This window comes from Lepeophtheirus salmonis, chromosome 8, assembly GCF_016086655.4.
Source record: "Lepeophtheirus salmonis chromosome 8, UVic_Lsal_1.4, whole genome shotgun sequence".
Taxonomy (NCBI): Eukaryota; Metazoa; Arthropoda; class Copepoda; order Siphonostomatoida; family Caligidae; genus Lepeophtheirus; species Lepeophtheirus salmonis.
In genome coordinates, this window is record NC_052138.2 from 38,509,368 (window position 1) to 38,581,456 (window position 72,089).

At 33.0% G+C, this 72,089-nt stretch overlaps 1 protein-coding gene and 1 long non-coding RNA gene across 2 annotated transcripts; one reads left to right on the plus strand and one right to left on the minus strand.

Moving 5' to 3' along the window:
- Window positions 1-25,411: 25,411 nt before the first annotated feature.
- On the minus strand, window positions 25,412-28,026 carry LOC121122978 (2-oxo-4-hydroxy-4-carboxy-5-ureidoimidazoline decarboxylase). The gene is made up of 3 exons (XM_071890456.1): window positions 27,942-28,026; window positions 26,426-26,713; window positions 25,412-25,796 (listed from the first exon to the last, which is right to left on the minus strand). Exons 2-3 carry the CDS (start codon window positions 26,693-26,695, stop codon window positions 25,515-25,517), a joined length of 552 nt encoding a protein of 183 aa, XP_071746557.1. The 5' UTR covers window positions 26,696-26,713; window positions 27,942-28,026; the 3' UTR covers window positions 25,412-25,514.
- A 17,794-nt stretch (window positions 28,027-45,820) lies between these two features.
- Window positions 45,821-46,861, plus strand: LOC139906090 (uncharacterized). The gene is made up of 3 exons (XR_011781344.1): window positions 45,821-45,928; window positions 45,998-46,054; window positions 46,122-46,861. It is a non-coding gene; the product is annotated as an uncharacterized lncRNA (long non-coding RNA).
- The last annotated feature ends 25,228 nt before the right edge of the window (window positions 46,862-72,089 follow it).

Genomic DNA, 72,089 nt, shown 5'->3' on the forward strand with positions numbered 1-72,089 from the left:
AATAAATCCCATATTTTTAATACTTTTTCTAAAATTTATTTTCCATTACTGTTTCTCAACATTGACAATCAAAACTGCACATTTTGTCTAAAGTTGGACTTAATGATTAAGCTGCTGCTTAGACTCAGAAGTTTAAGTTAGGTGTATCAGAAATATCAGCCTTGATATTTATGAGATAAATTAAAAAAATCCAGGAAATGTCTTCCAATGTCGTATTTTTATGTTTTTATAAAACTGGTTCGAACTTTAAGTTTAGTTTTACTATTGAAACAATACTTTTTTTCTTTCGATGGAGGTTTTCTAACATTTTTAAAGCACCAAATAAGATCATAAAATATGAATATGGTGCCACGAGTAATTAGTCATATCGGAATTATCTTCATAATTCAATATCTGTGACTCTTCACTCCTTCAAACTATTCCAATATTATTATTCTTCAGATCTATGCCGGAGATACAACAGATAAGGCTAAAGGATCAGTTCGAAATCATGATGTAAGAACATAAAGAGGTACTGAATATGTCACGTGGGAAAATCTCCAATAGATAAAAATTTTATCTGGCAAATTATCGGTCATGTAAATAAAAGAAACCTTTAAACCTACCAAACTCATTTTTTGGATTGCTCAGAGTAGAAAGTGTTTTTGTGCCCGGGACAAAATAATCAATTTAAAAACGGAGCAGTCTAATATGTATATATTTAGACTCATATATATTCATGTAGTCATCATATAAACGGAGTATTATACAAGTATTCAGTTCATTTCGCCCTTTAGATTGCCATGAATAAAAAATTATAAGAAAACACGCCTCTTTATTAAACTAAATATTGGATGAAAAGAAAGAGCTAATGAGAAAACAACAAGGAGTGAATCATATTATAGTTAAAAAGTTACTTCACACCGTAGAAGATCGTTACAATTAATTATAACTCTCACACTTAAGTAGTACATTTATTTATATACTAGGGTGTTTCAAATAGATAGACCACAATAAATGTTAGTTCCTCATACATTCTCGATTAAATTTTTTAAGTCCCAAGAAATATATCGGAAATTAAATCACCTTTATTGGATCAAACAACTTTTCATTCGAAATAAAAAAGCTCAAAAAACTTTAGCCAATAACTATGGAACTAAGATTTTTGATCCCTAAAAAAGATTCTAATTCAACCAATCAACATTAAGAACATGGATTAGAAGAATAGAAACACAAATGACTCTTTTTTTATGTTTCAGTGAGGTAGGATTTATTTTCCTTTATTGATCCGGGAAAAAGTTATAAGGCGTAGACAAACAGACAAAGTGAACTTTAATAATATAGATTTGCTGTATTAATATAAATGATAACTACTCCCCTAAAAGTATTCAGTGTTATCTCCGTTCTTCAGAAGTACACTCACAAGTAGTTACTCAATACCATGAATGTTCTCTCCTTAGAAATGAAAGGGTTATGATATTAGCATGGGAAAATGAAAGACCTTGTTCATGTTGCCAACTGAATAAAAACTTGTACGCTAAAAATACTTTGGATTTACAACTCTGAATATGTGTACAACCCTTTTCTTCTCTTTTGTAATCTGACTTGCGGAGCTAAAGCTAAACACACTCCAAACAGACAAGCCTTGCTTTATTAGTATAAATATCAATCTTGATCCTTCAAAATTGACTTATAGCGAGGAAAATAGTTTTTTCATAGGTTCCTCATTTGCGACAAAAATCATCATGTGGTCGGCATTTTGTTTTTAAGAAAAACGATATTAATTTACGAATGAAAAGCCTTTTTTCCTAAATGAACGACTCAAGGGAGAAAGTGTGAACGAGTCCTAGTCTATGAAGAGCTATTAGGAAGGCTTTAGCTCCAGTAATTTCATAATTATGATGTATGTATACTAACTATAGATGTTATATAATTTCCTGGGGCACCTAAACATGTTCAATTCAAGCTGAAATTTATTCAAACTTGTTTTTTGAGCAGCTAATGAAACAGATTAATCAATGTGAATGTCAATTTGTTACTCTTTGAAACATTCGATCTTTTTCTTAAAGGAAGAAGCTTTCAAAATGGATGATGATGCCTTGATCATCAAAAGCTGTGAAAATGAATGCTTCAAATGGAAAAGTACAGCTTTTAATGAAGAGTCCAGCAATTATGGATATTATTATTTTTATTTTTTTTTAAAGATCAGAAAATATTGTGTATAGCAAAAAAAAATGAAGCAAAAAGCGATTACAAACCTTGGGCTACCATTATTATTGTGTTAGGATATTCATAGTAATCAGCGAAGCTTGGTTTTTTACTCACAAATTATACCTTTCTAGAAATTAAAGTAGTGATGTATCTATTGTCGTTACTAAGAGCCAGTATTAGACTAGGCGCTACCGGGCCTGGAAAAAAAAAACTGCTGGGATGGGGCTCCTTCGTTCGTTGTTTTTGTAAAATTGGATTATTTTTTTAGAAGATAAAATACTAGGCATTTTTTTCAAATAAACTTTCCCAAAAAAGTGAATATCAAGACAGGATCTAGGGCAAGTGTTCCCTATTACCCTTCTAGAACGGACCCTTGTGTAACTATAGTGAGGCCATTGGAGAGCCGTATCTGACCAAAACTATGCATGTAATCCCCAAAATGAAAGATAAATATAATTTAAAATGTATTCTACCATAAATGTATAATGTTAACAACATTTCTAAATTGTTGTGCTTAACAATCGGTTATTTTAAATGTGCCTCAGATCTGAAAATACTGAGAGGACTAATAATGACATAAATGTTTTATAAATTATTTTTTTGAACTAAAAAAATGTTTTTTTTTAATTTTTGGCTTTTATTAAATAAAAGTCAATAATATATTTACAAAAATGTCAACTCAGGCATGTCAAGCCACAGAGAAAACCATGTCAGAAACCTGGCGCCTCTTAGAATTTGGAGTGCCTGTCCTTGGATATAGACCTGGCTAATAGACTAGATTTATCGAATATCTAAATATGGGGTTGTACTCAGAGGCGTCCGCAGGAATATATATATATATATTTTTTTTTAAAGATTAAGAGCTTTTACTCCGGCCAAGGATTCTTAAAAAAAATTGATAGCCTGTTTTCCCATCTAAATATTTTTTCCAAACCAATAATTTTTTTTTAATGTCTTTCATGGATGGGGAAGGGGCTACAGGCCCTTCAGGTCCCTCCTGTGTAGTTCTCTAGTACTGATGCATATATTTTTCTAATTTGAAATATCCGCGAAAGGAAGAATTTTATACATCGCTATCCTACTCCTAAAGAAATAAATAGATAGAGGCACCCATTTATTTTTGATGTCTTTTTGAATATGCAGCTAGGGTAGAATAATTCTGCTAATATAAAAATAAGATTGGAAAGGATTTTCTTGGTTTAAAGAATAATTTTGGACTATTCAATGTTAAACTGCCCATTGTTTTTACATCGCCAAAACAATATCCCCAAAAGGAAGAAAAAATTAACTTCCTATTGAGATGACGAGCCCCATTGATACTGTGACTGCCTTCTATTTTCAATTTCTTTTCTTTCTCCCTATCTTCTCTACCACTTCCCCTTTATTAACATCTTAAATTTAGATTAGCTAATTTCCTACTTCTCGCCTTGAATATCTCGAATATAATTTACAAAAGACGTCAATCATCGGGAAATTACTCAAACTCACTTAAAGTAATTTTTGAAAAACTCCATTTATTTGAACCCAAACAAATACTAAAACCCGAATCCTTATATCAATAATCACTATTCAAATTTAAATATCACTAAAAAGGAAAGTTAAAAACTACACATATTCATATCTTATTAAAAGAAAAGTTGCTATTATATTAAAAAGGAAAAACCATATTATATATTATGTAAAATTTCTCAAAATTAGAATTCCAAAATTGGCATACTGTTCCTACCACGAACTCAAATTTTTTGAATCGAGTCTTACTCCAGCAATGATTAAATTTACAAATAGAAAAGTTCGATTAATGCAATGGAGTCGGACCAAAATAATGTAATAATATGGACCATGTTTTACTCCTTTAATGTCATATTTTTACAATTAGAGTAATCATGTTATAAATACAATTTCCTTCGAATATAATTATTGAGGATCATATTATCCAGGTACTAAAAAATGCTAGCTTTAAAAGACACCTCTGTTAACACAGATTCATGCTTAAATACATATAAAAACTCTTTACCAAAAAAAAAATCACTGTATAGTGTTACATAACTTTCTGCTTAAAAAAAGATTTTCTATAACTAGTTTGAAATTTGGTTCTAGAGGGTGGATCAAATTGTATTTATTCACATACTAACTACAATCAAATCCAGTTAAAGGAAACTATAAACATATAAAATGGAAAAATCCTAATCGAAATTCTTCGTTTTCATGATTTTCTATGAGGTTGATACCCAAAAAGGGGGGAAAAAAATTGATTTCATGCGGTTTTTTACTTCTTGTTTTTATTTAATAAAATATTGGCATTCCAGAGAACGTTGACTAAAAGCGTATTTTTATTAAATCCCAATTTGACTCTAAATAAGATACATGTTCAGTTCCTATAATTTATTTTGAGTCAGATGGGCCTGGCCACCACCCCTCTCGGAAACTCTGCCTATGGTAGCCGTTGCCAGAGAGAATTGAGGTTTATATAGAAAATTAGACTCCTCCTGCCCTTTACTACATTTATTCGACCTTTTGGCAGTGCCGGTTTTTATATGGAGCACTTTATTTAGGTGTAGGACCCTATTTGTTAATAGTAAGGGCATGGTAGATTGGACAAAATACCTGCGGTTATCGTCACACCTTTTAAAAAAATTATGTTAAAAGGGAAGCTTGTATAATGTTTACCATGATTAAATCTCAAAAAGTAACATCAAATTTTCACACATTTGTTTTTTTAACAAGTAAACAAATAATTTCTGTCAAAAAGTCACATTTTTTATTAAAACAAGAAAAACTAATTGAAAATGTATGCTATAAATAAACGTGATTTCAATACATACAAATTCTAGTCAGTGCCCTGAAAGGGCTCTGCATTTTGTCTATAACTCAGGCGCCACTTAAGGTAAAACCGTCTCTCCCCCATAATCATGGACTTTGGGCATCACAATAATCAACATGCATAGTAAATAGAAGCAAAACTAAAGAGTTTTATACCAGTCTAACATTATTTTAACCTTATTGTGCATTAATTAGAGGATTGATTTTGACACTTTAATTGTTGTTAGGTCTTGGTTTGGCGATCCAACTTTTAACTACAATGTTTGTTTAAGTTTTTAGTAATACAATTCTTCCTAACTTTTTGTTGTTACATATATCAAAAATATGAATAAAGATCTAAATGAGTTGGACTTTTTGAATGACAAAGGCAAAAAAAAAAACACCAACTAACTAATACAGACATTATCTCTGTATATAAAAGACAATCGCCGAAAGATTACTTTTTTTTTTTGCACGTGAGGTATTTAATTGATTAGAGTGTTATCTATAGCCTCATTCATCAATTAAAGAGCCCCTCCAATTAAATATCCTGCTAAAAGTGTTTTTTTCCCCTCAAGGATATTACATTGTATTTGCACTCATGGGTACCTGAAAAATTAATCATAATATGGTGGTAACTAGGATCAAAGAGTATTAGGTGAGCGCACATAAATAGCAAGTATAGAAACTCAGGCATATATGTTAAAAACAGAGTGGGGGAATAAATAAAGAAGCGTAGTAGTAATTTACTAAAGATAAATCATAAAGATCTATCCTTTTTTATAATGACTTTTAAATTCAAACGGTTTCATGTACTAAAATAGGCCGGCTAAAGCCACGTTTTTTCAAATGTAACTATAAAATAAATATAAAGGACAATTTTAATTGAATAAATATTTTTGTTACAACTTGAACCTCACAAAAGTATTCAAACCCTGTATGTACTGAACTGATATAACAACATCTTAATATCAAAGTATTAAATCACGAGTCATTAATAATAATAAGGTCAATCAAACATGAATGAACAAAGAAACAAAAGCAGCTATAGACAATAATGTACACGGAGTTCCCGCTTATCGTGGTTTTTGGGAACAAGAAAAATCCGCGTCATATGAAATCCACGTTGTACGGGGACTTTTCTTAGTAATAAAAAAAATCTTTTTAACCTCAATCTATAGTTTTCCTTATAATTTAATATCATAATATAAAAAACCGCGATAGTAGGGGAATATACCGTACTATACGTGGAGTCAGAATAATTCCAAACACCGCGTTATTCGATATCTGCAGTGTTTGAAACAGTGTTATGTGGAGACCCCCTCTACTTTAGGCCTGAATTTGTAGAAATGAAAAGACAAAAGGAAGAACTAGGACTAATCAAGTGATTAAAACGGGTCTATGTATGAGAAAATTATTTGAAAGATGTGTTCTGATCTAAAGCCATTTATAAGAATAACAAGAACTAACGAATAAAAGGACTTGGTGATTAATTAAAGCCTATGATGTACTTAAATGTTCGTTTACGCCTTTTAGGAAAGATCTCTTTATGATTTTCATACTTTTTCCCACAGGTTTTCTACGAGTATTATTATGGTAGGTAACTGCCCATTATATTCTCCCTACTAGTTGAAACTCCTTTCACTTTCAGTCAAACTGCACCATCATTAAAGTAATAGTAAAACTGTTCAAGAAGTCGAACATAAATTGTATACAAATATCATTATTAGTGGTTACATAGAATATATTTGGAAGAATATTTCATGGGTTTAACGGGGGGGAAAACAACTCTTCATAGAGAGGCAAAGATAAAAATCTTCACAATTACTCAAACTGGGCGATGATCAAGTCTCTTGTCTTTTTATTAAAAAAAAGACATAAATTTTATTATGGGAACTCTCTCAAGATTCATTTCAACCTTTGATTCCCAAGTTATATATCATTACAATACGTACTTTTGAATCAAAAATACTATTTGAAATATAAAAATGAATCCATTTCAACACTCACTTTTTAAACTCTTTTCCATATATGGTCCATCAATACAAAAGCAAGCTAGAATGATTGTTCTCAAAGTTGAGCTTGGATCATCTACATTTGTATTCTTGGATAAATAATCATCACCAATTTATATATTCGAGTTATTGTAATTAATCCTTTGCTCCACTTAACGGGGAAAAATCATCGTCACAATGAAAATAAAAAATGATGGATTATATTTAGTAGACCATGTCTGGGCCAAACTAAGCCTCAAAAATCAAATGAAGGCTTCAAACTATATTATACATTCATGAGTATCTTAACTAATTCCATAAATTTGAATACAAAGCCTATAATTGATTGAAATAACGACAATGAAATATTGGGTTTTATATACATGGTGTTAAGATCAAATCGGCCCATTTTTCGAAAAAATTAAATTGTCACTGAAGCCACATTTTTAGGCTAATTTATTTATAAATTGCCTTGAATTGTTAATATGAATGTTGAAAAATAGTTCATTTGATGTTTCGGCCTCAGCATCAATCACGGGCCTGGAAGGAGAGTCAGGCGTTGAGGAGGTATTTCCTTGGCATGTTGGTAATTGTCTCCTTGATGGAGGAAATAAAAGTGTCCTTCATGTTATGATATATTCAATTTAATTAAAATTCAGGGTAGCTCCACGAAAAATAATCCATCAGATTAGAATCCCGACTAGAGGGGACCATATTTCCTTCCCAATAAAGTCATAACAGTGCGCACTTAACTATTTTGTGATTTGTTATATCATCAGTCTCCAATAGAGCCATAAAAATAATTTGCACGGTTCTGATTGGGATGCCAGTCACATTTGATACCCTTTTGACTTGACAAATCCATGTTGTTGAAAAGAAAAATTATCATCATCGCGCAATGTCGTTCCTCCTCTGTAAATTGAATCTTCTTTATATCTGGAGCAGCTGTCGCCATGATGCCCAAAAGCTCACTAAAGTTTTATTATACAACAACGTTTCTGTCGCTAAAAAAAAAAAAGTTGTCAGACATAACTGAATCGCTGGCACACACAAATCCTGATTTGATCTGATCGCATTTTATATATTTTTGTTAAAGATTGGTTTTATGTTAACTTCCCACGTATATAGTGTGTCCAAACAAAATTTTTTTGAATAAATATAAAGAAAAAGAAAACAAAGCCAAGCTTCAGTCAACAGAAGGTTAAGAATTAAAACTTCTTGTACAAGTTAAGATACCCAAGAACATACCATCATTTGATATATGATGGTTAATTTGCCATTGATGATCTTTCAAATGAATTTATGATTTTATATTTGTGACGATGGATTCGTGCTTCTTTAAGCACAATCTGCGGCGCTGCAGGAGGATTAATCAGAATAATTTGTTGGTAGAAATAGACTTCATTAATAAGTGGAAGAATACAATTGATATCATACAGACTCAACATTGAAAAAAACATTCTAGTTTGCTCATGTATTGACAGTGTACAAAATGTACAAAGGTAATAATGTCGGATTTTGGGTTGAACATCCTAGATGGTCCAATTCCTTCCTTTAAATAAATTTGGTATGGACTAGTCTCGAAGAAAAATCTGGCCTGGATCGGTGTTAAAGAAAAGTTTGGTATATATTTACATCAGTAAATTGTTGATAACGTCATGTGTGTTATTAAAATTGTGAACATGGGCGTGTTATAAACGTCATATGAGTTACACATATACATTTTGTGCAAATCATAAATGAGGGATGGGGATGAATTCGGTCCATGGATTGAGACCGAAAAAAGATCAGTCCAAGATAAACCAAAATACAAGGTTATAACATAACATTTTTCCACCACGCTTTTTAATAGTGACTTCAATGAGAAAAACTGTTACCAAAGGTAGTGATATATCACCTTCAAAGTCTGTCTGTCTTGCCCTAGAGTCAGTACGGCACATCAAATTGAAAATTATGGCAAGTCCGATATCATTATGACATAACTTTGGATCGTTCTATTTATTGAGACCAAAAACAAGCAGTCTGCGATTTAAAAAAAAAAAAAGGTCTACAGTCGGAGATTGGGGTTTAGAATGAAATATCAGTTCAACTCGGTATAGAAAAAGTTACTTATTAAGACCCAACTGAAAAAGTAATTTGGTTTGGAACCCAGTCCCAACACTTATGAGTACTAATTGAAATACTAAAAAAATAATCAATTTCAGCACTCACTTATTTAAACTCCCTTCCCAAATTTAAAATACTAATACTATATACATACATGAATTTTTAAATCGTTTAATAAGACCCTGTGAAGTGGCAAAAGGTGACCGACCCCTAATTTTCATGAATTGACCCCATTAAGTAGTAGTGTATGAGTATTACCAAGTAGTAATAGTTAGGGAGGAAGAAGAAAATAAAGAAACAGAGTGAGTGAAGAGGAAAAGTTAAGAAATACCCTTTTGTATCGTGTGTCAAAATGCGTGAGAAAAAATTTACCAGCCACTCAATTTTTTTTTTTTTTTTTTTACCCGCACGATAAATTTAAAGAAGAGAAAAAGAAAATGAACATTTTTAACGACCTTTTTTTTTAGAGAGAGAAAAGATGAAGAAGGAATAGTGTTACGTTGTGTTCAAGCTCGTTCCGAGACCGTAAAATTTTTTTTTCGATACGGCCTTCATTGTGATTTTCTATCGACTGATATAGATCTTTGTTGATGTGAACCGTCAACTAAAGATTATTTTTTCTAAAAAATGTGGTTGATAACAAAAAAAATATATTTTATTGTCTATAAAACAAGCACAAAGTCATTTTTTTCATGTACGACCGATCAAGACGGATTTTTTGTAGAAATTTACCACAAGACCAGTCCAGACTACAAATTTGGAGCGAATTAGTTATGATCTTACAAAAGGAATTAAGTCTAAGACCGGTCCAAGCTTTTCAAACGGAACTAAACACTATATAGTGTTACCTATTTATTTAAAAAAATTATATTACAGTCTTATAATTTTGGGGGTGGATCAAAACTAGCAACGCCCCTGGTTGAGACTGATATAGATTCAAATTATGATGAATATTTATTACTCCGAAGCTTTCAAACATATACAGTCAAACCAGATCTAACGGCCACCTGTTATAAGTGTGTAATTGCACTAAGCGGAAATTTCCAGTTCTCAAATTTAGAATGGTTACAAAATTATTGGGCACTTGGTTTAAGTTAACGCTTTTTTAGATTATATATATATCGCAACCTTTACGTAAAAAAGAAGCAGGAAAAGGCCTTAAAATCATTTGATAGCAGTTAGCCAATTTTTCCTTACAATGGAATTTTTATATTATAATTGTTGGAAATTGTTCATAGCAAAACAAGAGTGGACTAGAATGGGCATTTGCTTAAGTTCAAAACCTCTCCCTAAAATGAAATTTAGATATGTATCTAAATTTGTTCCAAAGTTATGGTCAATTATGCATTTATTACGTTTTGTGTTACCCCGACCTTTTGCCTCTAAAAATTAAATGTCCTTTGACTGTGACAATATACAATCTCAAGTTTGATCAAAATCGATCTGTAACTTTTGCCGTAATCCTGGTGACGAGTGTTGTGTCGGTCCTTATTAATTCAGTCCATTCCAGTCTAAGGACCGATACTTTCAGCCCTTGGGACCGGTTTTTCAGACTGTTGTAAACGAATTGATTTAAAAAGAAGAACTAAAATTTAGTAATGTCATCAAGGGACCCACTTTATCAATCTTTAGGAGTAATACGCCGGACTGAAATGGATGGGATCTAGTGTGAACTGGACGGGACTGCAGTCTCCAATCCTGAATAAGGACTGACAAACCACCAACTTTGTTGCAGATGTAATTATAGTTTTTAACCAATCAACTATCAGAACAGTGATTAGGAGAAAACAAATAGACAAATCAACGGCAGACCATAAAATACACTGTACATTTTTGTGTTATTGATGTAACAACACCTTGTAAATATGTGTAAATGTGTTATTTCTTTGACTGGAAAAAATAATATATAAAATCATTTCCTTTGAGAAGTTTAAATACTCATTTCTGAGCTTTGGTCACGGAGCCCATCCCTATTTCTTATTTTATTCTTCTCTTTATTTATACGTATATTTAGGTAGATAGATTAGAGATTAACAATAATAATAAAAATAAAAATATTATACCCAAAGTAGTGGTTTTTAATAAGTCAAATCAATGAGATTTTCCCACCATCAGAATCTTTCTTCTTCAGTAGAAGAAGAAGTAGATGAGGGAGCAGGTGTGAGGTTAAGAATAAAGGCAGAAGAGAATCAAGAACAAAAAAAGGATTTTTTCATTCTTTCTATAAATACGTAGGGCTGTAATTCCTCCCTTACTTTTAATTTTATTTTTTTTAAACCAGGGGATGATTTGCATAATTTCATCTTTTTTTTTCTCTCTCTCTCTAGCTCTTCGTGTTCTTAGGGTCTCAAAGGTCGTTTCTTTTCATGAAAAACGTAGTTTCATTACGTATACATACACATTGTTTTGGTCAATTCTTTCAACTCTAAATATACCTCATCATTCTCATCCCCGGAGAAGATGGCGCAGGAGCCTTGTATGTACATAGATGTTTATAATAATTAAACTTTATATACACACATACATTAGACTGCCCTTTTTTCGGGTTCATGTTTGAGATCTCTCACAAATGCTGGGCATCTTGTTTTTAATCATTTAAGAGCTTCAAGATACGGGAAAATATATCAAGTACAACTTTTGACTCATTCATATTAATGAAGCAAAGTTTGTCTGTCTGAATGTATGACAACTAGTCACGGGGCGCACTGTATGTATAAAGTACTCCATGATGCAAATCATAAACATATTTTGATCTAATAAAATTTAATGTTGGCGTATTAATGAACTATAGCATCGAACGTATATAAAGGGTTTACTGTATATAATGCTCCCTCGTGTAAATCATATAAATATATTTGATATAAAAATGATAATGGTGTGGTATTCATGAAATATTACAGGGTTGTGCATGTATAACAAGAGAATTGTTTCTGTTTGTGCATTGGTCTCTTATGTATGTAAATCATAATTTATGTGCATTTTGAATACATGTTAAGATTTGAATACAATATGAACGCCGGTATTTTAATAGGAAGTTTGTTTGTTTTATTAATGAGCGCTCTTAAGACTAAAGTAATTATAAGTGATCCCCACATATATATCACTATTTTCCCCTCAAATTGTTATCATAATTATTTTATACTTGAGGAGAGGACACGTTATACGTATTGATATAAGTATTATTGTATTGAGTAGTTGCGTGTGAGTATGCTCATGAAAAATGTAAAGTAACACTCATGATTAATGGAGGAGTTATTTTCTATATTATGAAAGAAAAAAATTGTGTTTTAGTCAATTCCTAATTACTACGGGTAATGCCTGGTACTTTGAGTAGTGATACTATATTTGGGATGCTACGAAAAGCCTAAAACGATCTATTTTGACCCCGTTTTGTAAAATTAAAATGATCTGAGGATCCAGTTTTTATAAAGTGAATTTACTGTCGTCATAAATTGCATCATAATGGACGGAGACATCATTTTGGGGGGTTCAAAGTTGTTATTTTTACTACATCAAATAAACACATTTCCATTAAACATTGTTAAACCTCCATCAAATGGGCTTATGAATAAACAAAGGCTTCACACTTGCATTGAATACAGTTTGATGCCAATTATAAGCACTAATATTTGAATTAAATCACTGTAGTTTGTACAGAAAATTCCTAAAAATAACTAAATTTGTACAATTGTTTTTTGATCGATTAGTCACGAGAAAAGTTGGAGAGTTAGAAAAAAATATCAATTTCCATTCCATCTACAACATGGAAGCAAGACTATGTAATAACATGTTTTTTATAAAATAAAACTAGGCAATATGGAGATTCAATTTTTATAAATAGTAAGGTTTAAGTCCTTCTATTTCTTGGTCCTATTTTGACTTCCAATATTTAAATATTTTCCTTCATATCAATAAAAAAAATGTTTCCATTTTTATAAAACTTGGTTGTTTAGGCCCCCATAATGGACGATATCAAAATTGTGACCTCATATGAAAACGTTTTATTGCCCCCAAGATTCACCAAAAAACGGGACCCTCTAATATATATGTACATACCATGATACACTGTTATTATGCTTTTACACAAACCTCCAGAAGTAGAAAACGAATCGAGGAAGAGAATAATGACCTTTAACCCTATTCTCAGCTGATATACATATACACATTATTTTATAAGAGAACTCAAGTCAAGTGTCACACAATTCACAGGCTCTAGCAATATACATAATTGGATTGTAGAAGGAGAAGGGATTATATTGAGAGTTTACGTAATCCACTTGTTGTACAGACGATGTAAGTTATAATGGGTATATTGTATCTCTTAACCTTTTCTTCCTCCTTACAAAAAGTGATATTAAAAAAATGCCAAAACGAGTTAGGAATAATAACTAATAATCATGGGACCATACATGGCTTTTAAACTGGGTGGGGACCGTTCTGGGAATAAATAAGGGGTAGTTCTTTGATACGTTCGCGATTTTCTCTTCTCTAATACCATCCCACCTACAAACCAGTTTTAATACAAAACATATTACTGGCGAATACGTATAGTAGGAATGCCCCTCTGCCACGTCAGTTGCTCATGATGCTTCCGTAAGCGCAGTATATCCCTGTTTTCTTTTAATGAGGAACAAAAACGTTGTCCACTTTTGTGTATTTTGTGCATTTTAAATGGTAAAATAGGCAAGGCATTTTTGGCTAAAGCAGACGGGTGCACTACTCGGTTACTCCAAAAATTATGTAAATGTGTGTAAAAGGATGATGAAGACACATCGATGGTGATTTACCCGAGCCTTGTTACACGAAAGCGGTCAAAATCGTCCAAAGTCCTGCTTTGTTGAAGAAAACAAACAAACAAAAAAAAAGGAGAGAAGAATCCTGCTAAGTCTGGCTCGGACCAAATGGTGTAACAGATTGACAATTTGGCCCATGGCTGTAAGCCAGTGTTGTTGTTACTTTTCCTTATGTGGCTTTACTCCACGTACACATAAATTTACATCATATTTTATTATTAACTGCCGATGTTTCTACTCATATGAACCTTATCAGTGTTTTAAACTTTGATTGGTTGAAATCGAATTAGCTCTTGTTAATCTATGAGCAATTCCTAACAATGATTAAATTATAATTCCATTGTTGGGAAGGATTGTCAAACTACCCCCCGATTTTGGGTTTTTCCCCCTGTTTTTTTTTGGACGAATAATTTCGAGATGAAATTAAGGTAACTTCCCCTTACAAACTATTAGAAATTTTACAAAGAAATTGTAGTTTAACAAGATTGAGCCGGAGTTCAACAAATCAACATTCAGAACTTTAATAAAATACAAGAAGAAAAAAATCGACAGCTGACCATAAACACCATATTTTACAATTAATTTACACGATCAAAATAGGTGGACTTAAGGACAATTTGCACCCCAAATCATAACTTTTTATAATTATGTATAATTTTTCAGGAAGGCAATGCTTTTTATGACTTTGATAGACATTGAATTGCACTTGATGCTGTCTCTGAGTGATAGCAGAAGGATGACTTGAATTGAGTAAAAGATTATAATTCGTTAAATAACAATTCATGGTTTTCATCGAGGTCATGTGTATATTTAAATATTTGATTATAATCCAATACATATTTCATCGAGGTGTGTTTGTACTTTAACTTCGAGCAAACATCAGACCTATATTGACATTAATAAATTTAATAATTATAATTAAATTGAATAGTAACCAATGTAATCTAATAAGCCTTAGCTTCATAAAAAAAAGTTTTGGAATAGAATTAGCATATAATTAGTTGAATACCTAAACCATAAAATTATTCTTTGACTGAAATAATAATTATATCATAAAATCATTGTTTAATTGGTTCAATTCAATTCCATTATTATAGAAACTCAAGTTCCCAAAGACATATTAACTACTGCATCATCAACTTTTGTTAAATGACTTGTATTGGTTACAAAATCCATTTGCTCAATCCTCTCATAAAAACAATAAATTTACCATCATTACATTAATAAAATAGAATTGAAATAATTATTATAAAAATAAATCTACGTAACTTTGTATTTCCAATTATATAAATCGTATAATTTATAATTATACTCTCTTTCATCACTTTTCTTACAACTTGAATTCTATAGCATGAAGAAAACGGGAATTCCTTAACTCCGCCTACAATATCTAATAATGTTATTATTCAAAACGAAAGAAGATAGAATTCATTTTTGAGACGTCAGGAGGTAAAACTTGAGAGGTTTTGAGATTTACTATTCAAAAACTACCGCCCAAAAATAAGTAACAAGCAATTATAAACATAGCGATAAAAAATTATAAATTATCACTTCATACTTTTTTTGTTATCCCAAGAGTTCCGGTCAATTTAAGTGTTATTTCAAGGTCCAGAGAGAAACCCTGAAAATCAATAATATCCTAACAAAATAAAATAAAAATATTAATAACATGTGAAATAGGTATTTATTCTAAGATTGGAAATAAATATAAAAATCTTTATATTTTTGAATAAAATGTAATTTTAACAAGATATAAATTATTTTATAAAGTGTTCCAAAATATTTTATATATCAAAGACTACTTACGAACTTAAAAAATCAAGAGGTTTATCGCTTGAACGATTTTTCTTTTTTAACACACATAAGGCAACCCCCAAAAAACTCTTTTAGATTTTCAGATGGGGTGGAATAAATTCCAATCATCTTTTGATACTACAATCATTTCCTCCTTAGATTTTGTTTTCCAAAAAATTTAATTTTTGAATTTTTTGTGAATAGCCATGAATTTTTGAAATGTTAAAAATTAGTTTTTTTTATTTTTTTTAAAATAAATTAATTTGTATCTGAATTTATCAGGGAAAAATAATTTTCTCGATTATTTTCCTGAAATTAAAAGATAAAGGTATCCTGGAAGACAACCACTTGTTTAAAGCCATATTTAAATTACAAGAGGTTGTTAGTTTTATATTATTTTGTTAGCATCTGTTGCGTAAACTTTCATTTTATTAATTTATTATAATTAATTTTTGACCATCGCTTCTTTTTATTTAAAAGTGTTTAAAAATATTTATTATTTTCCAACAGAATTAATATATTATTCCACACTTTGTTGTGTACGTTTGTGTATATTAGAGTGGATCAAAAATCAAAATTTTAGAAATCAATTGTGAGAGATATAAGGAAATTTGTAAAACTTTATTAAACTATCCCACGCCGAAATTTCAGAACAATTGAACGTATTTTGGAGGTTCTTCAATTCAGTTGAAGCTTTATTTATATACAGGGTTGGGAAGCAAAACGTGGACTGTTATTAAATGCTAATTATGTAATTAAAATAGCCTTCTGGCATCCTTCTGGATGCCAAAATTGAGGTGGCAGAGATTATGGACATTGTGATGTGCTCCAAGAGCCTCATTTTCAAGGTGGCCAAGATTAAAAAGGATGGAAAATACCTCTCAAGGAAAGAAGGAAGTGAGGGACACAACTTGAAAAGGGATTCTAAGTTTCTGGGGGACCTGAACAAGAAGATCAAGGAGGTCCCCACAAAATTCATGAATCGCCTCTCTAAGGAGTTTGACGTGGACGAGGGGACAATCAGGAGGGTTGTGAAGGAGTACTTGGGGTGTCCTCTTACACAAGGACCCCGCACCACCTGTTGACAGAAGCTCAAAGGAAAGGAGACTGTTGAGGCGTAAGAAAGTTCGTGCGTGGATCAATTTTTAATGGATCCATAGTAAAAATTTTCTCTGCGGAGAATATTTTCACCATGGACAAGGTCTACAAGTGTCGTAACGACTGTTGGCTTTGGGGATCGCCAGAGGAGGTCAAGGGGGTGTTCCGTACAAAACATCCGGCCCAATCAATGGTCCTGGGCTTCATGGCGTCCGACAGCAAGGAGATACCTCTCTTCTTTTTTTAAGGCTGGGGAGAACATCGGCCAGGAGGCCTACTATAAGGTGCTGAGGTTCACTATACTGCCATGGCTCCATGCCACCTATCCAGAGGACAATATATGTGGATCCAATATGGTGCATCCTCACACACATCGACCAAATGCCAGAAGTTCTGCGCCAACAACATGGCTGATTTTTGACAAAAGGACATGTGGTCATCATCTTCGCCTTATTTGTACCTGTAGGACTTGATTGTGTAGGGCACTTTAGAGAGGGAGACTAACCAGACATCTCACACGAACGTGGACTCACTGAATTTACACAATTATTTTATGCTTCTATGTTTTGCCATCCATAAACCGGTAATAACTTCGTCAGCTATGAAAAATTGTAAAACTTGTTCAGATTACCAACTAGATAAAGCAAAATACGCCATATTTAAAAATCTGTTTTTTTGTTGCTACAAAATTTAGAATTTTTCTGTAATCCAACAGTTGTCTTCTTTAAAAATGTTCAAATTAGTCTTATATAAAATTCTGAATGTAAGATTTCTTAAAAAAATTCCTTATCCAAAAGAAAAGTTATTCCACCAAACTTGTTCCAAAAATTTTTTTACACCAATATTTCTCAAAAAAATGTATTTTTACAAATTTCGTATTTATAAATAAAATATATTCGGTCAAACATTTGTCAGCAAGACACACTGCGAAATAAAAATTCCTAGTTATGGTCTTGCTTGCCTTTGCGATAGAGTTAATGGGATTAGTCAACTTCACAAACAAAATCAGTTACATGACACATTTTTAAAATGTATATGCCTTGGAAAACCTCTAAAAAACAATTTCCCCAAGCTTATATTTTGTTCAAATTATATTAACACCAATAAACCCTTTTTCCCGATATCCTGCTTTTCAAAATTTAAAAAATGTAATCAAGCACCCCTAAAACGACTCACCCTAATGTATAAATGCAATTATAATAATTAATTGTTGTCTTTTTTCACAATCTTTGTTCAACATTAACCTTTAAATTGTTGCATTATGTATATACCTTATAATTTTATATTGTGTAACTTCCAATAATACAATACACCTTCTTAATGTTTTTATAGTTGACCAGTTGGAGTTGCACCGGTTAAGTATAGGTAAACCTTATACATTGTTCGTTATGTCAAATATCCTGCCCCAATTTATGATTTGTACGTTATTTTTGAATTGAAGTCACATGTTTTTTTGTGTATAATTGTGTTTCTTTTTACACTTCACACATATCAAAAATCTATTTTATTATAATTCTTTCATTTTACATAGGAATTGTCTTTAAAGTCCATATCATCGTTACCTTTATTGTATCATGTAACATTTTCTCCAAAAAGAAATATAAAAAGGCCCAAAATCAGTTGGTAAATTGCCAAATGATTCAATCCTACCAACTGTTATTTATCTCTTAAGTACAAACAGACTATAATATTATTTCTCCACAATTTTTCAAATGAATTATATATTAAAACAACATTATAACCTTACATAGTGTTTTATTCGATACTGTAGGTATTATAATATTACCTAGTAATTTTAATTAAAATTAAAACATTTTAATAAAAGGGTAGCTATACATTGGAATTTTATTTATTTTCCAAAAATGTTTTATAGGGATAATAAGATGGCCAAATATATATATACAATGTGTCCACGATAAATTGGAACTACTTTAAACTTCAGCCAGATCCATAATGTGGATATTCGGGTTAAATCATACTAATATAAAAGATTGCGTGAACAATACACTATAACTTCCACCACAATTGTTTTGACAACAAACAATAGTTTATCATGGAACAAGCAAGGAGAGACACCATCCTCGAATTGGCTCGCGCGGGACACAAGCCCTCTGCTATCTACAAGCTTCTTAACTACCCCAAGACCACGGTGTACCGGGTCTTCAATGCCTGGGAGGTTGAGGGGAAGGTCTGCCGCAAGGCCCACAACATGAGAAGTGACCGAATCCGCACTCCCCGTTTCCTTGAAGGTCTCCGGAAGTCCATCAAGGCTTCGCCGGGGACTTCCTTGTCCAGGTTGGCCAAGAACCGTGGAGTGAGCAAGCAGCTAGTTTCCAAGGCTGTGAATGAAGACCTCGGGTACAGGTCATACCGAATGGCCAAACAACACATCCTCACGGCATCCATGAAGGCCGCCAGGCTCACCAACGGTAAGCGTCTCCTCAATGACCTGAAGAGCTATGGAGGAAGAATCATCTTCTTCTCCGACGAGAAGAACTGAACGGTCGACAGAAGCTCCAACGTCCAGAATGACAGGTGGCTTGCCAAGGAGAGAGAAGAGGTCCCTGCGGTCTTCACCACAAAGTTCCCGGCCTCCGGGATGACCCTGGATGTTATCTGCAGTACCGGTGAGGTGATGCCTCCTTTCTTCTTCAATCCCAAGGAAAGGGCTAACTCGATAAGGTACTGCGAAGTCATGGAGGAGTTCGTTATCCCCTGGATGAAGGATACGTCCGCTGGGAGGGAGTTCATATTCCAACAAGACTCAGTGCCTGCACACATCGCCATGAGGACCACTAACCTCTACTACTGATTACTACTGGTAGGGGAAGTTGGAGAGGGAGGTGTGCAAGGTCAGCCACAAGAGCATCGCAGCCCTAAAGGGCTCCATTACGAGGGAGTGGAATGCTGTCGATTCCGGGGAAGTCATCAGGGCATGCAAATCCTTTAGGGGTAGGATGGAGAAGATGGTGGCTGCTGAGGGAGGACATGTTGAATAAATTTATTGTTTAATATCATGCCTAACTTTTTCATATTAACAAATACACTCCAAATTCCATTTTTATCAAGAAGGTTGAATTTTAAGATAGTTTCAATTTATCGTGGACACCCTGTATACAACAAAGGATCAACAAGAAATTGTACTCCTGTCCTTTCGAAAACAGACCATATATATATTATAACTTATTACTTTGTTTATTTATTAAAAAAAATTATGAAAAAGCCATGAAGTACATATTAATTACGACGAGGGAATCGAAAGCTGACAACAAAATACTATGGATATTTATTTATTAACGAGATAATGTCGTGATATATACACAACGTGAGTTAATAGCTGTAAAAAATATGATCTGCGGTTATGTTTATAAAAGAGAAACTTAAAATCAACGTGGAAATCCTGACAACCTGACGTTTTCACACATTATTTCTAAGAGCTCTTTTTGAACATTCTGAAATAACTGCTGATGCTACAACGTCATCTACTATACCTACAAGGTTAGTTATTTGTATATAATTTGAAATTAAAATTAGTACATTCGACATAGGACAAAATTCTAGTCTGGAAATCAGCCTTTTATAATCCCTTATCCTCATTGAATATGAGTGGCCAACTCCAAAAACATTATTGGCTCTCCTGTAAAATTTGATTAAAGTCAGATGCATTGTATTCTCAGGAAAGGGTAGTATAAGCTTACTACCCTTAAACAGTTCATGTCCCTCTATTTCTTAAAAAAAAATAAGATTAAATGTTTTACCAATATTTTTTCTCCATTTTAACTTGCTCTTTATTGACTTGAGCTTTAAACACAATTTGTTTGATTTTCATTATACCAGTGAATGCAGCTTTTGTCATTGCTCTTTCATTTATATAATTTATCATGCAAGGTTTTGCCCGGTTCAGGTTCAGTGCTTCTATTGGTCATGGTCTCGGTTCTTTCATTTCAACAGTCTAGGTTCAACTTAATCGGCCTCAGTTCCGGTATTCAGTCTAGGTTATTTTTTATACAGCGTCAATTTGTTAACAGGCACTTAAAACAAGGTAGGTCTCTAGAAAATTTGGGACCAGAAAATTATATTAAATACAAACGAGGGTGCAGCTACCTTATATGGCGAATGTATAGTACCCCAAGTTCCAGCAGGGGACCCAAAAACTACGGTTGCTCAAGATAAGGGTTTTCAAGGTGTGCCCCGTGAGAGGTGCAGGAAGATGAATAATTGATAATTGATTTCAGTCCACACAAACCTAGTACAAATGTTTCCTATAAAAGGGGGCCTCAGCTAAAAATATATATGTGTAGGTGGCCTTGGCATAGTAAAGTTCGGGAAACACTGGCCTAAGAAATATTATAGTGATCCCTGACAAGCTTAGAAGTTGACCTGGATCCATAGTCTACCCCAAACCTTCCCTTTTTTCTGTTACGTTTTGGAGGAATGGTTGCATGATACAATAAATGTAACGACGTGTTTTCAATTGCATAATATTATGTAGATGGAATATCAAAAGATTATAAATATACAGAAAAGTACTACAAACGAAAAGAAGCACACAAACCGGTTTTGCGGTCTCGCTTCGACTTTGACGGTTCCAGTTCTAGCAGTTCAAGAACCAAAACCGCTTGAACCGATAGACTGATAAGGACACTTGGTCCCATGTCCTATGACGCTGCTCAAATATATCATAAAGGTGTTTTAACTTCTGTTATGTTTTGATAATTATCATAAAATCATATGGAAACCCTATTTCTTGATTTGCTGCTGCTTTTATATACCACTGTGCACGGAATAACATTCAATTTGAATAATACTACTTGCAAAAAAATTATGAATAACAGTTTTTATGCACTTTGAAGTTTTGAGAAACAATAATGTTACAATAATGAGGGTCTTATTCTGTTTTTGCCTACCACATTTATTACTAAACAAAATAACGTTATAATATTTTCTTTGTAGCATTTAGTATGTTTAGATACAAATTACTGCAGTGAATATTTCGTTGATACTTCTACAAACTTCGGCTTGAGTACAATAAAAGCTATTACCTTTATTTGCTTGAAGTTAATAAAACGTAAAATTTTAGGTATTGAACTTATGCTTACATTGTGTTTTGCCATTCAATATTTGAGGTGCCGTTATCACTTGCTTCAAGTCAAATGTTAGAGCTAATGTACCAATATTGCAAATATTGTCCTCTTTTTTATTATCATATGCTCGTTCTTTACGCCGTAAATGTTCAATATTTTGTTTGATTTGTTCTTCAGTTGGAGTAGCCAAAAATTTTTGAAAAGAGTTGCAACAATTAGACGATAAATCTTTAGTCGAATTATCTCGATATTCTTTCGGTTTCGTGCAGTTCTGGGAAGACCTAATCTCGGCCTCTTATTGATACTTCCAGTTTCGTGGAGCTTCTTAACATTATATTTAATCAAACTTAAGCTTATTTTCCGGATAGAAGTCGATAAATTTGAATTGGCGTTTTTACGGGGTTAAAAAAAGCTTCAACTTCATTCCGTAAGTAGTGCATTACTACTGAGGGAGTGAAAATTTGTTTGACCCTATTGATACGTTTTGATGAGGATTGCATCTCTTTTCAATATCAGCCAATCAGATTCAAAATTGACTGATTTGGCGCCAAAATGATTACTATGTAAAATGAGAAATTTAAAACTTATGAACAACCGTGTATAACTATATTTTCCTCCATGTCTCTCTGTTATTGTCTGTGTCGTTCTGGATCTCTTTTAATGGGTTGTATTTACTTCAACTTGCCTGACACAAAAATGACGACAACGATGGGATCAGCACAAATTACCTCTTGAAAATGAAGAGAGCAAACTTGTGAATTTTAGATGCTTAGACGGAGCCGGCATACCTAGAACTAGCTCTAAGCCAGGTCAATCTTAAGTATTCATCATGAAGGAACGCACGTAGAGACAATGTACGGTCCTTTGGACCATTTTCATATCCACAGCAACAATTTGGTACACTACAACAGGCTGGCCTTATGAAAAAAGATGGGGAACATGATTTCAAATTCATTAGATACATACAAAATATAACCACATCAAAATAATTGTCTCTTCAATTTATGATTATAATTAATAAAATAATCGTTCAAAAAAAGTAATTATAGATTCAGTTTAATCACATTACATCGATTTTCTTACACAGCTCCTTTAATCCCAGTCTCGACATTATTGCCTTTACGATTATTAGAATGTTCCGAGATATTATGTGAATAATCAAGGATTGAATCCAAATTTTACAAATGAGGAACAGTAAAAAATTATGTTGCTACTTATAAAATAATATAATAAAAGATGTTTTTTTGTAAGAGCGCAAGGAGAAGGCTGGAGCGACACATATAGAATTAAGAGAATGAAGATCTTTGTTACTATCAACTGCCTTTTTTCTGAATTTGGAGGGAGAAAATAAATTACTGCTATAAAGAAGAAAACCTTCTACATTTAAAATAGTTTTAGTGTAGGGAAAATGTTATTATTATATTGAAATTCATATATGTTTATTTTATTATACAACCGTTTTGTTCCTTATCTAATCGCTTTCCTTTGTTGTTTTTTTCTTTACACCGATTCTCTCTGTAAATATAATATACTAAATAATAGCGCAAAGGACCGAACCAGCAACTCAAAAAGGTTGCAATAAAAATTGTGAGTCTTCCGTATGTTTAGAACTCCCTGCTTTTCGCCATTTGTAGCGGTCGTACACACAGTAAAAATAGTTTTTATAATTTTACGGTCTTATTTTATGTTTTTTATTAAGTAGTCGTTTGTATGTTAAAAAAATGTTTTTAGAAAAAATGCTATTTTAAGTCTGGCATGACCTTAAAGCCAAAAAAAATGTTCATATAACCGTTTTTGGAGCCTGAAAAACTACGTACCATTTTTTGGCAAAATTCACAGCTTTTATAGGACTGTGAACCCTGTCACACATACATACGGATAGTCGGATTTAATATTTAGATAAAAGGAAGATATGTATTATATTTTTACTTAGTTATATAGAAGATAATTCCAAAATAAATTCACAAGTGTTACCCTTGTGTACCCAAAGTGTTTTTCAAGAGCACTCTCCCACATAAGTACGCAATACAATAATACTTAATTCCATTCATATGATGTGTTCCATCATGAAGATTGAAAAAATGGTAATATGAGTTAGGGAAAACAAATTAATATTTTGAAACGACTGCTGAATAGTGGTTTGTCAGTCCTTTTTTATTCAATGAAGTCTAGTCCTGTTTAAGGATCGGTCCTTAAGACTGTCAGTACTAGAACTGATTAAAAATTGGAGAAATAAAGCTATGTAACGTCATAAAGGACTGAATTTGACCGAACCGAGACTGAAATGAATGGGCTGCGATCTTTAGTCCTAAATGAGGAATGACACAACACTACTTGAGGAGTACTTTTGTTTGAAAGAGTCTTTTCTAATGAAAACAAATACAATTCCTTTTAACATACCAACATTTATATTTTATTTAAATATTTTCATAGGAGGATGGTCTCAAATGTTTCCGGCCTAACAAACATACAAGACATTTTTTCTGTTTTTTTAAATCTCTATAACTCTAGATACTTTTCTCACTGATGTTCCCATCTCTGTAACCCGTACAAATTATTTTTTTTTCTCTAAAATAATTATTCACGAGACAATTTTTGTTTTTGGCTGAATTAAAATGAATCCGAGTTGGATTGACATAGATGCGTCAAATTTTAATGCAACAAGCTTTTTTATATCCGCTATTCTTTAATTTACTTTAAGTTACACTTTAAAAAAATAATAATGACAGCTGGATACTCCATTTTGTTGGAGTAATTGTTGCTAATGTTCCTGTTTTTATCCCATTCCTTCTCCTCCCTTGTCATAGCTGATTGTAACTTATCTCTACCAAAACATTCTTCAAATTGTCAGGGTTAACTTTTTGATTTCCACTTTTTTTTAAATGCCCATTATATACACAATTTTCTTGCTTCCATTAAAATGAAACACGTAAGTATTGGAGGCGTGTACATATAGCTTATATACACACGCCTGCAATATTTCATTAATACAACTACATTATTTATTTTTTTATCAAATATGTTTATGATATACATCATGGATCACCGTTGACTCGTTTTCCTATATAAGTACAATCCGATATACAAAAACAAACACTTAGTTTTCTCAATATAGATTATCTTATATAATAGAATCATTCAAAAATGGAAAAAACCTCTAAAATACGTCATGAGGGATCTATTTTATCTTTTTTAAAGACCAACAGATAGGATTTGGACTGGGCTGCGGTATTGGAACCCAATTCAGTAGAGTTGCAATACTATACAACGTCTTACCCCGCTAATACAAAAATATAAAGTGTATTTTGTTTTCCACTGTCAATTTTCTGCTTCTTTTCTCCTAATTGGTGTTTTGAGCTTTGATTGGTGCATTTTAAATTGCTCTTGTTAATCTTTCAAAAATTCAAACAATTATTTTAGGATCATTTCATAGCCTGAAAGAATTATCTAACTACCAACTGATTTTGTGTGTATTGTTTTTGTTTCCGTTTGTGTGAAATGTTACGATAAGGTAAAGTTAACAAAATGTTTAAAAATAGAAAATAAATTTGAATAATTTTTCATGATTCAAAAAAATATTTATTTATTATATTAATAATAGTTAATCAATAATAGGTTAGCCTCAATTAACTTGAAATATCTTTCAAGCCGACAGATCAATAAAATCTTACAAATTGAATCAGTTTAGAACTTTCATATGTTTTAAAAATATCTTGTATGCGAATTTTGCAAATTTTTTTAACTTCCTCAATTCCAAAATGTACTCCTTCTTCATATGAATGATTATATCCATCTTTTATTTCTTCCAATGCGGAATCAAAGGTGTTTTCTCTAACACAAATAACATACGGAAACCCAAATTTATTCATGAACTTTCTATTCAAGGATCGTAGTTTATCAAGGGATTGCTTGTCCACTCTTTCGACACCCAAATATCTCTGAAAGGACTTAAGCTTTAAACATTTAAGCAAGGCAAGCATTGTTATTCTATTCTAAATATCATCTTAAGAATAGTAGGACTATATGAAGAACTTGATTTTTCCTATTATAAGTTCATCATAAAAATAAAATGAAACATTTATTTCTATTTAATAAAGAAACATCTTCCTTTAACAAATATTAAGAATTGGTTTTACTAATAAAGCCCGTTGAAAAATGATTTATATTTTTAGAAAGTTATTTAAAAAATTTAGTTTAATAGAAATGTGAATATTTTTTTTCAAAAATTGACACTTTGCGTAATTGGCATATTATAAATTCAATCCTAAACAACAACATACCATGTCAAAATTAAAAGGTTTTGTGAGGAAGCACGAAAATTAAAAAATGTGTCATTTTTTCTCCCCCAAACAAGGAACATTTGAAACCACATAATCTTTTTATTCGACATGGATAAATTTTAGGTTTGAGGAGTATGATTAGCAAAGGTTTTAAAAATAAATTACATCTACACGATGTAGATGTGGTAACCCGCCACCACCGGTGATTTTTTTTTTAAAACAAAATCCCGAGCAATACTTAGGGTAGCCCTGTATTTAAGAAATATTTTCAATTGAAGATTAACTACCTGATCATTTTTGCTTTCTTGTGTGTGGAATCTTAATTCTAAGCCCAGTACAGGATAAAGATATAACATAGCGATTTTATGCTCAAATGAAAGATTGTCAATCACGTCATAGAAGTATTGAAGTAAAGTTTCCTTCAAAACTGGAGTTCCATTCAGTTTTTGGTAAACACAAGATGCAATCATATTATTTCTTTCTACAACATTTCCAAATATTGATTGAAATATTTCAAAATTATCCATATTTGACTCCATATTTTGACAAGTTATCATTTTGAAAATTACCAATGGCTAAAAAATAATATAATTAGGTTCATTGTTACTTAAATTATGCTACCAGGAAAATTGCCCAAATCAAAATTCACCGTAGTGGAATACATAAAATTTTAAACTAAGAATGGTTTGGAAAAAAATAACAATTGAACAACAATTCTTTTTTTTCATTCTTCGAATTTTGGATATACTTTATAAGTTTGTCCGTACGTCATTCTTTCTATCTCAAAATTGGATACAGCGACAGAGGATAGTTGAAATTTATTTATTGCAACCTTTTAATAAGTAACTTTGGTACGTCAAGTGCAAAGTATTCCAGAAAGTAGTTCTACTGTCATGATTCATGGTAGATATAAGAACAAGTCGTAATGTTTTAGATAATTAGATATGATCTCCTCTGGCCTCGTCCCTCAGTCAACGGATGGACTCCGAGAGAACTCACCTCCTACCCTCCTTCAAATACTCCATTAGGGCCAATTTCATACAAGTTACAATTTAAATATGAAATGAAGAACTTGCAAGTGACGTCCTTAGGGGCATTTGCACATTTTGTTTCTATGAAGGTGGGGGGAGGTACTAGAGATGTATCGATCCTCATTGAGTACGATGCCCACACTCCATTCCAGTTTCATTTGATCATCCATCCTTTGTGACGTCATTGAGTGGGTTTTTCCTTTGTGATATTACGTTATATAATTGAACAAATTAAATTACTTCGTAAAAATATAATAAATTTGTTTTATATTGCATTACTATTAAAACATGGATTGGAACGAATAAATGAGGACTGACACAACACTAGCCAATATTGCCATTCTTCTTTGGCAGGGAGCTTTTTTGACCGAAAGTTTTTTTATAAATTTTAAATTTGACAAATAACTTGTTTTTAGAATAGACAAAAAACTATAATTTAAAATTTGTAGACTTGAACTTTTTAAAGTAGAAGGATGACTTTATATTGCTATAAAAGTTTTTAAGTTTTTGTAAAAGTGGGGTTGGACAATGTGTCCTACAGTTCCTATGTTCCTGACCTGGAGAAAGACAAGAAGATGAAGAGTAAGACTCCTTAAAAACTGTTGCTGTGTTGTGATGAAACTATATTCACTTCTGATGTAGTCTTCAACACACACAACGACCGCTATATCAACACCAAGAGGATGTCTTTCCTAACATCAAAGACAAATTTAGGACCAAGAATTAGGACTATGCTTACCCTTGAGGGATACAAATATTATTGAATACTTACCTACTAAAATATATAATAAATTTTTGGTAGTATATACACGAAAATACAATGAAAGTTACAACTAATTTGAAGAAATTCGATTAAATGACAATTCTAAGTTATTGGGTGAATATATACCAAAAAAATTGATGATGTGTACACTTTAAAAAAGATGCATTTTCTCGGCGTGTAATCAGTTATTAATTATCAAAACTGGTGTTTATATAGGATTTGCATTGTTTATATTTTTTAATTGGGTCAAATCATGTCTAAAATAATTAAACTTTAATGTATAATGTTTATCTAGTTTTACATTTGGAGAATATGAGTATTATTGCCCGTGGGTAAACCTGCTATATGTAATTTAAGACTTCTTGGAATGCTTGATGTATGGGGAGTGAACTATTATGTGTATCTTTAGACAGTATCGAAGGCTTGATCTCATGGTCAACACTAATTATGTCTTCATTTCCCTTATTTTTATTTAAGGGTACATTTTTTGATACTATTTTTCATTAAATATCACAAAATCAAGTATTTTATTTGGGATGTCATAGGTTACACAGATTTCAAATATATTGATAATGTCATATTTCTTATGAAACGGTGCAAAAAATAATTAATAATTTATTACCTAAATTATATCTTTATTTCAAAGGGTAAAATCATCGAGAAAGAAATATATTGAAGCGACAAATCGGGAGATATCTTGAAATAAATCTCAGCAGGGATCAAGAAGGAGGTCAGCTGTTGATTCTTATACTATATAAGTATTAGTCTTTACTATTAAGTATTTATAAATTATTTTTATTTAATATTAGCACGGACACGCTTTCTTAAAAATAGTCAATGAAACAGGTTGGAGAGTTGATGAGCGAGAGCTCATCCCTTCCTTTTAGAAATTCCGGTTGATCATAGATAGGATATGTAAACATAAGTATAAAAACTACTATTTAAAAACCATTAATTACTGTAAAATAGAAAAACATTTATAAACAAAGCACTAATATAATATATATTTTTTCCGACCATCCATCCATCTTTTCCTATACACATTTGTCGGTCTATTCTTCCTATCTGTGAAGTATTTGAGGAAACGGATTGATTGTTCCATATCTTTCTCAAAATCGCCTGTGATCTCCTTCCCTCTGCACCGGATCGCGTAGAGTATCGAGAGGATTCTTACTACAAAACTCTCAATTTTCTGCAGTTCGCATGCCCACTCGACGTCGTTATGAGCCAGTCTAGGACGTCTAGTTTCATACCGTACTCTGCAAGAATGTTTCTCTCTACGGGCTCCCAAATACCTTGAATCCTTGAGCACTTGTAGAACATGTTTATGCTTGTCTCCGTTTCTAATCCACGGATGGAGAAACTCTTCTACGTTGCATCTGAGTGTGACTTATCTAGAAATAATGAGGAGGTGGAGATTCGATAACGGAACCATTTTTGACAGAGTTCATGAATGTATTCATCTACAAGTCTTACAGGAATAATTATATAATGGGTAAATTTATATTGTAAAGCCTCCTTCTTTTTTTTTTCTGTCAATTTGATGTAAATATAATCAAACCTGCCCCCCTTTTGACACTCTTGAAATTGCTAGATATAATTTACCACGTGAAAATACTGATTTCGGTACATATAAAGTACTTCAATTCAAATATTTGACCTTGAGATTTCTTTATTGTCATAGCAATTGCTAACTTGCCATTATTCCTTCTTCAACCATATTGAGGATACATACTTAGATTAACTCAATAATCCTTTTCCTAATTCCCTTTTTTAGTTCGTATATAATATACGTTCTCCCTTTTTTCCTTTGTACAATAATTCCGTGTTTGTTTGTTTTTTTGTTCTACATTTTCGAATTGATAACCTGTACCTTAAAAAAAATGCGAAACACAGGGAATTAATCTTGTTTTATGAAAAGCCCAAATAAATTACAAAAACCAAACATGCCTTCCGAAGCCCAAGAATCTGGTCTGATTAGAATTAGACTTAGCTTTAGATACTTAACTCAAAATTCTGAATAATTTTTATGTCAAAAGTCTGTATCTATCTCCGTTTTTGAAACAAATGTGCTTTTATCATTGTTTTTTCAAGTGGGACGTACATCACACACAGGAATTATTTTAATACTATGTAGGATTTTAGTTTTTACTTTTTACTTGTAAAAATCCCTTGATCCTTGTATTTTTCTCATTGTCTTATTACTGATTTAATGGATCCATAATCTGTAGTGAACCTAGTCATTCTCATTATATTTGTCTCTTTATAAATAGAGAAATGAAGAATCAGTCATTTTTTTTAATGATGGAGGACCATGACGTAGTCCTTCCGTTGATAATATAAGTTGTAATCACCTCCATCACTCCAAGTGTTCCTCATTTTTTTTTAATTGCCTCTGAGCATGAGGCCTTTGAGTATATCAGATTTTGATTCCTCAGAGGCATCATGACTTGTACACATAAAAAGTATGTGCTATGGTCATATAAACATCTCTATATGACTACGATGACATAAATTGTGTGGTATATTTTGTGTGCAACGTGATAGATAGCATAATTTGCTATTAATTTGGATGGTACGAGAGTTGTGGTACTCGAGTCTTTGTATCATAGACTTGGACTCTGTGCATGATGAATCACTCAACTCGGTGAAGATAGCATGAGGACATGGAGGCATGGGGGACAATGAGTAGTCTGGGAGTCTTAAATATAATTTGAACTCTGAAAAAGTGGACTCAACAACAGTACTGGATGTTATATTCAAATGAATTATTTTTCTGTTAGAAGTATTTAGTTCATCTAAGGATTTGTGTGTATTGAGTGAAGAAGAACATTATTATCAAATATTATTTTAGGAAGAAATGAGTTAATTAATTTTAGATATACATCTAGGCATTGATAATACTAAATTTATGTAAAATAGATAATACAAATGGCTTGAATTTCTATAAATAATGTTTTTATTTAGAAAAATATAAGCACGAAAATTAGAATATGATTATCAATTATTTAAGACTTACTAATATATGTTCAATAGAATTCAGATTAAAGTCATTTAGTTTATAAAAAAATGTAATTAGACCATGATCAGCTCTTCATATAGACGTCTAGTACGAGTTGACTATAATGCCGATGGAAATTATAATATGTAATATATATATAGTTTGAATGATAGGATCGTATTGCCTTTAGAAATGAAGACTCAACATTTAAAAAAAAATACGAGTCTGGGAGACGTAGTTGATGATGGTAGCAAAAATCCCTCCAAAGGACTCTTCCAAGAAATAATAAAATATATTTTTTGGAACTCGCAATCACATTTCTTGGTAGTACTGTAAACCGTGAAATTAAATTTACGTAACCCGGTCCAATGCACCACACTCGTTGGTTATCTAGAGTGTTGTATAATTTAAAAATTTGGTTATTGAAGTAGTAGTATAAATTAACTTCTAAAGAGGAACGAAGATTACAGAAAATGTATATCTTTATCGTCCAAATAATTTGAAAGCATGGATCTCCATTCCTACAGCCTCAGATGCTTATATTAATTATTTGAATTTGATGAAATCACTACATAATTATTCCAAAATTACAGTCCATTTTCATAAACGGCATCACCGAAACTATCTATTCATTCCACTACTATGTTAATTTTTTTGTTCATTTTGGGATATTGTTTTGGCTCATCATATTATCAATTTAATTAACTCAGCTTATCTAAAAATAATGAAGAGTAGGGTTAAGATTGAATTACAATATTGTTCTTCAATCAAATAACATCCCTACCCATTCCATTTTTATAGCAGCTGAACACTCTTCTAACAAAGGTTAGAAGTAGTCTGGTTAACATTAGTACACAACTTTTTAGATGACGTCACAACGGAGCCAAGTTCGGTGTTAGTGACTTTTGTTAACTCATATTATTCCAAGAATTATGTCTTCTTCTAGAGGTACTAGACATATTTGTGCTCTGCCAACCTGCAAAAATCCATCAAATGTTCACTAATTTGGATTCCCAACACAAGATTTGAAGCTCCGGGGACATCGGGTTTCTAATTGTAAGACGTTGGACAAAGTCAATATAAAAAATGGACGGGTTTGTGAAATCCCTCTATTTTCTTCTTTCTGTGTACAATTAAATACCCTAATGAATAATAGGAGAGAATTTTAGATGGAATTGAATGTTTAGAAGTTTCAAAACATTTTGAAGATTTAGACACTTTTCAGATTCACACAGACGTCAATACGCTCCAGCTAGAAATTTTCTAAGCTTTCAGAATTCAAAGTGATTGCTCACACCAGGGTTTTTCCTATATTGCCGGATATTTTTAGCAAAAGTTTACATCTTTATAACCACATATTGGACAGAAAAAAAGTGCAACAGAACCTTATGTGCAAACCTTTACCTCTTGGACTATGCTTGTTTCTCGGGGAGGTGTTACCATTCCTTCGGATGAATTAATGAAATGTTGGCAAGAATTAGAATACAAATTCCAAGAATTTGACAGTATTCATAAGGACAACTAATAGACAAATGAGCAAACGTTTTAAAAAGGCTGGTGTGACGCCATCTATTAAACATTGAGAGGTTGCAGGGTACTGTGATTTGTTTTATGTTTATGTAGGAGGAAAAAAATGTCCAATTTGCAGTTATTAAGAGGCAGTTGAATAGTAAAGATGTGTAATTATTGATATACTCTACAATCAGTGCCGTATGTCAGGAAGATTTTTCGGTCCACTTTACAAGGGTGAACGGTTGATTTTCAGTGGTGAACGTGGGATATTTAAACAGGGCAAATGCTACAGGATAGATTAAATCTTGCAAGAATATCGTCCAATGGACTGTCTGACCATTATTTTCTTCAGGCAAACATTGGGAAAAATAAAATGAAAAGGAAAAACTCTAGACGGAAAGTCAATGCCGACCTATTCATAAAGGAATGAGTATAATGGAGTATAAAATGCATGGTGCGAGAATGAGAGAAAATTTTTGAACTATACAATTAAGTCAAACAATTTAAACCTCCTTAAATATTTTTAAAATAATAACGGATGAAGATAATGAACGAGATTATAATATACCATGAAACGGTTACATCGACAGAAAATAAATTATGTTCACAAGTCTTGATGTTCTTAACTCGCATGTATACGTGGTGATGTGTTTGAAAAAAATGCATGTGTTCTTTATCATGATTAGAAGAAGAAGTTTTCTCTTTCCTTGACGCAAAGGTGTCAATCAAACTGTCCATGTCTTCATGGAGCACCTTGTCCACCATCACCCTGTCCATGTTCAAGAGGGTGAGGGAGGAGAGCCTCTCCTGGTCCATGGTGGTCCTCATATGGTTCTTGAGCCTTCTGAGACAGGAGAATGACCGCTCCGCCTCACAGCTGCTGATGGGCATTGAGGCCAGGATAACAATCACCTTGTATAGCTCCGGCATCAGGCGGAACACTCCCGAGCTTATTAACTCCGCAGCAATTTGTGACGAAACCATGTCTTCTGTGTCAATATCTGCCTAGACAAACATAAATTTTAAACATATAATGCAAAATGAAACATTATAATATTAACCTTGAATTGCTGGAAGATTGCATGGTCTGACTGGATCTGCTTGAGTTCAAGTCTGTAGTGCTTGGCGACACGCTCAATGACACAGGTCTACACGTTACTGTCATTGACGATTGCAATGAGATCCATTGTGATGTTTGTATCGTCGGTGGCAAATCTGCTCTCAAGCTCTAATACAATCTTATTGATTGCAACATCGAAATGTGTTTCACGGAAGTAGGATTCAGTTGTTCCTTTCCACTTTATTCTCCTTGGAATCTTCGCCTCCTTGAATTCCAAATCAATTGAGTCCTCCTGGTCAAATACTGATTTCATCTCAGACGACTTCAACTCAGCAAGTTTCCAGATTGATTCAAAGATTTTCTCATTCTTAAGATCTTCAAGAGTCCTAATCACTAGGTTGACGTGTTTCCGGGCCTTTGATAGGTCAACCTTTCTGCCTTGAAGTTCATCTGACAAGCTAGATGTATGTCTGAGGAGTGTCTTCAACAGTTCAATGCCGAAAACAAATTCTTGACTAAAGATGCTGTTGAGCAGAGAAGTTGCTGTTGAACTCGACAATGTATCTTTATCTTTTCTCATTATTATGAGGGTCTTCATGATTCTGACTATCCCTAGAGATACAGCGTGTACAGCATCGTAGCGGAGACTCCAGCGGGTAGCAGACTGGTTCTTCAGGGGCATCACCTTGGCATGCTCCTCATCTTTACTTGTTATCTTCACCGACTTGTAGATTGCTGACCTCTTTGGTGACCCTTGAATGAAGTTGTATAAAATTTGTACTCAGGGCCGTACGTCAGTATACACACAGTGGGGCTGCTTCCTTCCACCTGGCGGCAAGACCCTTCTTGATGCAGGGATATGTTGGAGGCACCGTCCGCAGTCAGGGAGACAGTGCGGGCGGGGTTAAGGCCGAGATCCTTGACAGCCTCGTGAAGCTTCTCAAACAAATATTTGCCGTCAGTCTGGGTAACTTTTACAAACTTGAGGAAGCTCTCTTTCTTGATGCCTTCACTCGTCAGATATCCCAGTGACAGACTGAACTGCTCCGTGTTTGACATATCTGATGTCTAATCAACAATCACAGACAAACCAGTAGTCATCATCGCCGGCACAAGTCTTGACATCTTCAATTTATTTTCCGTCACTTTGGATGCTCTATCAGATCATTTTGGATGTCAGGTGAAGTCCATTTGGCAAAACCTGCCCCAGCTGAACCAAATTTTTTGACTTCGACCTCCGGCTTACCTTTGAGAATATGATTGTCGTGTGAACGCAGGAACAAAAGCTCCAAGAAGTTTCCTCGATTGTTTTCATTAGATTCTGTCAACTTTTCTCTTGTTTCGGAATCGCCCCTAAAAGCCAATCCTTGAATTGCAAGGAACCCAACAGTTTGGAAAAGATACCTCAATTAAGCTCGCCACTTCACGACTTCCTCAGCATGTTGAGACTGAACATGGCCGAGAACCGAGGTATTCTTTCTCTTTGATGTGAGGAAATTGATCCACTTTTCCATGGACAGTTTGTGTTTTTTGTTGTTAGAATGAACTTTCAACGAGGAACTGTTTTTCCATGTTTTGAACTCAAATTTCCCAAGGTTGGAAATGGAAAATTTGGAACAGGCGGAACACTTGGCTGACTTTTCAACCTCGTCATATTCTAGCCACGGGAACTTACGGAACCAATCATATTGAAAGTCTCTGGAGTATTTGTCATCTATCTGAGGACTGTATGTTTGTAACTTGGGCTGTAGAGGATGATCTCTCTCGACTTTAGGCACAGTTTCCCGCTCAGTCTCCACTCTGGTTCTGGTTTGGATGTCCTTCCGCTTTGGCTCCCGCCCGGTAAGTATCAGGTCACCCAGATGGCTCGTGAAGACGACAGGGTACTCTGGGCCTCCGTCCACAAACTCCATCTCCTCAGTCTTGCTCTTCTCACCTCCCTGGACATTGTAGCTAGTCTCAGAGTCCTCTGCAGAGGGAATATTGTTGTTGTTGACTACAGAGAGCTGCTTGGGAGAGAAGATTGGTCCGATATCGAGATTAGGAAGTCTTATTCCATGAGAAATCCGTCCGCTGGGGTAATTTGATGAGTCGCCATTATTTTCTGTGTCTGCAGTAACTTTCTCTTCAGCAGAAACGGACTTTTAAGATCTTGGTTCAGGTAGTAAGGCCTCAACTGGAGCAGAGTCATCGGAACAGGAGGAGGCAGTGACTGAGGATGAGGATGTTGCAGAGGAAGTTTTCTTAACAGCAAAGTTCAATGTTTTCTGCTTCTTATGATCAATTTTCACTTGATACTTGCAGCTGGGGTCATTCTTATGGAGTTTAACTTTGTGAGCATTAAAGTTGTCCTTCTGTATTTCCTTCTGACAGATAGAACAAATCACCAACTCTCTGTTAAAATGCGTTTTCCGCTTCCCATGATAGATTTCTGATAATTAATAAATTACTGCAACAATCCACTCTAAAAAGTACATAACTATTATTTATGTGCCTTTTAAGCAGTAATAATTTAATTTATCTTGTATTCAATGAAACAAATTCTCACGCTCTTAAATATTTCAAGAGTACTCCATACGAAAAATGTTGTGTGCGTCTTTTTTTTTTTTTTTTTTTTGGCTGTAAAGTACTTCACATTTGCAACCAGTAACGTTAAATGTAATATCTAACTCAAATATCCACTCAATGTGAAGTACTTTAAATCCATACGAAAAATGTTGTGATATTACGGTAAATTACAGGATTTAAATTCAAATTTCTGCGATGAATTGAGATACCCGAGAGTGTTAACTGTAGTTTAAACCCTCCGTTTTATCTATCTGACTTAATTTGGCCCCAATATTGTCTTAGAGATATAATTTATTAATTCTATAAATATGCCGGTGAATTTTGGCTACTTTAAGTACAATTTGTGGTGCCTCCTAAGGATTAATCAGAATCATTTTTTCATTTAAATGAACTATAATTTGTTTGAAAATGTATTCCATATTCAATTTTGAGAAAAATTATCTAGCTTCCTTTTGGGTGGACGTGCTACAAATATGTAATTTTATTATAATGACTCAGTATTATTATGAGTTGGTCATAAGTTACATATATATAATAGATTTTAATAATTAATTATGACTTAATTCATCTATATTTACATACCTATATGATTGGTGGACGGTTGAGTAAGGTTTTTTTTTTTTTGGTCCGCTGAAGCGGACAAAGCGCAATACTGACGTACGGCCCTGTCTACAATTGGTGGAATTGGCTGTATATGGCTGATATAGGAAGAAAGAATGGAAGTGCATTTGAGTATAAGTGTAAAAGATAACGAGTGTGCAGTCGTGGATATTAAGGCCCCCGAATTCATTGCCTCAAAATTAGTTGAAAACTCATTAAAAAAGTAAAAAAAACACTAAGGCTAATACTACGTTTTGTCACGCTTTAGCAGCTTTGCCTTCGTCAGTGGTGTTGAGGCTCATTGAATAAGATTTACTCAACGATTCCTATGAGCGTCTTAAAAAGCTGTGTTCCAGGTATTTCGAAAATCAAAGACTGAGTTTTTCAAAGAGCTGTCTTAGCCAAAGTCGATGAAAGGGAAGCCCTCAGAATACCTAGAGGGGGTAAGACTTAAAGGAAAAAAATTACGTGTGTCTGAAGACATAATAAAACACAAGTTCTTAAAAGCATTGCCGGAGGTTATTAAAATGGCCACTGCGTCACAAGTAAGTCTACCCATTGAAGCTATGATATCTCATGCAGATTATCTGACGACTCTTATATCTTCGGGAACTGTGTCTGCCATTGGAGGAGCCATTCCTAAGAAGGATACGTGTAATTTGTTGGGACTAGCGCATTTTAGCCCCAGTCAACGTCTAGTTGTCTGTCGGGCATTCCTATTTTTTCGAGAGCAACCCACAACATGTAGGGCATGGTGTCCATGGCCTACAAAAACTAGAGTTCGCGTGTTCCCTCCTTCTAGGCCATCTAGCTGATCATCCGCTCCGAATAGATATCAGGGAAACTGAGTGGGCAAGTCGCTACAGTGACAAGTGGTTTGCCTTTAATCAAGGTTGTTACCCAATTCAATCTTCGACAGATGAAACACTTTTCTCTGATTGATCGGGGAGCAACTGTTTCTGTGATTTTGTGCAAAAGTGCTTCAATTGTTACTTCACCACTTCAATTATCAGCAGCTAATAGAGCCTCAATTAAAGTTCTTGGGAAAATAAAATTAAAAGTGTAAATTGGTAAATTAAAACGGACATACTCCTAGACTTTCATCATGGCAGACATGGCCAGACCCATCATCGGGTTAGACTTTCTCAGAAACTATCAATTTACGATAGACTGTGGAAAAGGGCTTATTAAAGACTCTCAGACTTGACTTAGTGCCTTCAGAAGTCTAACTGAAAGACAAGAGAGTCACTTATTCCACATAAAGGTGGAAGTTTCTAACCCTTTTGTGCATTAACTCTTAAAAGAATTCTCAGGTCTTGTGTACCCGAAGAAAATTTGTCGACCTATTGAAATTTCTATTGAAACTCACCATTCAATCGATACTGGAGATAGCTCACCTACTGGTGATAGAGCGAGAAATTTGTAACGTGAAAAAAACTCTAGATAATCTATAAGAAGCAGGTATAATTACACAATCCAAATCTCTATGGGCATCTCCACTTCATTTCTTTCCGAAAAAGGAAATCGGTGTTTGGAGAATGGCCGTAGCTTATCGTAAATTAAATGCTGCCACGACTCCAGATAGGTATCCCTTACCTAGAATTCCAGATTTGAAGCCCCTCCTTAAGGGATCAAAAATATTTAGTAAGATAGATTTCAGCCAAGAGTATTACAATATTCTTTTAAAAGAGGAACATGGGAATAAGATAACTAAAATGACTCTAGTTTGATTGTACGAATCTTGCTTTATGCCCTTTGCCTTAAGAAACGCTGGGGCTACCTTTACGAGGTTCATGAATGCGATATTTCGGGAGCTTGATTGTGTATATATTTTTATGGACAACATTCTTACTCATTCAATATCGGTAGAGATTCATAAACACATTTTAGGGATATTTTTGAAATCATGAAATCCTACAAACTTCGTTTTGCAAAAGAGAAATGCTGCTTTTTCAAAGAGGAGCTTAATTTGTTAGAATTGACCTTATCATCCAAAGGTATTCGGCCACCTAGCCCAAGGTTGACGGTATTATATATCTGTATTTGTACAACCTAGTGATCTCAGGAGATTTCTGGGAATGGTTGGATATTATAGGTATTTAATTCCTCAGTTTGCTAATTTAGTATTCCCAATAACACGGATGGAAGAAAGAATTTATTTTCGTCCGAAGAAGCTTGATCATCTTTCAATGATGTCAAGAAAGCCCTCAAAGAGTCTACATCTCTCTCCATTCTTAAGACCTTATGAGCAAATATTTCATTTGGTTACTGATGCATTGCAATACGCTGTAGGAGCAGCTCTTCATCAACTTATTAACGGTCAATCTGTTCCAGTACGATTCTATTCCAAGAAACTTATTGACGCTCAAAAGAAGTATTCCACTTATGAACGTGAATTGTTCCCGGCATACTTGAGTGTTTTATATTTTAAACAAACCATTGAGTGTCCAGTGGTCTTAATTTTTACAGACCTCCCCCATTGGCAGAAGCTTTTCCAATCTCTAAGGAAACGAAATTGGATCGTCAACAAAGGTATCTGAGTATAATTACTGACTATGTATAAGACATTTAATATATCAAGGGAATTGATAATGTGGTCGCCGATTGTCTTTATCGTCCAGTATCAAGTCTAGGTGGTACTAAAATGAAACCAACCGATCTTTTATCGTAACTAAATGCTCAAGAATCTGAAAAGAAGGCCTTGGCTGATTGGAATATCTCAAAGATTCTGGTCATTTTAGGGAGATAGGGCTCAATAGACACATTAAGTTAAAATGCCACATATCGACAGAGACGTGGTTTTCTTATTTTCCTTAGGATTTAAGGAGAGAATTGTTCAACTCATTTAACTCGATATCTCATCCTGGTTCAAAGGCTTCTATCAGAGTTATCAAATTAATATATTTTTGGCCTCGATTACATCAACAAATAAAAGAGTGGATCACCCTATGTGAGGGTTGCCAGAAATCTAAAGTCAATAGGCACACCAAAGTTGAATTGAAATAATTTTACTCCAGGGGGAGGTTTCAGACAGTACATATCGACATCGTAGAACCTCTACCTCCATGTGTAGTTCCTGGATAGTCATTATCGGAGCCGATTCGATATTTGGTGACTTGTATCGATAGAGCCACCAGATGGATGGAGGCGGTTCTGTTGATTAACATCGAAGCTAAGACAAATCGCACATGCGTTTGTTGGAGCCTGGATCTTGCGATTTGGAGTTCCTTTGTACGTGGTTACGGAAAGAGGAGCACAGTCCGAATTGCAGTTGTTCAAAAGATTATCCATACTTGTTGGCTTTGAAAGGAATCGTACAAAAGCATATCACCCTCAAACTAATTGTAGGGTGGAAAGGCAGCATCGAACACTAAATTCTTTATTTATTCCACAGTAGAAGGCTTGGATAACCGCTTTACCCCAGGTTTTGCTTGGAATTCGATTAACACCAAATTTAAATAATATATATCCCTTCACCGCAGTTACTGCTACAGATATGATGGTTTCTCTATGGCTAATAAACGTGTCGTTGGAAAAGTCTGATCATTTGACTTACGATCATTTAACTGAATTGGCGATAAGGTTTCATTATATGGATTTTCAAATAATCTCAGAGGGCTCTTGTAATGCATCTAAGGAAACATTCATTCCTTCCGCCCTTAAAGAAACGGAATATGTTTGGATTAGAGAGGATCGAGTTAGGATACATCTACAGGCACCATATATCGTTCCTGCCAAAGTGATATCTAGGACTTGTCATTTGTATGTTGTTGGGTTTCAAAACAAAAAGAAAGATAATGTCTCCATTTAAAGGCTGAAGTCAGAAAAGAGAACGAAGAGAGATTTACTGGAAGAACGTTTTCAGAATAAAATTTTGGACAAAGAACCGATGGAACAGAGAAAATATCCCAAAAAAAAACCCTCGGTATTTTGTATACTCTGCAACTTAAAGGGAAAGCTATGCGGTGACGTCATCTGTTATCCCATTGAAAGGTTGCGGATTATAGTAATTTGTTAGATGTTTATGAAGGAGGAAAAAGAGCGCCAATTTGTAGTTAATAAAAGGAAGTTAAATATTAGAGACGTGTAGTTTTTTTTATACTAATTAACTCTACAAGGCTATCTGATCTTCTTGTTGAACTTTATCCTAAATGGCCTAAGGAATTGATTGTCTCTTTTGGGAAAACTAAGACAAGAATAAGAGTACATGGGTCAATTTACGAATGATTTATTACAAATATATATAGTAAATGAACAGTTAAAAAAAAAACCGGATTTAGAGTGTCAAGGATTGTGTTTACATATTATTGATTTATTATATTTATTTGAAAATTTATGTTCAGACCTATTTATCATTAGAAAAACCTTTAATTAGAAAAAAAAGTAGTACCATAATTGTTGGTGGGTAAATTTTTACACTGATAATATTATGTATTAATACAATTTGTTTGATCTAATTTCTTCTTAAATTAGCTGTTCTGTGACGTCATCAAAATAGCACGTACAATTGTAAACAAAAGCAAAAAATATCTTATCGATACACCTTATACACATATAGTCACCTTACTTCTACCATGCAGTATATTAAAAAAGAGATCTGCAATAAAATGCCCAACTGCCATCCAAAATATAGTATACCCTCTACATATATGTTTCTTTTTCTATAGGTTAAATAAATTCAAAATGTGGGGAATTGTGAGAATGTTAAATTAACAAATCAACCCAATAAAAAAAATAGACATTCATTGCACGATTACTACCTTAAACATGGCTGTCAATTGATTATAAATAGGAAGAAAAAAAATGAGTGTTGATCATTGTATAGAGTTGTAGATTAAGTTCAATAAAAAAAAGGAGAAATTTAATTTAGGGTTTTCTTTTTTATAGTATAACTAAATTATTAAAAATTTATATATAGATATGTAAAAGTAGAGGTTAAAATCCAGTAGAATCGTTAATTCTTATAGTTGAGATCATGATCGTAATCTGTCCTAGGACATCAGTAATTCTACAAGTAGAGATTACGATCCCGTTTTATCCTAGGGCAAATTAAAATTTTACATGTGGGGATAGTAGCACTGAATATTTGAAAAGGTTGCATGTTTTAGAAAATATGACGCAAGTCATACAATCTATGGTACCGTGACCCGTAATTCCATTCCCAGTAACTTCATTCTGTGTCTTCCTATTCCTAGTAAATTCATTCCCGGACATTTCATTCCCACTTTGAAGAAGGATATTAAGTGACGTCATACGGTTTATATTTCTACACTAGTTGGTAGTTAATATGTTGTGCTTTAGAAAAGGTGGCTTTGCCGTGGGCAGTCGGTACTGGAGATTAGTGATGGATGGGAGACGGACAAGAATGATTTATGCTGTTTATGGATTAGAAATGACGTCATGATCAATGTTATGTAGTGAGAGAAATGGAACCCCAATCCATCGATACTATTTATACTTTGGGAAATACAAGTAAATCCCGTCATTACTACTCCTCTTCTTCATCGTCTATTAATTCTATCGGAAGTTGAGTCTGTGCAGTTTCACCCTGGTAGGCTCTGCCCTGGGAAGTTTCACATATATTATAGCATAAATGGACCTTCCACATATAATTTAAGCTATTTCTTTACTTCAATTTGAAGTTACTTGTAATTAATTAGGAAATTATGGTATTTGAGTAATTAATATGAAATAATTATTGTTTCTTATTATAATGAATTCCAACCGTTTGATATGTTCTATGTTAAAATGTATTAAAATTGAATTAAATGCACTCATTCTACACTACCGAATGCAAAAATGCATTACAAATCACTTCAATAAGGGGGAGACTAATTTTAAATCTTAAATTATATGTGGAAGATAGATCAATGCTATGATATATGTATGACGGCAAAACTTCCCAGAGCGAAACTGCCAAGAGCGTAACATCCTAGAACCTTACTCCTACTCCTTCTTATCTATCAGCAATCATCAATTTTATAATCCCCTTTTCTCGTCCTTCCTATTTTCACACTACAAATCTACGTAAGCAATAACCAGTGATGGGCAAGTTAACTTATGTTTTTTAACTAGTTAGGTTAAAGTTAATTATAATTCTATTTTTTTAATAAGTAGTTGAGTTAAAGTTAATGCCGATTTCTATGAAAATTAACTAATTAAGTGAAAGATCATTAGGAGTTTATTTTTGTTACTAGTTAAGTTTAAATTAATTAACTTTAGAGTAGTTTGAGTTATATTAACTCATCCCACCTTAGTTAAGTTAAAATTAATTTCGATATTAAAAAATAACTATTTAAGTTAGTTCATTGAGAGATTTATTAAGGCTCTATAATAAAGATTGTACTGTTGGTCTCTAGAGCTAGGATTTTCTCTACTTTTTATTGAACAATCAATAAAAAAACACAAATTCGAACTCTCAACAACTTCTGCTTCGAAGTGACAAGGCAACGCACGAAAAATTAACGAATTAAATGGAGGTCAAAGCAAGCTAAAGTTGTAGATTTTTGAGTTTTATGTAATTTTAAACTATATGTAAATTATAAAAATATTCGAGATAATATAAAAACAATTTGATGTAGATTTACCCGCTCCAAAGTTTAGTAAATAAATAGTGTCGACACAGTGTTTAACTAAATTACCGTAGAACCAGCGGTCATTTCAAGGAAGTTCTTTTCGTTTTTCAACAGATAATTAAAAAATAAATATAACTGTAACTAATTGGCTTATTCAAGTAAAGTAAAAGTTATAATAATGCAGTTTAAAAAAATAAGTTAAAAGTTATAATAATGCAGTTTAAAAAAATAAGTTAAAAGTTAATTAATATGCCCAACTCTGATAATAACTCTAAGCAAATTGTCAGAGTCCCTCACTCCCTTCTCAGGATCACTTACACCCCCCTGCTTCAAGCTCAACTTTGGATTTAATCCTACAAGTTACAACAATCATCATCATGCAAAGGATCATGTGGGACTAGTAAAAGATTTCTAAAATATATCATTCAACTGAAATGTTTTAACAAAAGAATTAGATCATCAAAAGAACTGATTTACTATAAGAACTGAATCATCAAAAGAACCAATTTACTATAAGTACTGAATCATCAAAAGAACTGAGTCCGTTATAGATTATTCGTATTTGGTACATTCAGGTAGCAGTTCAATTGAGTTTACTCAAACCATTGAATGAAAAAATTATTCCATAGCTGCTTCCCTGAGCATCTTAAATCCCATATAATAATCAAAAATACCGTGGCCACCGGTTGTGCAGGTTTCTTTAACTAAAAATTATTTATGAATTAAAATGAGCCCTTACATAAATGTTGGGTTAACTAGAGGACAAGTTAAAGATGCTATATCTTTATTTAAGCGATATGGAAGTCTTAGGATATAAGGAATGTTGAACTAAGCCCAACTTAAGTCAGCCAGCTTGTATTCCTTAATACTAATTTAGATTAAATGCAGTTTGATCCAAATGAATACACTAATGCAGTAATCAATGATACACCATACTTTTTAAATGTATATTAAATAAATTTATATCTAATAATTAACAATTTAATCTTTAAAAATTTTGCTATATTGATTCTATGCATGTTCTTTAAATATCAGTTTGAATCATTCTGAAAAATAGTAGCAAATTATTCTTAGATGGGGGGTAACTTAGATTTAGAACTGATTCAGTGAACAAATCTTTTTATTCCGTTCACTAAAAGGAATCACAATTGCAAGTATTAGAAAAAAACATGATTCTCACGGAAAAAAGAAAAGAAATCTGGAATGAAAGAATCATTTTTGTACAATATTGCAATCTACAATACCATAAAGGATAAGATTTGGCGGCATATTTTCGAAAACAAGCAACCTCTTCAAATATTCAATGTTGTTATCTGCATCAGTTATATTTTAATTTGTCCCAGGAGAGAATAGAATTATAATATCTACTAGTATGTATTGATTCTTTTAGTACAGATCATGATCTTTACTAGGAGAATCAACGATTATACTGGATTTCAATCTCTACTGTGACATATCTATATATTAGACGCATTGTATTCACTTTCAGAATTTTACCATTATTTAAACAAATATGCAGGCTTGTTATCGGAGTGTTTTCTGAATTTAAATCAATTGCGATATGGCGATATTATATCGCTGATCGTAGTATCACAATCGGTCCTGATGTTTATATCACTATATTGCAACAGAAATAACAAAAAAAAAAAAAAAAATGCGATCCCATCAATTTGTACAACACTACATATTAGCTTATTTCTCTCAATTCAAATAAGGCTCTCTTACTGAAGAGACTGAAGAAAATACAAAACAGTTCCTTCTTGAGGAAGACCATCTTATTTTAAGATCAGCCATCCATCCAGCTGTCTTAGGATGTGTAAAAAGAGAGTAACTTCTACACAAAAGTCCCAAAAAGATGGATATGGCTAAGCAGGAAGTGGAAAGATACCTAGCTGATGACTACGAAGGTCTGAAAATTATCTTGGCCTACCAATAGGTCAAAAAAAGTATGTCAAAGATGCAATGTCGTACTTCCGTGTAGTGCCAGCAGCGATCGTTTGTTCTCCAAGGCCAAACAGATACTGAGGAGAACTTTACAGAGGCTGAGAGACGACAGCTTTGAGAAGCAGCTCCTGTTAGTGTTAAATAAATAGATAGAAGAGGTATGATTTATTTAGAAATTTTCTTCTTCGCCGGCAGTCTATATTTTAGTTATTTTCTAGACATAATTTATTTTTTTATTATAATAAAATATTGTAAATAAATACATTTAAAAAAGGTTTATAAATCGTTTATTTAAGTTAAAAAGATATATTTATTTATAAGTTTAGTAATAGGTTTTAAAAAGTTGTATATTTGAATATGATTGCAATTAAATTGATCGCAAATGGCCTTGATTGTTATATCGCTATATCGCAGTGAATTTATGATCGTGTTTTTTGATTGGATCTTAATTTTTTTCCTGTTTGCTCACAAGCCTGCAAATATGCTATTAAAACTGGAAATGTGTTAAATAATAACTTGTATAAAAAGACGTTAATGACAACTAAGGATTTTGCTAGTGATGTGTTTTCTCAAGCTAATAGTCTGTAAAATATATTATTAGTACGACATCTAACGCTACAACAAGGGAGCTTGTTCTTCTTCCTCTCTTCTTTTCTTTCCTATTCTCCTGTTCAGTACTTCTTTTCTGCTAAAGAGTAATCTATGTTTTAGTGTGCATATCTAAGAATTCATTGAGGTATGTTACAAAAACTTTCAAATTCATTTTTTCCCCCGTTTTAAACCTGTTTTAACTAATGCATGTCAGGGACTGGGAACTGTCCAGTGATTTAAGGGATTTTGCAACCGAACGAAAAGCAATCAGGTATTCTTTAAAAATAATAACCAACTCAGTCCTAAAAATTCTTATTCATTATTGACTTTTCCATAAGCTTCAGTTAGTATTGTAACCTGATTCTACTACTCGTGGGCACTGGGACCTATAAAAGGGTATGAACAAACTGACAATTTAACTTTACTTCTTGATGAACTATTTACTCACGCGTTGGGCCTTTCATCTGTTGGCATAGCAAGCTGTTTACATAGTTAGGAAGTAGACTTGCTCATTCATCCAACCAGGAGCAAGGAACTCTTGACGAGATCTGGGGATACGGTGACTGTGAACAAAAAGTAATGATAAATTAATCTTGGGTGTCTGTTCTATCCGTAGTCCAGCTACCACACGAAGTCTGTTCCGATTCAAAGAAGGAATCCGTCAAAACTTCAATCTTTGATTTGAATTGTATAACAATAATCAATATTTCATATTTGTATTTTTTTTCATTTTTAAGAAATAACTGTTCGAACTTCTAATTTATCAAAAATGTATCCACATAGTCTGTTCAAGCACTTTATGGAGAAAATAATTTGATTGGCTGTCTCCATAACGCCTGGCTACCAAAAGTATGTGATTGATTGGAAATGTATGAATCTCACGCAATTTTGTGAAACTTGAGAGCCCTGACCTTCGTATATTGGTGAGATATTTTTACTTGTTTCAAACACCACGACATTATTTGTAATAAAAGAAAAGTAAAATATTTGTCTACAAAATTTGACAGATAAGAGATCTATCCGTACAAAAAAGTTTTTTTGTTCCATTCCGTCCGACCTACTGAACAGTCTTTGATAAATGACGTTATCATAGATATTCACGGGTAACATCATCATAAATAAATGATCTATAATTTTAATAGGCCTATTTTATACATAAATAAGGTTTAAATACATAATGAATGCAAAATATTGACGAGTTTTGAATATACTTTTATATATGTTATTTTTCAAACTTATGTATAAGTGTTTTTATTGATTCTTTATCTTGTTTGGCACTAGACACAAATCCATTTTTAAGCTCAAAAATTATAAAAAGTGACACTTTTCTTCAGACCTTCAAAACTTATTCATCATCAATAATAATTGCTTATACTATAGAAAAATATTCAATGTTTAATTTTTGAAAAAGACGTATTTTAAAAATTTCGTCAATGAAATAATTTCTAGCAACTACCGAAAAGTATTTAAAACATTTTTCGCTCATTAAAAAAATATCATTTAGTGTAAGTTTCTTAATTTATAATTCAAATTAGATTTTTTTTTTACTGTTGCAATCGTACCTGACTACTCATATAGTAAAAGTATTTGACTGACAGGTTATTGATTGGTATAATATCTCATTAGATTCAATCTAAAGGGGATACAGGCAGGTCGTTCGATTGAATCTAAAGAGATATGATTAACAATGATTTTTTTGAAACGCAACCTTCAGTCCAACCAATTATCAAACTAAAAAAATAAAACCAGATTCTGGAAGCTTGAAGGATTTTGATTTATATAATGTAGTAAAATCACATTCAGCATCAATTAGAGTCTCTATACGAAGTTAAAAGGGCAAGTAGGTCTTCACCATTTCGGCCGTTTGCAAATCATGAAATTTCTTCTTGATCCGTCGGATAAGTTCGTCCTTGATGTTAGAAGGGATTCGGTTGGGTTTCGTTCCATTGCGTGGCACTTAGATTAAGATCTGACGAGTTTGAAAACCAAAACTCTATCGAAATAAAGTCGTCATAATTTTTTTGGAGCCATTTAACCTTAGTCCGCCTTGCTGTTCCATCGAAATCCCTTTTAGAGGCCTAAAATTCCGTGGAAAGAATGGAATTTTAGTGCGGTGTAGAAATTTTAGTCCAATAAAATCAAGATTACAAATATTGAACAAGACTTTGCTATACATTGTTGACAATGAAAACTCGATAATTTACAGGCATAGAAGCAAAACGTGGACTGTTAATAAATACTACTTATGTAATAAATATAGAGGGATTTTGTGATTTTTTTCTGCATATTCCGAGTCTCCTGTACTTTTTGCATAAGTAAACAATAATAAACATTTCTCAAATCTTTTATCATGAGTGATCAAGAAGCAAAATGCAGAGAATCTCTTACCTTCTGGATGCCAAAATTGAGATGGCAGATATTATGGACATTGTGATGTGCTCCGTGTATATGAAAAAGGATGGAAAATACCTCTTAAGGAAAGAAGGAAGTGGGGGATACAACTTCAAAAGAGATTATGAGTTTTTGGGGGACCTGAAGAAGAAAATCAAGGAGTACCCCACAAAATCCATGAATTGCCTCTCTAACGAGTTTTATGTGGACGAGGGGACAATCAGAAGAGCTGTGAAGGAAGACTTAGGAGTTTCCTCTTACACAAACACCCCATGCCACCTGTTGACGGACACTCTGAAAGAAAGGAGACTTCAGAGTTGCAAGAAAGTTCGTGTGTGAATCAAGACAAATTGATCCACATTAAAAAATTTCTCTGTCTATAAGATTTTCCACGTGGACCAGGTTTACAACTGTCAGAACGATTATTGGCTTGGGGGATCACAAAAGATGCTCAAGGGGGTGTTTTTTACAAAACATCCGGCCCAAACAATGGTCCTGGGGGCCGTAGCGTCGAAAGCAAGAAGATGCCTCCCTTCTTTTTTAAGGCTGGAAGAAAATCGGCCAGGAGCCCTACTACAAGGTGCTGAGTTCCCCATACTGGCATGGCTCAAGACATCCTACCCAGAGGACAACTATGTGTAGATCCAAGATGGTGGACGGTCACACACATTGTCCAAGTGCCAGAAGTTCTGCGCCGACAACATGGCCGATTTTTGGCATGTGGCCATCATCTTTGCCGGATTTGAACCTGTTGGACTTTGCTGTGTGGGGTACTTTGGAGAGGGAATCTAACCAGATACTTCATCCGAACGTGGACTCCCTGAAGGCTGCCATTGTGAAGGAGGGGAATGACTTGCCCAAGAAGTTGGTGCAAGGTTTCCCGCGCCGTGTGGAGGCTGTGATTACTGCTGAGGGTGGCCATATCGAGTGAACATGTTCACAAAGGTTGTGTCTCAAAGATTTGTTGAAAAAATTTCAAATTATTTATCAAAAAATAAAATTATTGACACTTTTCTAAAATTAATCATTCTGTCCACGTTTTGCTTCCGACCCTGTACACTTCAAAGGATTTGATTTAACTCTTGTGTAGATATATTTAATATAAATTTAATTTTTGGCCTAAATATTGGGTGAACTTGCATGAAACATACTTCATTTTTAGAATTCACATTGAATTTTTTTGAATGTAAAGGTTTTTAACCCTCTGATACTTGCTTACTAATCTATTGCAAGTACTTTCCCCAGGTGTACAACCATCTCAACATAACAATGGACATTTGATAATATAAATTGAGGAAGATATGGGGGATCAACAAATGTGCCCAGGGAATTTTAAAAACATTCACTCTAATTTTGCATTAAACATGTTGCGTAAATTATAGGCTCATAAAAAATTCACTCCTTATAAATAAATGGATGAAGAAAAAAAATGGTACAAGTATCTATAGATTGTGTAAGAAGAATGAAGAGGATATTTTGGAATGTGAAATCTTTGAAAAACTCGACGTTTTGGAAAAAAATATGGACAATGGTCTATAAGTAAGACTTTTAATTATTCATTTATACCTGAAAAGAACAAAATAATGATAATTAGACAATACAGTACCGGGCAGTGCAGAATTATTTACCGATTTTTGTTCAGAACATATCGCAGACAATAATGAAATTTCGAATGACTTGAGAAACAATTATTCATACATTTTTAGAATAATAAAATAGTTTGTGATCAAATTTAATCAATGTAGCCACCATTTGACTCAATGACACTGGTCAGGCGACGTCTGAAGCTGCCACAGACTTGTTGGATGTAATCGGCGTCCATGGAGGCCCAGGCCTTGTTGACAGCAGCCTTTAAGGCATTTATGTACTTGTGTCGTTCTTTTGCAGGCCTTGGTCTCCACGTGCGCTTGGATAGGGAAGTCTAGTGGGTTAAGATCTGGGCTCTGAGGGGCCAGTAGTCCTTGGCCAAAAGTTCATTTTGTCCTTGAGCCACTCTTGAGCTTTCTTGGAAGCGTGGGCAGGTGCTCCATCTTGTTGAAAAACCCAAGGAGAGTTGCCGACTATTGATTTGATCCACGGAAGGACCTTGGCTTCATGGCCTTCCCGTTAGAGGCCACGAGAACCAACATCATCGCCGAAGCAGGGTGCTTTGTTGTTGCCACATAGCGGTGCTTATCTTGCACATCTCCAAAGCTCACAACACGGTCATTTTGCATGTTGAAAACAGGATCGACCGTAAAAGTCTTCTCATCTGAAAAAATGATGATGCGTCCAGATGAGCTCTTGATATCATTCAAGACTTTCTGGCACGCTCAAGTCTGACTTCTCGCTGACGTTCAGTTAGCAGAGGGCGTTCAGTACGCCTCAGAGTCTTTCCTCCAGCCCTTTTCAATGCCCTTGAAACAGTTGATCTCGACGTTCCTATCTTTCTGGCCATGTCGGCAATGGACCTGTTGGGAATCCTCTTGAACACTGCCTTTACTTGCCTTGTTGAGACAGTGGGCTTGAGATCACCCCCAGCCTCCAAGGGCTTGGAAACATTGTAAATTGTCTTCAACGAGGCCCCAACCTGTTCCTTAATGTTGTTATGCGGCACTCCCGCTCGGAGGAGGGCTGCAATTTCGATCCTCTTTGTTTCCTGATTGGACATGGTCTCACGTCTGGAAGTTGTTACGCTCTCACAGGAAGGATTTTTGTTTATATTAACAGTAACAATACGATACAATCAGATTGGTTCCACCAAACCTCTTAAAAAGTATATTTACATCATCGGTAAATAATTTTGCACGGCCCGGTATGTCTAAAAATTGATGGTGGTTTTTTAAAAAAAAAAATAATAAAATAACCTAAATAAGAGATTTTTTTTGGCGAAAAACTTTATTTACTTCCCAATATGACAACCTCTTGGCTTAATACATTTTTTATGCGTTTTGGCATCCCTTCATGTAGATTATTCAAAGTATCTTGAGAAAAAATTTCCCATGTTTTTGTCAGTCTTCTTTTAATTCATCCTCTGAAGTTGCTGGCGCATTTTCATTGAGTTCCCTCTAGACCAAGGCTCACAAATTTTCAATGGAAGACAAATCAGGACTCTTGACAGGCCATGTGCCTTTGCCCCAGAAAGAGTCCAAGTTGTCTGAACACCACTTTTGTGTCCTTTTTGGAGTGGTGAGCAAGGGCACCATCCTGCTGGAAAATGGTTCTTGATGTGTCAGACAACATTTTCCTCTTCAAAGGAGGTCCAGTTTCTTCAGTACGAGACAAAGCTGACATCAGAGACTTGCTGCGGATCTCTGTTACGTAGTACTCGGCTGTCACAGTTTGGTTTCGTGGAATCAGCTGAAGATCTGACACTGCCTGGTGGCTAATAACCTGAATTTTCAGAGGAAATTTCACAGTTGGAGTGGGTTCCCCATCTCCCTTATCTCTTGCCCAACCCCGATCTGTTTGGGGATTTGGGCCATGAAATAGCTTTATAAGATTTATTGTGCTTTGTATGAATGTTTGAACAAAAAATAAAATATAATCTACTCGTCAGGACCTCAACATCAGATTGGGTAGTGGTACCATATCCTATACATGAAATAATTTATTCATGCAGATGCATCAGGAAATCCATTGCAATAAATTTGGAATGTGAAATAGTTAAAAATCTCGACGTTTTGGCAAATTTCTCAGATAATGTTAGTTAAGTAGGACTTTTAAATATTTGAATAGTCTAGGCAGGGAGGTTGGCTACGGCACAAACTCGTTACCTCAAGCTTCTATACAAACAATTACAAATAGAACGAAGAAGGGAGGACATGTTCCTTTTGTAGCAAAGAGCAGGAGACCTCGCTCTTATATTTTATAAGTGTGATAGGATAACTCCATTGAGAAGCAAAGTAGAGGAAATTATACTAATGGTGTTTGGTCTAACTCTAACAAAGGCAGACTAGACCTTTACAATATCACCTGGACGTCCCCAATCCTTAACAGCGTACTCCATTCTCACCAAGACCTTCTCGATGATGAACGCAGCAAAGTGCCAAGGTCGAACCCTATTCACAAGTATGGTCGATGTCATCAGGAGGAACGTTGACCTTCTTTGAGGGCTGTAGAAGATTAATTTTATATGTTTATAATTTATATAGATATACATAAACTATAATAATAAACACAGGTTGCGTGAGCTAAATTAATATAATTGTTCCGAGGGAAAGAATTTATAATATATAATGCTTTATGCTAAAGACTTCTTTTATTATAAGTTTTATTTTACGAAATTTTGTGAACATATTTAAATTTTTGTTACAGTTATTTAAAAAAATAGTCTAGGGGTTGAGGTCTAGGCTGTGTGGCGGCCAGAAGTCATTTTCCTAGAAGTAAATGTTGGCATGGAGCCAGTATTGGGTTGTCTTTGAGAAGAGGCTCATGCTCCATCTTGTTGGAATACTCAGGGAAAATTTCCAATTGTGAATTTGATCCATGGAAGAACTTTGGTGTCCAGAATTTAGTCGTACTGATTAACATTCAGCATATATTCTAAAGGGAACCACATAGTACTGTGGGGAGGAACTCTACCATCTGAATCCAGTTCTCGTACTGTGTGCTCATGGTGCCGACTAGGACAATGTTTTTCTAAGCAATTGACAACTAAATATGTGATTTACAACATTGCGCATCGGAACATTGAAAAAATATTGGTTTTAACCTCTAAAAATTTGTATAATTGAGATGAGTTATAAAGGTTGAACAACATTTTTCTATATCCCTAATAAAATAAATCATAATTATAATCCCCAATATTCCATTTTTGAATCCTTTCTTACTCTTTATTTTATATATTTTTGAATATTGTATAGTTCAGAAACTAGTTGTTTTGTCATGCACTGGAAAATTTGACGGAAATTTAATACGATCAACATGATGTTCTTCATCACATTCAACGTCAATAATTTCTAACAAATATACGTCTTCCGCTATTAGTTTTAAAATATTATAATTACTGATAATATTCCTTTGGATTTTTTTGTTGAAGATATAATGTATGGAAAAATAGAATAACAAAACCTAGACAGTAAGAACTACACTGAATTTTTTTACACTTTGATGTCTTGTACATTCTAGAACGATGTAAAGACACTTATGAATAATCCTTTGATCAATGTGAGTAGTCAACGAAAATCTTACTCTTTTACCACAAACCTAGATATTCCGAAATATATAATTATAATAAGTGTAAGACGTAATAAATCAATCTTAATTAAAACTTAAATACATGTAGCACATAAATAAATACGGTTAAAGGCAGCTTTGCCTCAATCACGTTCGCCTTGCACTTTTTTGCGTCGAGTGCAATCGCCATTTAACTTATTTACCGTCATACATGCTTGCTTCCAGCACGTTTGCCGGACTACATACTTGCTTTTCAGCACTTTCACCCTCTAAAGTTACAAAATAGATCATATACAGTAGTAAATAGTTTGATTCGTCAAATAGATCCGAAATTCACATCACTATTATCAATCTTAAGACACACGTTTGTTAGAGACGAACCTTAAAGTTAATCGGTATATAATTCAAATTTAGTTGATTCAAAGTCCTTATGTAATATGGTTCAACTAATCGAAAGTACTTGTGGAGGCCAAAAATTAGTGGACTACTTGAACTACGATATTAAAAAGTGCAATGCAAGAAGGCATACACTTTTAAACCATGGAGAATTGTTAGTTACGAAAACATGGTGTGATCATTATTATCCTTCTGAACTAGGAAAACCAAAGAACTTATAAAAATACCTTAAATGAAGTCATTGGCTCTTAATACATAAATGCCATCTCGTTAAATAATAACAAACATAAGGAAATTGTGATTTTTACATTCATATTGCTTGAATCTCAGATTATAACCACTTTGTGGAGCACAAAACCCATTGGTAGTAGAGATCGTCTGGAAAAAAGTTATAAATAGAAAAAAATCATTGTAACTAAGACTTTTTCAAAAAAAAAAATATAGCATTTTCCTTGTATTCTTGAAATTGAAATTAATTTAAATCTGGGAAAATGTGTATTTAGGTACATGGTGGTATTTTGAATTAGTGTGGTAATATTTTGATATAGTATTCCCTCAAATATAAAAAAATATACATATACACAAAAAATTTAGAGACGATTAACATGCCTTTATTATTTTTTCTTTGAAGAAACATCAAAGCATAAGAGAAATTAATTTACGTGTTTTGATCATATAAAAATAATGTATGTCATTTTTTTTTTTATGTATTTTCTTATAATTTACATTATTTGATCCTTTTTAATAATGGTTTTAAACTCTCTAAAAATATTCAACATTATTATATGATATATAAATATTTGGTAGGTCAAAGGTGAAATTCTAGCTAAATAATTGCCCAAAAATATTTAAATGTATTCTATTTTGTGTGAGTATATACTTAAATACCTCCTCCTTCACGCTTCATGTTGATGACAAGTTTGATAGACTCTTTTTGATGTGTGCAAAAAAAAGATTTATATTTTCTCAATATGTCATACTAGTGGTGTGTCAGTTCTTATTTAATCGGTCCAGTTCAGTCTTAGGACAGGTACTATCAGTCCTTAATAACGGTCCTTACAATTGTCAGTCGTCGGTCTGTCAGTACTAGTTCTTATAAAGAAATAAAAAAATATAGTTGAGTGACGAAAACAAGGACCGAACTTTTTAAGTTTTTTGGACTGATATGCAGGACTAAGCTGGAACTGGCCGAGAGTTAACTGGAGGGGACTGCAGTTTAAATAAGTACTCGTACAACACTATGTGATAACACCTATTTCATTTTATGGTATAAATACACTGTTAAAAAAACCAGGGATTATTTGGAGCTGGTTGGACGTGTCAAATTTTAATACAATATACCCTCATACCAACTGCGTAACTTAAAACTAGACACTTAGAATCTGGAACTTTCAACAAGATTTAGTTTTGGAAACTAGGGGGCATAGTGTTGGTCTATAAAAGGAATGTGTAACCTTTTGTGTGATCCCAGTTCGCCATCATGTACCACATTCCCGTCTGGATCCAGTCCCTGATCCATGGAATTAACTTAGACTTCAACATATCGACATAGTCAGTAGTGTTGAGCCTGTGCCCTGTTTTGAACCAGATGAATAGCATTGACAGTCCAGTGAATGCAACAAATCCTGAGGTCATCACCAATGCTGAGTATTTGGTAGTCATCTGAGTGCTGGCTTGCTTTCGATACCAATACTACCATAAATGGTCGTCTTGACGTAGTAAATGGTATCCTGCTTGCCGTAATCAAGTTTGGGATCTTGATTGATGTGAGTTCCTCGTAAAGTATAGAAGTAAACTCGATTTTTTTCGTTCCATGTGACGCAATTTTTTGATTGATTGTCTTATTTTTTGGAAAATGTCTCAATATATTGTAACACTATAATGTTAACTTAAACTTAATCAGTGCAAATCCATCAAACCAATTTCAGGAACAATTTAAAAAAAATACATATTGCTCAATTTTGACTTTTTCTGTACTCATTTTTCAAAAAAATTGTTTTTTTTTACTCATGTGGTCCAAAATCGCTTAACAATCCTGAGCTTCCATATCAGTAGGAGAGATATATGACAGTTACAACGCTTTTTTGTTTTTGGCTCAGTTACCAATAGCTAGGTTATCTCTGGCAATCCAAAATTTAAAACAATATACAACGTTAGTTGTCAAACTGTTTTAGTATGTTTGTCGTGAACACATATATAGCGTGTCATTAATTTCCATATAGTTAAAATTATAAAAAATGGGCATTTTTGGTATAAACAATGAAACCAAAAAATTAGGATGGTAATCCTGACAGTTTGAAGAATGCATTAGAGAAGAGTAAACATATATATGTGTTAAAAAAATAAACACAATATCAAGCAAGGACATAATCAGAAGTTGCTCCTTTGTCAATCCTCAATTATACTCTGATTCCAACGAACGTATACACTTGAAGCTTTCTAACAAATCCTCAGTGTTATTCTCCGTCTTTTATGAGTAAAGTACTTAGATTTTCTCTTCTCAAGAATGAAATAAATAATGACAACAGCTTATGAAAATATATATATATATATAATTCAGGTTCCCGACAACAAAAAATATATCACGTTCAGAAAATGGATTAGGATTTATACTCCACGTGTTGTCCCTATATTTACAGAAAACTATTAAAGAAAAAAAAAGGTATGTTGAATCACCAACAAGAGATCCATGCGAGAGATCTGAACTGTTTGTCAATTTATTCACCGAAGACACACTAAGATATAACGTAATCACCATGTTGGATAATATTTGGGAAGCAATAGAATCCATCATATTTCCGACAAAGGATTTTCTCGAAACGTACATTTGTGGTGAACTTCGGTGGTATATAGAGCTTTACTTGAATGGAACCACGGAAAGGATACACTGTGTATTGATCATTTGGTTAGGGTTAAGAATATGAATGATGGGAAATTGATAAGGGCAAATATTAAGAATGTACACGATGTTGATGGTAAAAATATAACCACTTATCAAGATTATAGGAGATTGGATTATACATGAAGGAAGTCCTTGTGAGGATTTTGACTTATAAATATTATATTATTCATATTTTTATTATCATTATATATTTGGGTTTTTTATAGATATTTGACCTACTTTTTATCATTTTATCTATAATTACAGTTACGAACCTTATTGTGCATTTTCTATTTTGATAACTGAAATACTTCTACATTGAAATGTGTCTTAACGTTAGGCTCCAAAATGGGGTTTCTTGCCTTATTTATGTACTTTAATTGAATTCATACAATTCAAAATGTGTCTTAAAGCATTCTACGTCTAAAAATACAACATAAAAATATTTTAGATAGTGTATTTACCTGTTATAGAAGCTGATAAATAGATAATATTTTATCACAAATAAAAATTCACTAAATTAGTAAGTGTTAAGATTTCAATGGATCACCCGGTATTGTTCTTTTATAATAGTTTTATAAGTTTTTCAAGTATTTGAAGTAGAGATAATTATTATTTGGCAAGTTGTTGATTGAATTAGTTACTAACCAGTTTAATAACCTCCCCATATTTTTAGATAAACATTGACACTTCCATGAAGGTTGATCTGTTTTTCTGTTATATATTGTCATACATCTGTGTAATCTCTGAAACCTTCATCTGAATAATGATATCAGATATGGAAGATATAAAGTAGAGTTGAAGTTGCAACTCCAAAAAATCTCGCATTCGTGTTAAGTCATATTTTCGACAACTCTACAAATAGTTTTTCATCTTACCAAAGAAAAATAAATTTAATCTATTATTTTTTTATGTTATGAAATATAATTTTATGAGAATAGAAAACATAAATCTTTCAGTCGGCTTTAAATAATGTATATTTTATAACTTGAGTAGTTAATGTAGATAATTTTGCATGCACTACGCTATGTTAAGTATCAATACTATCATGATGACACTTAATAAATCTACATCACATCATCTCAATTCAAATCTTATTTACAAGGATTAATAAATAGGTATTATTATATCTCATTCAGAACACTTTGATTATAAGATCGAAAGAAGATAAATATAAACGATTTAATTTTATTTTTTTAAACAAAAATTTTAACACACATCAATTTAATAACAAATATATTTTTCATAAGTCCCTTTCTACGTAGATAAAAAACAAATAATAACACAGGTCTCTTTTTAACGTTGATTAATCAAATTAGTTTTTGTTAATTTCTGAACAATTTCTAACTATTTTCAAATAATAATTCCAGTGTTGGAATGAATTGCATAGTTACCAATTGATTTTGACTCTTTTTAGTGTATTTTTAATAGAAAGGTTACGAGATAAAATAAAGATTCTGCATAGAGTTCGTTTTTACTTGATGACGATCACCTATTTTGTAGGGCAGGCAGATAAACAGCCAAAATTTACAGGAATAAAAATCCTGAATGACGATAAATTATAATTGTCAACAAATTTTTACCCTTGGTTAAAATTTTAAAATTTTTACTGAGTGCTTTTACCTCGAAAAACAGAAAAATAACCTTTATTTTTCAAAGTTTTTTTTCTATAGTCTACAAAGAGCAACATTTTATATCCTATCAGCTGACTTAATAAAAATACGCAACATTTTTTTTAAAAATGGACAAAAAATTTGGTATAAAAGGATATTTTACTAATTTCAGCTCAATATACTTTTTAAAAATGCTATTTTTCAATTAATTTTTTCATAACACTTTTTTTGCTCGAGTGTGAGAAACTGGAGCATCTTCATTGCACACAGCTTTCTCATGTACAAATTTTTAGATACCATGCAATATATTACACTTTTAAAAATGCCTACAATGTTTGTTGGCTCGGGAACTTTCAGTGAATAATATAAAACAAAGTAAAGGACTCTGAAATTGCACTAATTTTAGACGAGTCTAATTCCTAAGAAAACATAGCTAACCCGTCAGTCGACAGCTCTGGTAATTACCAATTAGAATGAACGGATAACTGTCAAATATCAATTGCAAAATTCATAACAGTCTATAATAAAATTATTTTGACCCACAATGTTTTCCGTTTCTTAACAACTTTTATGCAATTGGGAATTGGATATGGATTCAAGATAGTCTCCTTGCCACACATCAAAGGCCACTGAATCCTACTAAAGAAGTAAAATTTAGGTTAGGGGGATTTTAGTCAAAAAATAATTTTGGCATTCGTCATTTCCAAATCTGAATCCCCTTTATTACAGTTCTATTGTCATTTTGCCTCCAACATTTTTGCCGTTGGTAATTTTGTCACCTTCATTTCTTTTGTTGGTAATTTTGCCTGAGAATATTTTGCAACATAACATATTTGCCACCTTTTTATACTTTCATATTATTGGTTCAACCTTTAATCTCGATTAGACTAATTATATAGCTAGGAAAAAAATATAAATATGATTGACATGTCATTCATCAACCATTTGTTAATGTATTTTATAGAAACCCCTGTTTTTATTTGATTTTGTATTGCATACAGGATTCGGAAGCAAAACGTGGACTGTAATTAAATGTTAATTATGTAAATAAAAGAGAGAGGTTTTGTGTTTTTCCCTACATATTCCGAAACTCATGTCCTTTCTGCATTACAATAAATATTACTGAAATCTTTGATCATGAGTGAGCAAGAAGCAAAGAGAAAGAGGATCTCAGACCTTCTGTATGCCAAAATTGAGGTAGTAGAGATTATAGACATTGTACTGTGCTCCAGGAGCCTCATTTTTAAGGTGGCCAAGATGAAAAAGGATGGAAAATACCTCTCAAGGAAAGAAGAAAGTGGGGAACACAACTAAAATAGTGATTCTGAGTTTCAGAATGACCTGAATAAAAAGATCAAAGAAGACACCATAAAATTCATGAATCGCCTCTCTAACGAGTTTGACGTGGACAAAGAGACAATCAGGAGGGCTGTGAAAGAAGACATGGGGTTGTCCTCTTGCACAAGGTCCCCACCCCACCTGTTGACGGAAAAGAGACTGTAGAGGTGCTAGAAACTTCGTGCGTGGATCACGACAAATGGATCCACGATAAATAAGAATTATAATGGGAAGATTTTCAGCGTGGACCAGGTCTACGACCGTCGTAACGACTGTAGGGTTGAGAGATCACCAGAAGAGATCAAGGGGGTGTTTCTTACAAAACATCCCGCCCAAACAATGGTCCTAGGGATCATGGCGTTCGACGGCAAGAAGATGCCTCCCTTCTTTTTTAAGGCTGGGATGAAAATCGGCCAGGAGGCCTACTTCAAGGTGCTGAGATTCACCATACCGCCATGGCTCAAGGCCACCTATCCAGAGGACAACTATGTGTGGACCAAAGATGGTGCACCCTCACACACATCGGCCAAATGCCAGAAGTTCTGAGCCAACAACATGGCTAATTTTTGGTCCAAGGATATGTGGCCTTCATCTTTGCCGGATTTGAACCCGTTGGACTTTGCTGTGAGGGCACATTGGAGAAGGAGACAAACCGGACATCTCACCCAAACGTGGACTCCCTGAAGGCCGCCATTGTGAAGGAGTGGAACAACTTTTCGGATAAGTTCATCAACAACTCAAGCAAGGATTTCCGCCGTCGTGTGGAAGCTTTGATTCTGCTTAGGGTAGCCATATTGAGTGAACATGCTCACAAATGTCGTATATAAAACTAATGTTAAAAAAAATTTCAAAATTATTTCTCTAAAAATAAAATTATTGACATTTTTCTAAAATCAGTCATTCAGTCCACGTTTTGCTTCCGAACCCTGTACATTCGATCGATACATCATTTTTTGGATAAAAATTGTTTGTTATACCCAAATGGAAGAGTTGCTTAAAATACCAAGTGAAGTTGATATAAAACTGAATAAACGTCTTGACTGAAAGTGGGTAATTGTTATTTTGTAAAATAATTAATCAATTAAAATTGTTATAAAATTATGTAGTCAGCGTCCAACAAATAGCCTCTAAACAACTTCTGTAATAAGGTATTGCAGATACTGACTCTTAAGCTCTAGTAGTATATTAAACTGCACCGAGTGTAACGCCCTCTAGGAGAAGATATATAGACGGGAGCTGGGAATATGACTCATTCTTATATAGTATTTATTATGCAATGTATTCAATATTAATTGATCATCTAATAGGTAATAGATAATTGTGAACATAAAGATAATTATAAGTCGTTATTATTAATTGGATTAGTTGTAATAAACATGACAAGTTATAACTGAAATTTATAGAGATTTTTAGTGTAGAAATATGTCTATTATTTTATGTTGTTTTTTTTACAGTTTCAGTCAATACATTTATTCAATTTCGAATTGAAACAATCAGTTGCCCAAACCTTTAATCCCAAAGCGATCTGCCAATATCAACATCTCAGAAATATTAATATTATTATGTTAAATGAGCAAAATACTGTTTTCTTTTTAAAATTTCTTAATAACTGCATTAACAGACAGTCTACTGTATATAGATTAAGGTCATTCCATGTCAAATCAACAGCAACAAAAAAGTAACCCAACCCTCTCAGATTTAAATGACTTTTGGCTCACAAGCTCAAATTCATAAGTAGATCAAGTGTACCAAATTTTAGCTCATAATTATTAGTCGTTCATGAAGTTATAAGTACTCGTACCAATCTCTTATTGGACCAAAATTGTTTGTATTGCTTAAATGTCATATCACCGGACGTTACTGTTTCTTGTATATCTTTTGATCCAAAAGAGCTTACCTCTTAAAATTTGGTACTTAGAATATTAAATTGTTTTATTACTTCAATTTTTTTTTTTTTTTTAATCTGACTTAGACAATCAAGTACTTGATAGAGAATAAAAAAATTGCCTAGCTCTTATGAATATGAAAATTTAGCAACATGTTTTATATATAACGTGCTCTTACTGTACCAAAAATCTGGTTGGCCTTTTTATTGTAGGTCCCAGGGTAGGATCTCAAATTCAGGTTACTTTTCTCAGGAAATTTGATCAATTTTAGGTACTTGTTTATACATTTAACTTCACTTTATGATTGAAATAGACTAACAAAAGAAAACTGAACTACAGTCCTTCATAATATTGATTAAAAGTTGACAAATTTAAGAAAATATGAGTTAGTGATTACTTGTTTATAAAGCTGGAAGCAATTTACAAATAGTTAGTTCATTCTTTTTTTTTACTCGGAACTGCAAAAAAAGGCACTTCTTTCTCAATTATAGTGAACCCTTTTGTGGATTATTCAGGTATTTATGTTCTATGATTTTTAAAGATGAATTAATTTAATCTAAAAAATATTAATGTCAATCTGAGAAAAAAATAATGGGATAAACAATGCAAAATAGTTGAACAGAAAACTAATAAATATTTATTTTTGTTTTGTGCAATGTTTTTATATTTTCCTTCTTTTTTTTTTTTCACGAAAAAACATACAGATTTTTATTTAACATTGTCGTTTTGCTGAAACGTTAAAGTGTTAGAGTGAAAATTAGTTATTTTTCATTTAAAACATACATACAACTGCTAAAGTGTACATGGTAGGGCAGCAAAACGTGGACTGTTAATTAATGTTTATTTTTTCATTACTTTGAAAAAGTTTCAAGATTATTATTATTTTATTTTTTGTATATTATTCACTGTTCCTTTTATATGTACAAAGCAATTACTGAAATAAATATACATAAATAAACATTATAATTTAAAGTCATTGTTTCATATTATAACTTATAAAAATTTATATCAAGGAGGCCAGTTGAAAACTAAAAACTAAAAATAGTTTATTTAATGCAAGCAGTGTATTTTAGTGGGAGAAGTTAAGTGTAATTGATTTTTATATATTGATATAGTTCATACTTGTAGATATTATATTTTTACTAAGTGTACCTATATAATGTACATATTTTTGTCATACAGGATGATCGCATAAGGAATAATAAATGTACGGTTTTAATATAGAGCACAATGGAACAAGAGTGATAAGTTTTACTCTTAAAGATTATTATATGGCGCAGTTATTAGTTTTAGAAGAACATTAACGAGGACAGGCCCGTGGATTACTAAGAATGCGACAAAAGGTCAACTGAAGAGAAAGCTGCCATGTTATCCATTTTGAAAAGATCCTGAGAGGTCCAGAAAAGATCATTTGAGTCGCAATCTGAAAACTTAAAAAAATATTAGAAGCAGAAAATTCTTACACTCATAAAATCAATCGGACTTTAATAGCTATAAAAAATGCAGTTATTAAATATAATGAAAAAAAGTGAAGAAGTTTTTAGTCTTTTGGAAGAATCCTCGGAAAATAATATGAAAGAGGAAAATAATATAATAACAATGGGAGAGGAGCTTGTCCAAATTGAATCTCGAGTAGATAAGTATTTGGAAACATGTTCGAACAATTCAAAAGACCCTTCAGTAAAGAGCATAAGATATCCATATATTCAGGCAAAATTACACAACCAAATTGAAGAAAATGTCAAATATGCAGACTCCCCGAAGTGGATTGAAGCCTGGGATAATTATGTCAATTTGACTCATTTTGAGGAAAAGACCAGAGAAGAGCAGATTGCAATATTATGGACGTGTTACTCGCCTAGATTCCTTATCAATGTACACCACTTGGTTGAAATTCCAGTTGGTACTACCAAAACATTGGAAGAAGTAATTCAAAATGTAAGTAAATGTCTAAAAGATAAAAAGCAACTTGCAACACGAAGATATAAATTGGTCAGAAGAAAACAAGCTAATTTTGATGAATTTTATTTTGAATTAAAGATGTTGGTGGACAAGGCAGAAATTAATGAAATTCAATCGGAAGATTGATTGGCCACTCTAGTCACATGTGGAGTCAGGGACGATGATGTTCTCCAAAAACTTTTAGAAAACACTAAACAGTTTCATTTGAAGAGACTATTACCTTGTGCAGAAACTAATTTCAGTGTATTACTTGTCAATTCAGTTCATGGATGTGAACTGATTAAAATTACAATTGATATTCTGAATGTAAATGGAGAATATGTTGGGAATTTTAATTTCTATAAATGTGATAGTGGTGTAATGGCTTTTATTGCAGGCTTAATAATTTACAAAGATTTAGATTTACCATCAAAGAAACTATGGCATCCATCTGCTAGCCCCAAGATAGTCGGAGGGAACGGCTCAAGATTGGAGGTTATTAACAGTGTTAAACTAATATTTATACTCGGTAATCGCCAATATAAAAAGAACGTCTATTTTGTGAAGAATGTTGGTCCGGAGGATATGTTTTTATCACTGCATGCTTGTATGGGATCGGGAATTATACACCTAAATTTCCCTAGACCATTAAAGGAAGAATGGACTAGTCAATCGTTAGTTAATGCAAGTATTAAATGTAATAAAACTCTAGATTTAAATATATCAGAAAAAGTCCAAATGGATCTTTCCAAGACTTGATATCCAAATTTTCCGTTGTACTTACCTATGTTGAAGAACTAAGGACGATGAAAATCCCTCCAATGAAAATAGAAATTTTATATCCGTGACTCACTACTATTATCGGTTAACGAGTTTAGTTCTCATGTAGCGGGCCACTTTATGAAGACTCAGATATTGGTTCTCCCAGAGACCCCCCTGCTCCTTCCTTTGTGAGATACTTTTAGAAAATATATCCTTATTTCTAGTAAACCAATTTTTCCAACTTAAATACATTTTTGTTATATTTTTATCTAGCAAATTAAGATAAGATCTCAAAACCTCACACAAGCATAAGTTCAAAAACTTGAGAAACATTTGTTCAAGCTAATTATTAGACTTAACTGAATGATAGTGCACAAAACTTTGTAAATACATGTCCCCCAAGACAGTGGTTCCTTAATTTTTTGTGCCCAAGGCACACCAAAACACAAATAAACATTTATTGATACATCTATTATAATTAAACCAATCATTTGGTTTATCATAACCTATTGCAAATAATGTATGGTTGACACAAATCATACAGCAAACTTGAATTTGCAATATATTGAATTTAATTGCAATAATAAAGAGTTGTCAAATTCAAATACACCTACACGAATGAAATAAATGATCATTGTTTTTTTTTAATTAAGCGAGAAAGTGTTAATTGCTTTAAAAAATGAGCAGGAGTGGGGATGCGCTAAGGATTTCGTGAGCGTACTAACGTTCTGTGTATTCTATATACTCTGCTCTTTCATAATAAACTAGTCCGTCATTACTCATAAGAGAAGCAGAGATCTCGTCTCCTACTATTGAACTTCATATGGGGTGTTCATTTGAACCGATACGTCGGATGAACGCTTTACAACATTTTCATTTATGAGGTCTAATCAAGCAGTCCTTAAGCCACAGACGCTGAATCTTGCTACGATTCTCTTCTTTCAAACTTAGAGTACAAATGAGCCTTTCTTCTGCCAAAACCGACGTTTATTCCAGGATAACCGATCCTCAGTTGAAAAAAGCCAAGGCCAGAAGGAAGAAAGAGATCATGGAACATGTAAAGGGAAAACATGTGCATCACTCCATACATCTACTAACGCTACACTCTGCTAATAATACTTTTAATTAATGTGTTCGGCTTATTTCACTATTTCTTCAATCTCTTCTTGAAAAGGAAAAATGATTGATGCTTATTGCTTTTTTGTTGTTTTTTTTGTTCATTATTTAGTAAATCGTGGTGTATTAAAATCTCCCTTTAAAAGAAAAATTCTTGCCAATTTTTGATGTAAATTGATTTAAAAATGAATAATAAAATAAATACATATGAGTTTAAATAACATTATAATATTTTCCCTGCACAAAGACTATTTTAAATATAGAAGGTTCTCCTCTTTACAGTAGTAATTCATTATCTTCCTCCAAAAGCATAAAACAGACAGCTCATATTAAGAAGGGTCTTAATTTAGGTCAACCATATGTGGACTGTGCATCGAGCGAGTGTGATGAAAACGTGGGAGCGATTCATATGGTATCATTGATAAAGTTATATTTTTGGAAGATATAATAGCACATGATTCGGCTATAAAAATTTGAATTTTCTATATTTCTCGTCCCCCTTTGAAATTAAAGGAAATCTGTAATAAAATATAAAAGTTAATACAAAATATAAGATCAAAGCTGGATTTAGGGAAAATCACGTTGTGGAACGCCTTAAAGAACATTGAAAACCAATCCAAAAATATTTTTTTGGCAGAAGGGACGAGAAAAGACCAAAGATACGATAAACATTCTAGAAAAAATAGAAACATTGAACAACAGAACTGCAGATTCATACTACAAGTTAGAAAGTTTGCTAGCATATAAAAGAAAGTGTTTAATGACAAGGTGTAAAACAACCTGGTGGAACTCAACATTCAAGGGAAGTCTTCTTTCAAATATTTGGAAGACCTTGACATACGAAAAAAAATAACATCTCTAAGAATGCAAACCGGGAGAATAACTGAAGCTCCCAATGATATAGCTGAAGAAGCCTGTAATTTTTACTCCAAGTTAGACAGATTCCCTCAAATGTGCTCCGTACTCCTTCTGCGATTTTTGTTACAATTGGCGACTCTTAAAAGATCCTTAAAAATAGAAACTAGCTTTACAACGCTCCTTGGGACCTAAATGCGGAGAGACAGATAATCAAATTAGTTATAAACTTAGAGGACCCAATTACACAAACTGAGATTACTAATTTTATCAGGAACTACAATAAAAATACAAGTCTCCAGAGCTCTTTGGTCAATCTTTTGAGCTTTATAAGTTTTTTAATACCCGGCTGACCCCCGTTCTTCACATGGTCCATGAAGATATATTTAAAAGGGGATTTGTTCCAGATCGCATCAGCACCGGATCTCTGGCATTGATACTAAAGCAAAATCACTTGGGGGAAGAAATAAAAAAGTACAGACCTATAACTCTTCTAAATACCTCCTACAAAATCCTTACGGGTGTTTTGAATAATAAAATGACCAAATTCCTTCCGAAATTCATCTTTCCAACCCAAAAAGGTTTCATTAAATCAAGGCTCCTAGAAGATATTCCTCGCTCAATCCAAGATGCTATTGACTCTTAGGAAAATGAAGACTTTGCAGTACTTATGTTTGACTTTGAGGCTTTGATACTTTCTCCCACCAATTCATAATTGGGAAACTATATAATAAGGATTTTAATAATGGATTTATTAAAAAAAATATCGGCCATACTGAGGAACTCTTTTTCGAAAATGGACATATCGGGTAACAAAAAAACTGTTTTATATCCATCGAGGAGCACGATTAGGAAGTTATCTTCTTCCAACTCTATTTATAATTGCCATAAACGACATTTATGAGAAAATCCATGTTGACTTAAGAATTAAGGGAATAAAAATAGGTAACATGTCGATGAAATGTCTTTTATACGCAGATGGCCTGACGATTTTCTGTAAAGGAACTAGAAAGGAAGTGCTACAATCAATTGAGACTTCTATTGAAACAATACAAAGGTTCGGAAAAATATCGGGAATATCTATATGAATATAGGAAAAGCGAGTTCAAAGGATAGAAAGTGTTCATTTTGTGAGAAGGAGACGGAGACATCATCTCATATTTTTTACTTTTGCCAAATGGTGAAAATAATGTATGTATTTGTAAAAAAGGACCGACAATACACGCAGCATCTTACTGCAATGTAACACTTTTCACTTAATAGTAAGCCAAATAAGTATATCTAAATTTATAAAAAATACAACTAAAAAAAGAATTATATTAGCTATAAATTTTAATAGAAGCTATAAGCCGAGAATCAGACAAATTTAAAATGACAGATGATACAAAATAGGAGTTATTAATGCAAAATAAAATCAAATAGATTCAACAAATTTATAAGTGACTTTATACATATACAAAATGTAATGACACATTTTTATAGAGAAATAAATATACTTATTAGCAGAATAAAAATATGCATGGCCTACCAAGAAATGGAACTACCGAGAAAAGAGAAGCACATTATCTTTAAGAGCCTGAAATGATCTTTCATTCGTTTAACAATGACAAAAGAGGCACACAAGTAATAAAGAAATCAAGGGTCTAGGTTATATAAGTAATTATCCATATATATTATACATCACAAACTCAACCCTATAAATGGAATTGTGATTGAGATAAGTTACATATTTCTTTGTTATATACATAAAGGAAACTGAAGGACTCTTATCAATGAAATATTTTTCTTTGAGTAAAAGACGAAGCAGAGTTGACTTAAGAATAAAATGACTCCATGAATTTCAATGAAGGAGCTGTGGATGGAGGATGAGAACTTTTTCTGTTCCTCACTAAGGCTTTCAGAGTCACAAGTCATTATCACAGACCTTGATGGGAACAAGTATCTGCCTAATGAACGATCCTTCCATTAAAGAAGATGAGATCGACCGAGTGAGGGACACAGAGACGAGATCCCTTGAACAGAACATAAAGAGAGTATCAAAATAAGTGTGGATAGGATATCCAAATGAAAAAATATGAACTCGTATGGAAAATGGATAGATTCAGATCCAATTAATTGTAATCCAGGCGGAGGGGCAACTTTTTTAAGGCATTTGACTAATAAAATTAATTATATTTATATTGCACTTAGGTAAGCGGCAAACTATAGTCCTTATTTAGAGGGAGATTCTATGACAACAAATTGTAAATAAATAAGAAAGAATAATGAACAACCGTTTTCCTTATCTAATCTCAAAACAGTAATTTATATTACCAAACGTGCCCATATGGCTTGCCCCCCAAAAAAAAAAAAAAAAAATCTCTATTTATTAGTAATGCTTGTTGTTTAAATAAGTGTATATTTTTATTCGCTATAAGGTCCACATAAATAACTATTTGGATCTCGAGGGAAGTGTGAAGGATTCTTCCCGAGATTTATATCATCTAAATCTCCGCCCATGATCGACTTTTTTGTATGTACTATTGTATAATAAACTAGTCAGTAATTACTCAGGAGAGAAGCAGATATCATGTCTCTGCTTATTAAACTTCACAATGACTTATTCACTTTGATCACTTGCTTATTTGTTTAGAATCGATTAGAAAAGTCTGGATTGTTTAAAACCTGATCAAAAACTTAGTTTTTATAAATTTTTTGCTGGAAGTGAAAGATTAGGTATTCAAAAACAAACAACAGTCAAAAACGCTGTGCAAACATGCTAGTCGATACCAAACATTGTACTGCTCTCAACAACGAAATGTTTGCTGACTATATACTTATATAAAGATTAATAATAAATTAACATAAACGTATTGAACATATTTTTGATGATAAGTATAAATTATCATTTAATTAAATAATCTTAATAGAGTTTTAAAATCACATGAAACAAACATGAGTTATACATCATTCCAAAAACCATTTTGTTTCTCATCTATGGAGTGATTTGAATAAAACTGTTGATATCACGAGTGATATCCTCCTACCCTCTATCTACCATCCTGGTGTATATAGTATCCTACTTTTGGTCAGATTCGAAAACACCAATAAATGGTTATTAATTATTGCACTTTGGAATTATTTGTCTTAGGTAACTACCCATGTCATGTTGCCAGGGCGTTGAATTATCTTTTAAATTGTGAAATTTATGAAAGTTTAAAAAGAAAAAATGATTTTTTGTGACATGTATCCTCACTCTCCCCTACATTTACAAATATAGTTTGACATAAATGGAATGAAGAGAAAAAGAAAATTAGATGGCTAAACTAAGAAATTAAACTCTCGCTTATAGAAGAATACCTCGGAATCCCAACCTTTCAATTTATATTGTACGTACTAATCACTTTTTTCGGATTGGATTTGAATAAGTTATAACTGCTGTATCAAAATTGAGTATTGGAGGTTCATCTTGATTTAACTATAAATAATCTGCTGGACCTTGTGTTCGAAACATGAACACAGATACCTTTTTTGTTCCTTGATGGAAAATATTCAAATAATTATGATTAAGTTTCATATTCCAAATTTCCTATTTCAAGCATTTGTTAGAGGTCGTTTGGATTAATTTGACTCATTAATTGTTAATGGGATGGACATCTCGGACCTTGGCTGATGAAGGTTTAGAATAAACAGGTTTAATAATGAAAAAAGACTATGGCTATTTGACGGATATTGTATTTGACTCCTACATTTTTTTGTTAAATCTTGTTAATTTGTTCTTATTCTTTTAGAGCAATGACGAGTATTGGAAGCATTAGAAAGATTCCTCAATTTTGGACATATTATGGAGTTCTAATTCAGATGTGAAAGTGCTTTAAACATAATCAACCGATTGGAAATCGCAAAAGAACAATTTGCAGGCGTTGGTTTGACGTGTAAGAACGCTTTTAATTGCAGTCAAAGACTATTAAGACTTACTTAAAAGTCTTGGATTTGCCACGTTTTAAAGGTAGGATAATTAATGTACAAGAAAATATTAAATAAGTACTAATATTATATATGTTGTATACAAGTTGTAACTTGTATAAACAGATTGCACAAGTTACAATTTGTATGTCTCATAACAGCCTTATTTAATTACAACATATATGTAATTTTAATTACCAACTATTAATGTATGTCCATTCATCCATTAAAGTGATTTATTTACTATATATTTACGATTAATATAACTTTGTCTTATCCAAAAGTAATTTTCATAAATATAGTTAAAAATTAAGCCATTAATTATATATCGATCATCTAAGAAATATTCTATTTTTGCATTATTCTCACCTGAAGAACCTACTCCAAATTCATGACTTAAAATTATTTATCTCATTTTTTTTTAAATTGTACAATTTGCTTATACAAGATCTAAGTTTTAGGTATTTTGAAATACATGCTTTTATATAAAATAATTAAGAGACAAATGATATTATCTCAGTTAATTTCTAACACTCAAAAATATCATAGTCAGCCTTATTCCTTGTTGTTACCATCCTTTTAGTATTTATTTATGTGCATGAAAGGCTTGGAAAATTTGAGGGGAAGGAATTAGAGGCAGTGTTATTTTCGACACCAATACTTTCATTCGTCTTGTTTCGCATCACATTTTGCCTCTTTTCGTGACGTATTCGTTTAGTCACATTTCGTCTCATCTCATTTTATTATAGTATTTCCCAAGGAAATTAAATATTATTTAATACAATCATATATTTAGGTCAAAGTTGTGCACTTCGTAGCATGAACATAGGAATGCAATTTTGCACTCCTGAGTAAATCCATTGCAAATCAACAAGGGCTGTGAAGTAAGGTTCCCGATTTTCTTAATTTTCAGATATTTGCCAAGGCACTATGCGAGGATAACTCAGACAAATTTTTAGTTCATTTGCATGAACAGTTCTAAGGATATTGACGTTTTTGTTAAGTTTCCAATGTTATGGTCTGACTACACCGTATGCCAAAAACTGAAAGTGGTATTATGGTGTCAAGGAATAATCATAAAGAAATAAAAATAAGAATGTCTCATCAGTTTTTGATGCAGATTTCAAAAACCCCCATTATTATCCCCTATAAATGAATGGATGTGATCGATAATTACAGATTTTGGATTGATTGACCGTACCCCCTTTTGTGGTCATTATCTCAAAACACCCCAAAAAAACCCAGTTTTTTAATGAAATTTTTATATTCAAACCCAAAAGTAACTGTCTGGAATATTTTATGAAGGATAAATGTGTAGTTATTACATAATTCAAGATTGAAGTTGAGACCTAAATTATGTACCTGCCATGACTAATTTGAGAGCTTGTTATAGTATATACATATATTAAATTATCTATTTTAATTGAGATATTATGCCTATTAATTATATTTTACATATAATGTAATTGAGTATCAAGCAAGAAAGGCACGTCATTTGCTTCTTGAAAAAGGTATCTTCGCAATACCGCCGACATACAAAGGAAAGATTCTTCCATAAAACGTTCTTGATAATTCATCCTCGTTTTATGAAAATGACGAGTACTCACGTGTGATGCCAGGAAAAAAGGACTTTGTCAGCATTGGTAAAAACGTTCATAAGCAAAAACGATTGGTTTTGAGCAACCTTAAAGAATTGTATCAGACTGTATGCATGGCAAGTGTAAATATTTCCCTGACCAAGAACATTTTAATAAATTTCGACTCAATCGACTAATACTGACAGATCAACTCTTTCAAAAATGGTTTCTGATGTACCATGGTTTATTATGAAGGTAATTGAATCTTTACAAGAACTAAGACCTCGTTCCTTTATTTCTAGGGAACAATCTAGATATTTCAATCAGCTTAAACAAGAATGAGATAAATCTAGTATTATCCTTTTGGGTGATTTTGCTGAAAATTATTCGTTTGTGGTCTTAAGATGAGGTCAAGAGTTTTCATTGGAGCAACCTCATGTGTACGTTC

Bases quoted from the DNA above. Each gene is read 5' to 3' on its own strand.
- LOC121122978 (XM_071890456.1), bottom strand. From the start codon at position 26,695: ATGATAACTTGTCAAAATATGGAGTCAAATATGGATAATTTTGAAATA. The intron at 25,797-26,425 runs GTAGTTAATCTT...AAGTCCTTTCAG, and splicing joins AAGAAAGCAAAAATGATCAG to AGATATTTGGGTGTCGAAAG.